The following is a 68,227-nucleotide window of genomic DNA, read 5'->3' as shown; positions in this document are numbered from 1 at the left end:
AATTTTGCTTTCCTTAATTTCTCCAAAATCACTCTTTTCTTTTCTTTCACCTTTACCATAAAAAAAACACTCGATCGAGAGACACAAGAAGAAGACGTAATAGACCATACCACATAAAAAAAAAAAACATATTCACACACATCTTTACAAACAAAATGACAATGACACTTAAACTCCTATCTCTCGCCGTAGCCGCTTTGGCCGTAACCGCAGTCTTCGCCGCCGATCCACCAACACCGGCAAGCGCACCTAAAGCCAACGGCGGGAAAAACTCGACCTCTCCTTCTCCCGCGGCTTCAGCATCCCCAAAAGCAACCGCCTCCCCCCCAACCTCGCCACCTACGGCTGCTCCGACCATGGCCAAGAAAAACTCCACCGCAACTCCAAGCCCTTCCCCATCTTCAGGCAGCGGCAACACCGCAAAGTCTCCGAAGTCATCATCAGCCAAAACTCCCGCTGCAAGTCCTGACTCAAGTTCCGACGATTCTTCCGAAGGTCCTTCCAGCTCGTCCGATGCACCAACCGCCTCCTCTCCGCCAGCTCCTACTCCAGACATGTCTCCATCGTCCGACGGAGCTGGCGCTAGTGACGTCCCTGAAGCTTCGCCTCCGACCGGAAGAGCCTCATTGCTCGAGATCTCTCTCTCCGGCTCTATTCTCACCGCCGTTGCATGGCTCTTCTTCATATAATTTGAATATCACTATTTTTTTGGGGCTTTCATATTAAGACTATATTATACGTTCCATATCAATTTTTTCGGTTTATATTAAAACAGTTCTCGCTCCGATCCGATTTGTAACACGTTAAATTCACGTGCATAGTACGGAGGTTAGGATTTGATGTTGTTATAAAATGTTTAGTTTGTGTTCTTTATGATTTATGTAACCTTTAGTCATTATATCAATAACCATGATATTCTGATCATGGTTCGAAGGGTCTATTTGTATTTTAATTACATCCATTTTTTTTTAATGATCCTTGCATGGCTAGTATATATAATAACATCTTTTTAGTGGACAGCAATGCAGAACATCGTTAAAAAATGGAAAGATCTAATTTAATAATTAAAAATTAAAATTGCAAAACCATCGAGATTCCGTTTAATTATTATTAGGTTGAGTATAGCTTGGCAAACTATAGACCAAATCAACAAAAAAAAAAACCAGCTATTAACGAAAAATAGTTAGATATAGAATAATTATATTGCGAAAAAGAGAAGAAAAGAAAACTAGAGTCATAAGTTTAATATATATAATAGAGATTTCTATAATAATATTACAAAAAACGGGTTGAATTTTTTCTTTTTGGTATCAGAGTGCTTACGGTCAACTATAGCTTGTTAAGTTGATGTTTGGGATTGCATGTGATTTAGTCAATAGTGTGTGGCATGAGTCCTATAACATCCTCTGCGAGTCCTCAATGAGATTTCACGGTAAGTTGTATGTTTGTGTATGCAGTTTGTTGTTTGCTTAGCCTTCTGTGTTTGGTAGTGCATATTGTTAGAAGTGGAGTTGTTGCTTATCGTGGTCATGGATGTTGTCGTGGTCATGGCCGTGATCATGGTAGGGGCAGAGGTCTAGTTGCCAGCGAGGATGTCGATCAGAGTGTGAACGCAAAGGGCATCGACGAGTCGCAGGCTTTCCAGAAGGGGTCAGTGAGTGTGGCCAGTGGTGGTGCCGATAGGACCGTATGCGCCGATGAATTCGGTATGGGCGGTGTTGGTGCCAAGTTGGTCGGTGGTACTGGAGTTCCGGGTGCGAGATTTCCAGTAGGTGGATCCTCTGGTGGACGTGTTGACCTGGCGAGCTTGTTGGAGCGGTTGCCGAGAGTTATACCGGCACAGGCTCCGATGGAGCGGCCTGTGGTGGCAGAGGTGCAGCAGCCAATGGCTGCAGGTGCAAGATCCCATTCCCATTATGTTACCATGCTGAGGGAGATGGGCATGATCAGTATGGAGTGGGTTCTCGGGCGGTACCGACCCTACTGTTGTGGATGCATGGAGGATGAGAGTGGAAAGTAACTTCCAGTCTCTCAGATGTCATCAGGAGTTTTGGGGGACATAGGGGTCCATAACCTGATAGGCTATGATCATTTATGGTGGAGGTCAGTGGCTGCCATAAGGGTGCAGAGGGAGATAACTTGGGTTGATTTCGTGGAGGAGTTCAACTGCAAGTACTTCCTTCATGAGACACTAGAACGGTTGGAGGTGCAAGTCATGTAGTTGTCTTAGGGGACTCTGGTTGTGCGTGAGTGGACGTGGAGTTTAGTCGGCTTATGATGTATGGGGGCTGGGCGATGGATTCCGAGGAGGCAAAGGTCAGGAGTTTCATGAGGCCCCTTCCGAATTATTTGAGGGTCCACTGTAGAGGGCGGAGCTATGCTAAGGGGACGAAGCTGGTTGAGATCGCAGTTGTGGTTGAGGAGGATATCCAAACACATGCTAGTAAGGGCGACAAGCCTACGCAGGAAACCAAGAGAAAGTGTGAGGCTACTTAGAGACCGAATGGTGCGGGATGCTACGAGTGCGATAGCATGGACCACAAGGTGGTGAACTTTCTACAGAGAGTCGAGTAGCGGGCAGTGCTGGAGCAGCGGGCGGATACCCGAGTGTGCTACCATTTCAGGGAGACGATGCGTATAAAGCCTCGTTGGCCCAAGTTGTACCAGATGGCAGTAGCAGCGGTGCATGCTGAAGGACAACCATGAGTGCAGCTGGGTGTGCAACCGGTGGGACGGATCAAGCTGACGTCATGAGTGTACTCGACCGTGGAGATAGGCGGAACTAGTGCACGAGCGATAACATGTATAACTTCTGAGACTCAGAATTTGTAGATTCAGTAGTTCAGATATTATGTTTTGTCTGTGATAGAATGTTAGGTTTTTAGCACATGAGGTTTGTGTAGGGACCTTATTGGTGGGTGGGTTTACGTCCCACGTCATATTTGATTCTAGAGCAACCCATTGCTTCATTATCCTGGAGTGCGCGAAGAGCGCCAATATCATTGGAGATCCCGAAGAGCGAGGGAAATTGTAAGAGTTGCGGGAGGAAAGTTTCTGAGAGTCCTTGGACGGGCGAGTAGAGTTGATATTCAGATTGCAGGAGGGTCGAGGCTAGAGGATTTGCTTATCAGCTCCGTGGAGTTGTATGATGTTATCCTAGGGATGGATTGGTTGCATCGATACATGGTTCAGCTGGATTGTCATCGGGGTAGAGTGGAGTTTGAGCGAGCCAGGAAGGGGAGTTGTTATTTAAGGGAAACAACTTCTAGGAGTCTTGTGATTTCAGCCATGCAGGAAGGGAAGATGATCGAGAAGGGGCGGGAGACCTATCTAATTACAATCTCGATGTCGGAGTCAGTGGGACAACCTACAGTTAGCGGTATTCAGGTTGTGGAGGAGTTCAGGGATGTGTTCCAATCGTTGCAGGGGTTACCACCATCTTGGTCTGATCCCTTCATGATTGAGGCGGCTTCAGGATAGCTCCAATAGAGATGGCAGAGTTGAATAAGCAGCTGGAGGATCTTTTGAGAAAGGGTTTCATCCATCCTAGCATGTCACCATTGAGAGTGTCGATGTTGTTCGTTAAGATGAAAGACGGGAGTTTCTGCTTGTGCATTGATTACTGGGCTTTAAACCGGGTCACTGTGAAGAACAAGTACCTTCTTCCCATGATCGATGAGTTGTTGGATCAGTTGAGGGATTCTACTTTGTTCTCTAAGATTGATCTGGTGTTGGGCTATCATAATATCCCGATAGATGAGGCGAATGAGAGGAAGACAACATTCAGGGGGAGGTATGGGCATTATGAGTTTGTGGTGATGTCGTTCGGGTTGACTAACGAGCCAGCAGCGTTCATGAGATTGATGAATAGCGTCTTCTGAGAGTTTCTGGATGTTTCTGTCATCATTTTCATCAACAATATCTTGGTTTATTCTAAGAGTCTTGAGGAGCATGCAGTGCATCTGAGAGCAGTTATGGAGAAGCTGTGGGAGCAAAAACTGTATGCTAAGTTGAGCAAGTGCAGTTTCTGGCAGCTGAAGCTAGGATTCTTGGGTCACATTGTTTATGCAAAGGGAGTTTCAGTGGATCCAGAGAAGATTCAGGCCATTAGGGAGTGCCAGAGAAGAATGTGCAGTTTCTGCTGACTACCACGCTGGTGTTGGCACTACTAGAGCAGAATGAGCCTTACGTATACAAATGCTTCTGGATTTGGTTTGGAATGTGTGCTGATGCAGCAGGAAAATGTTATTTCCTACGTTTCGCGACAGTGTCAGAAGCATGAAGCCAATTACCCTATCAAATAATTAATAATATTATTAATAATTAAGAGAAACTTTTGTTTCAAATATGATTTTTTCTCCATATTATATTAATGGAAAAATATTTAAGTATATAAATAAATAAAATAGAAAAATATTTAAGTATATAAATTTTGGTATATTAATGTGAACATATTTCTAATAATTATGAGAGAAAATATGACATATGTCAAATATTAGCATTGCCAAATGTCAAAATATGAGAGCAAGTTTAGAAGAAACCTTACCATATTTTTAAAAAATATTAGAAAATAAATAAAATGGACAAATATTTAAGAAGTATATAAATTTATTGTGGTATATTAATGTGACCATATTGCTTATGATTAAGAGAGAAAGAAGATGACACATGTCAAATATTAGGATTGCAAATGTCAAAATATTATAGCAAGTTTAGATAAACCTTAGCATATTTTTTAAAAAAATATTGGAAAATAAATAAAATAGAAAAATATTCAAGAAGTATAGAAATTAATCGTGGTATATCAATGTGAATAAATTGGTAATAATTAAGAGAGAAAAAGATCACACATGTCAAATATTAGCATAGAGAAGTTATTCTTGGTAAAATTAATGAAAATGTAAAAATTGAGAAAATATATATATTTATTAATTTTTAATTATCATAAGTAGAGAAATAAATTCTGATAAATTAGTGTAAATAATTAATTAAGATAAACTTTTGGTTTCATATATGAATTTCTTCTCCACATTATATTAATAATAAAAGTGCGGAGAAAAAATAAATAAAATATTGGAAAATAAATAAAATAGATAAATATTTAAAAGTATATAAATTAATTGTGGTATATTAATGTGAACATATTGCTAATAACTAATAGTGAAAAAAGATGACTCATATCAAATATTAGAATTGCCAAATGTCAAAATATTAGATCAAGTTTAAAGGAAATCTTATCATATTATATAAGATGGTTTGTGTATTGTTTTCCCTTATTCACATTACATCTACATTGCATATGAAACAAACAAACTAGTTAAAAATACCCTAACCAAGTAACCATATTCTAAAAATAGTTAAAATTTATAACCATTTTCTAATATATAGAGAACCAGAAACAGTTCATGAACACAAATATGAGTTAAAAAAAACAACTCCTAACCGTAAAATAGCAACTAGCTCACCAATCAAAAACCTCCATCTCCTATACAAGTTTAAATTCTCATCATTCTCCATTTCCCCATTCAATTTAATTCTCCTTGATTGTTTAGTCAATCTGCTTAATTTGAGAACCTCACAAGAATCATCTTATATTCAAACTAGCTAAATAATATAACCCCAAAAAGTTCTACACGATAAAGAGCTTAGGGGATCAATATCAACACACATATATACGATGGCCAACCAATTCTTCCTCGTCTCCTTTTTCGTACTTCTCGCTGTCGTTAATGGAATCTCAGCAGCTGATTCTGGAAAGTCTCAACCGCCATCTTCATCAAAGACCCTTGCTGACAACAAAGCAACAACAGATATCTCTACAAAGAACTTGATAGATAGTCTTGGTCCATCTCAAGATTATCCGGATTACGAAATCCCCTTAGAACTTGCACCAGACGGTGTCACAGTAGTGGGGGATTACGTTCCCATTAGTACCGACGAAAGCAGAAAAAGTATTACCGATACGCTTGCACAACCTGAATCGGATCAGGAGGATGGCGAAAGGTCGAGCTCCGACTCTAGATCTTCTTCAACCGTTTTGGCTGTTGTTGTTGCGGTGGGAGGAGCCAGCTTATTTTTCTTTTGAAACGGACAAAGATATATGATGTTGTTCGATCAATCATAGAGTGTGCAACATGATATACTTATTATTTGTGTAACGTCAAATTTGATTTTGCGTTGAGCCTTTTTTTAATATTATTTATTTATGTCAACCGGAAAATTCTTTAATAATATGTTGAAATAGCATAATAACCTCAGTGTCATGTATTCGAAATAACAAGATAAACGTAATCATGCATGGAAAATAAAACTGTAGAAAATACCCTGTTTCTTAGCCCAAACATCCGCTATAATCTAGTAGATGATCGATGAGTTCATACAATCTTTGCGCCTTCAAAAGGTGTCTTCCAACTACTTTGAAGTTAAAGACTTTCAAAACCATTGCCGTCCATCAGATTCACCAAGTTTGACAATCACCTTCATATACCATCTTCATGTATCATACATTTTTGCATTGCAATAATAAGGTTTTTTTTATGTCATGTATTCGATTGGATACACGTTAGGTTTGATACATATACATTTTTTAAATATTGCATTCAAATGGTTATAAGTTATTCGGTGTTTTTATCTTTGTATAAAATGTATTACTAATATAAGCCATTATATTGAAAATTAGGTATATTATTAGAATAATCTTTTTATTTTCTACAACAATTTTTTAAAAATATATTAAATTTAAAATTTATTTTGAGCACCAAATGTCCGATTATATAAGTCACAAAACATTTGAACCAAAGCCTTATGTGACCCAAATGGCGCATGACTCTTGAATTCAAGGTTATTTTTCTCAATATTTATTTACTGGTTTAGTATAATACTTTTAAAATACATAAAGAAATTAACCGTGACCAAAAAACAAAAAAAAAAACAAAAAGTTAAGTAAAAATACTAGGCTTATTAAACAATTAATTACTTTTGTTTTCCACATAATGACATTTGTTACATCGTTTATTTTCAAAACAAAATTCCAAAATGTAAGCATGAAAATATATACTATTTCTTTTTTTAAACCGAAACAAAATAGCACGTTTTTTTGCAAAAAAATCACATATTAGTGTACCAAAATTAAGTAATTCCTCTGTTTTTCATAGTTTGATGTTTAGTAATTTTCACATATATTAAAACAAAATAAATATAATTTATTTATTATTATATACTTTTTCTTTTAATTATTTAAAATGGTCCTTTTTCTTTCTCACATATCTCTTCTCTTTTCTATTTTCCTACTTTTTACTCAAATATATAACTAAAATAAAATAAAAATACATATTAAAAACTTGAAAAAATCAATCTTTTAGGAACAAAAAAAATTCCCTAAAACCTCGAACTATGAGAGACAGATAGAATATTAATTAACTATCAAGACAAAATCTATATCCAACTCATAGCATGGAGGACAAGAAGAATGTGTGTACTGTCTGAGAAAATTGGACGTAAACAGCATCCTGTTGCGTTTGAACGTGTTGCCGACAACTTTATGGCGTTGGCCCGTTTTTTTATGTCAACTCCATCGATCCACAAACAATGTTCCCTTCTTCGTGATTGTTCTTCGTGATTGGCTGAACAAAATCTTTTTTGACAAACTTTACTGTATATAGTGGGTTCATGTTATAGTATTGAAGTTTCTTTCTCAAATTACTTAAAAATAAAAGTTCCACCTTACGGTAGTTAAGGTAGAATGAAAACTTTGTAATAATTACAAAAATCTTTTACAAGGATTTAGCGCAAAAGAGGTCGCAAATAATATTGGTATATGGTTGATGCATGTTAAAAACAAAAACAAAAAAACGAAAGGATGTTTGCTAGCTTGAAAATTATATTGATATTAAACTTAAAAATCATCAATCTCTCGCATATGCCTAGAGACATAGCAGACGCATTACACATATAACATTACATTTTAAAGCACTTCACCTTAGAAAGAAAAAATCTCTTACCATTTGTTAAACATACGCACCATTGCAAAAGACAATGATCCAATAAATATCTTCTCTCTTAATGATTTCATTATCATTAACAACGACGGCCTCGCCGACAACTCAAAGTGCCTGCCGTCGTCGTGATGGAACCCACAAGTGACGATGGCCTAGCACTCAGGCTTGAAGCTCTTGCATAAGTCGAAGGTGCTTCCGCTCCCGACTCCCGGAAATAAGCTCCGTTCAACAACATATCTCCTTCCGATCTCCAGTTCCAGTCTCTCCATTGGCTCTCGGGTGCATCTTCATGTTTAGTTACCTATCCATATAAATTACAAGTAAATATATATTTATGAACATAAGATATTAAACATTTATGAAAATAATCTATCCATATTGATTATGTACTGTACCTCTTTATTAAATCGGGTGTTCGGGGCGAGAAACCTATTGCCTTGGCTATATATCGTCGGAGAAGCACTTCCTCCAATTGCATACATTTCCCAGTGAGTATAATCATTGTTCACTACATGGAAATATCCATGCCTGCACCTGTTTAATTATTTATAACCAAAACCATAAACATTAGCATTTTACTAACCTTTTCCTTTCAATTTTTATGGTTTAAAACAATTGAAAAAATGTTCTCTCTCTTAGTTTTCTCGAATTTCTCATATCAATATTATTTAAGTTTTTATGATCTCCCTATATCCAATGTACGAATATAACAAACGTCAAAATTAGCATTTCCAAGCATATATATAAAAAGTATAAACAAATAATACACATATACACTCAATTCTGCATTGGCATATATACCGCTATCATCTTTCTCTTATTAATCCACTGGAATTAAGTGGAAACGAATACGAAGATATAACGAATATGGCCGACACTTGTTTTTGATTTAGTGGTACAATATATTCATCAATTCGTATCTCATTTAATAAAAAGAATCTTCTATATATGGTGGTTAAAAGGTCTCATTCCGCTTTTGTTGACTTCTTCCATACTCTATACTATAGTCCCTAAAGTGAAGCTTTCACATTCAAACTACTCTTTATACGCGTGCTTCGCATACAAGCCTAATATAAATGTATTCTAACTACTATTGATACATATGTGTGCACGCAATGAAGGGTAAAAGAATTACCGTGGCATTCTTTGAACGAGTCCTTCTCCGAAATGGTTAAACGCAATTGTGACTTGCATGTTCTTGTCCTGCGTGTAACTATCGCTATGCCCTAAAAGCATGACCTTGTCATGGTGAGTCATGTGGTTGTTCGATATGGTTATAGCCGTCGAACCGTGTATGGCGTCTATGAGTCCATCATCACAGTTGGACAACGAGCAATGGTCAATCCACACGTGTTTCCCTCCAAATATCGCCACCGCATCTCCATCGGATGGGATCCACAATCCAGTGTGACGTGGACCATCTCTAATCATGCCACCTACAAACACAAAATATTATTAGCATGTATATATATTAGAAACATTTGTATTCATTATATTAAACACTTGCTAAAAGTATAAATTTGCCTCACCTGGTCCTGGTTTGCAATCATGGATGTTAATGCCATGAATGATGATGTTGGTTGCATAATGGATCTTTAAGCAAGGTCCATTGGAAATGTGAACACTCGAGCCTCTACCATCGATGGTCTTGAAAGATGTGATGATAAGTTCTTTTTTTAGCCTAATAACCATATCTCTCTTGAAAATGATCCACAATGGTTCTTCTTGTGTGACTGCGTGTCTTAGAGTTCCGGGTCTAGGGTTCACCGGATCGTCGTTGGACGGATCCGTAACTACATAGATTCGACCATCCCGCCCACCGATAGCATTTTTGCCAAACCCGATAGCACAATCTGCTAGCCGTTGGCGGTTTGTTTCCCAATTAGGGTCACACCTCCAACAATCATCGATAGGATTTCCGGTTCTGCAAGTTAGGTAGGCCAAGCTCCTCCTTGTCGCATTGAATACACTTCTACAAAGAGAGAGAAAATAGACAAAAATTCTTAATAATTACATAACTGATTCTGTAAATAAATGTGAAACATTTAATATGTGGATAAAAGGAGTACGGTTGAAGAAAGGAAATAAATAAATGTGAACATATTATGTCGGTTGAGGAAAAATTGTTGGAAAATTGGCCAATATATATGCACTAGCGAGCTTCACTTTAACCCTTTGTGATATTACAGATATACAGTAGTTCACATAAAGTCCTTTACTGGGTAACTATCATGTGAACCATAGTGAAGCTTAGTTTTTGTGAAAAAGAGCTTTCTTAATTAAAAAGTTTAGACGTTTAGTTTACAAAATAATTGGGAACTGAATCTGTAAAATGTGAGCTATATATAGTAATAATAGAACCAAAATCATGTTAGACATTGTTAATGGAATAAAATGTCGCAGTTTATTTATATACATAATAAATGTATCATAATAACATTTGAATTTCACAAAAAGCCACATTGTTCTATCAAACTTGAAATTATCATATTCAAAGCTTTGTTTGAAATGTGACGTACCTGTTAACTTCGTCAACTACAAGATTTGAATCTTGAACATGGGCCAACGACGAACTCTTAGAAAATGCAATCGTGTTGCAGATTGATAGAAGAAGTAAAAAAGCGTAAGCGACATTAGAAGACGAAGACATTATTCTAAACATAGATGGAGAGAAAAGGTAATAAAAAGAGAGTTCGTGTTTTTGTGTTGAAGCCTGTTTTTGTCGGAAAGTATTTAAAGAGGAAGAAGAGTTCCGGGAGTGAAGGCGTGATTTATTTTTAAACTATTTTCGTGAGATATACAATATAGTTTTTATTAAAATTCACTATGGAGTTGGGACCCTACGTTATCGTAATTTCAGGTGAACATATAACAAACGGTTAATGTTGTGAAACCGTTAATTGGGCTTAGTAGTCAAAAAAGTATTTGCTTAATGTCAACCTTATTGACCTCCAACGATGCCGTTTTAGGAAATTCTTCAATTTGTCTCTCTCACATTTGCAATCAAAGAAACCAAATCACAGGATCAAATTTATGTGTGTTTAAACGAAATGATGACTCTTTGTGAAAGTAAAAACCTACTAACCGTTAATTGAGCATGGTAGTCAAAAGTAACTGCCTAAAGTCAACATTTTTGACATTGAGAACGATGCCGTTTCGTGTTTTTTTTTTCCTTGCATTTCTACATTTAAAGAACAATTTGTTTTGTGACATCATAATATCATATGTTTTGCTTGTGAAGTGTGCAGAGGTAATGGTAAGAAGCTAATCTAACTATAATGATCCTTTTGGAAGCTTCAGGGGACCGGAAGATCAAATGCAAAGTCGAGATAGCAATATTCTCGAATGCAAAGTCGTATGCAAAGTCGAAGATCAAATGCAAAGTCCTCTTGACTAATTCCTTTTTTTTCGATTTTCTTCTTCACCCTCGTATGCGGCCTAGCCAAATGATCATGAATCATACTGTAACAAGTAACACAATGATTAGTCTTTTTAATTAATTATTATCATATTGTATGTGTAGAAGATAAAGAGGCCCAAGCCCAAGTCCAAGTCCAACAAGAACAAAACCCAGTCCAACAGCATCAAAATTTGATCGATAATAAGACAAAGTCTCAACGGTCAAAACAGAGCTGCAGAGCCGGTACGGAGGAGGGTGTCGTCTTCTCTCATCCAAACAGATTTGAGCTTCTGGAATCCTCTTCTCATGACTCATTCTGATACAGCTGTCTATAGTGATAAGTTTTGCTTTTGTGAGGATTCTAGAGTCATCTTACCTCTTGTATATAAAGGCTGTAAAACCCTAAAGTGATTATTAAGAAAGATACAAAATTATTCACCAAAGTCCTCTGTTTTCTAAATCCGTTCATGGTATCAGAGCCGCTGTTAACCTTCACAGGTGAAACAATGGCCGCTGCTTATCCCTTTCCTGATAATGTTCATGTCACTAGCTCAGTCACTCTGAAGCTAACTGACAACAACTATCTCTTGTGGAAAACACAATTTGAGTCTCTTCTCTCCAGTCAAAAGCTTATCGGCTTTGTCAATGGTGCCGTCACTGCACCAGCTCAGACTCGCCTCGTCGTCAATGGCGAAGTCACCAACGAAGTTCCCAATCCCCAGTACGAGTTGTGGTTCTGCACCGACCAACTTGTCCGGTCGTGGTTGTTTGGTACGTTGTCAGAGGAAGTCCTTGGTCACGTTCACAGTCTCGCTACGTCCCGCGAGATCTGGCTATCACTCACTGAAAACTTCAACAAGAGTAGTGTCGCTCGGGAGTTCTCTCTCCGTCGCAACCTCCAGCTTCTCTCCAAGAAAGATAAGCCTCTCTCCACCTACTGTCGTGAGTTTAAGTCAGTTTGCGATTCGCTGAGTTCCATAGGCAAACCGGTAGATGAGTCGATGAAGATCTTTGGTTTCTTGAATGGTTTAGGCCGTGAGTATGATCCTATTGCAACAGTGATACAAAGCTACTTGAGTAAGCTTCCAGCTCCAACCTTCAATGATGTCCTCACTGAAGTTCAAGGGTTCGATAGCAAATTGCAGTCTTATGAAGATTCCAATGCTGTCACACCTCACCTCGCCTTTATGACTGAGAAAACAAACCCGTGTGCTCCTCAGTTCTCTTCAAATCAGAGAGGTCGTGGTCGTTTTGGTGGGAATCGAGGCAGGGGAGGCTACACAACAAGAGGTCGTGGATTTCCACAACATCAGAGTGGGTCTGCAACGCAGGGAGAGAGACCCGTGTGTCAAATCTGTGGACGTGTTGGTCATACGGCTCTGAAGTGCTACAACCGTTTTGATAACAACTATCAAAGTGAAACGATGCCTCAGGCCTTCTCCTCTCTGCGTGTCTCAGATGAAAGTGGACGAGAATGGCATCCGGATTCAGGAGCCACTGCTCATGTCACTACATCAACCTCAGCTCTCCACGAATCAACACCATATGAGGGCAAGGATGCAGTGATGGTTGGTGATGGTGCTTACATTCCCATCACACACATCGGTTCTACCACCATTTCTTCCTCAAAAGGTACAATTCCATTGAATGAGCTGTTAGTATGTCCTGATATGAAAAAATCCCTCCTGTCTGTCTCGAAATTGTGTGATGATTACCCTTGTGACGTGTTCTTTGATTCTAACAAGGTCTATGTAATCGATTTGAGTACTCAGAAAGTGGTGGCAAAGGGTCCTCGTAAGGAAGCCCTTTATGTGTTGCAGAACAAGGAGACTGCAGCGTTCTTCTCAAACCGACAATGTGGAGCTGATGTGGACACTTGGCATCGTCGGCTAGGACACTCCAACTCCAAGATTTTGCAACACCTTCAGAGTAGCAAGGAGATAGAAGTCAATAAGAGCAGAACGTCCCCTGTTTGTGAGCCTTGCCAGATGGGGAAGAGTACCAAGTTACAGTTTTTTTCTTCTGATTCTCGAGTTTTGAAACCTCTGGATCGCATACATTGTGATCTATGGGGTCCCTCACCTATTGTATCGAACCAAGGATTCAAATATTATGCAGTTTTTGTTGATGATCATTCTCGCTTCTCTTGGTTCTACCCTCTACGCTTGAAATCCGATTTTCTGTCTTTCTTCATTGCTTTCAAAAAGCTAGTTGAGAATCAGTTTAACACGAAGATAAAGACTTTTCAAAGTGATGGTGGGGGAGAGTTCACTAGCAATGCATTGAAAACTCACTTAGCAGACCATGGGATTAAACACCAGATATCTTGTCCCTACACACCTCAACAGAATGGAGTTGCAGAAAGAAAACATATGACATCTGGTGGAGCTTGGCTTGTCTATGCTGTTTCAAAGCCACACCCCTCTCAAATACTGGGTAGAAGCTTTCTTCACAGCCAACTATCTTATAAATCTCCTACCATCCTCAGTTCTTCACAACAAGAGCCCACATGAAACGCTTCTCCAACAGAAAGTTGACTACTCCTTTCTCAGAGTGTTCGGGTCTGCTTGTTATCCCTGCTTGAGACCCTTGGCAGAGACGAAGTTTGATCCCAGATCATTACAATGTGTGTTTCTGGGTTATAGCAATCAATACAAAGGATATCGTTGTCTATATCCTCCAACTGGAAAAATCTATATATCTCGTCATCTTTGATGAAGGTATCTTTCCATTTAATGACAAGTTTAAACATCTATCTCCTACGTATCAAACACCACTTCTTCAAGCTTGGGGAGCCTCAGAATCATGTCACACACAAGAAGACATGGCTACAATACAACTGCTGTCTAAACCGACCATCGACCCTGCAACAGCCCCAACTGAGGAAGTCGAAGTACCTGTCACTGATGATGCAAATCTGAATCACTTATCAGATTCCGATACAGAACTTGGTGATAATGAAGTAGAGGAGGTTCCAATACCTGATCATTCCTTACCAAATAATCAACACTCTATGACGACAAGGGCAAAGGACGGAATTCAAAAGCCAAACCCACGGTATGTTTTACTTGCCTCAAAATATACTACAGATGAACCTAAAAGCATAGTCTCGGCAATGAAACATCCAGGGTGGAATAATGCAGTCATGGATGAGATTGGTAGGATACACATGCTGCATACATGGGATTTGGTATCTCCCACGGAAGACATGAACATTCTATCCAGCAAATGGGTCTTCAAAACCAAGCATAACCCTGATGGAACAGTAGATAAGCTCAAAGCAAGGCTCGTAGCTAAAGGGTTTGATCAAGAAGAGGGACTTGACTACCTAGAGACCTTCAGTCCAGTTGTTCGAACAACAACTATTCGGTTAGTACTTGATACTGCCACAAATCAAGGATGGCCAATCAAGCAACTGGACGTATCCAACGCTTTTCTGCACGGAGAACTGCAAGAGCCGGTATTCATGTTTCAACCTACGGGTTTCGTTGATCCTGAAAAGCCAGATCACGTCTGTCGGCTCAACAAAGCTCTCTATGGCCTGAAACAGGCTCCCAGGGCCTGGTTTGATACCTTTAGTACCTTTTTAATCGACTCTGGCTTCAAGTGCAGTATGTTTGATCCGTCTCTATTCGTCTGCAAACAAGGCAACAAGATACTAGTCTTACTGCTGTATGTCGATGACATACTTCTTACTGGCAACGACACAACTCTGCTTGAACAACTTCTCAATGCTCTAAACAACAGGTTCTCCATGAAGGATCTTGGTACACCGAAATACTTCCTTGGGATAGAGATTGAGACATGCAAAGACGGTCTGTTCCTGCATCAAAAGGGTTATGCTGCTGACATTCTTCACCAAGCTGGAATGACAAACTGCAACCCTATGCCTACGCCTCTGCCAGAACACCTGGATAAAACGGATACTACACCATTCTCTAAACCTACATATTTTCGAAGTCTCGCAGGGAAGCTTCAATACTTAACAATAACAAGACCAGATCTCCAGTACGCTGTCAACTTTATCTGCCAGAGGATGCATGCTCCAACCAACTCAGATTTTACATTACTAAAGAGAATCCTCAGGTATGTCAAAGGAACTCTAGACCTCGGCATGCCAATCAGGAAGCACAACAACCAGTCCCTCTCTGCATTTTGTGATAGCGATTATGCTGGTTGCAAAGACACCAGACGGTCTACAACAGGGTTCTGCATTTTGCTCGGCTCCACCTTAGTATCTTGGTCCGCAAAACGGCAAACAACGGTCTCCAACTCCTCTACAGAGTCAGAATATAGAGCTCTATCGATCGTTGCTCGAGAACTCACTTGGATCTCTTCTCTGCTGCGAGACCTCAGAATTACACAGTATCATCCAACTCGTGTCTACTGCGATAACTTGTCGGCTGTCTATCTAACCGTTAATCCTGCTCTGCACAACCGGACAAAACACTTTGATAAAGACTTCCACTACATAAGAGAACGCGTTGGTTTGGGGTTAATAGAAACACATCATATTCCTGCAACATTACAACTTGCAGATATTTTCACGAAACCTCTCCCACGACCGCCCTTCCTTGATCTTCGAAGCAAACTTGGTGTGTCTGCTCCTTCAGCCCCTTCCACGCCAAGTTTGAGGGAGAGTGTAGAAGATAAAGAGGCCCAAGATCAAGTCCAAGTCCAACAAGAACAAAACCCAGTCCAACAGCATCAAAATTTGATCGACAATAAGACAAAGTCTCAACGGTCAAAACAGAGCTGCAGGTACGGAGGAGGGTGTCGTCTTCTCTCATCCAAACAGATTTGAGCTTCTAGAATCCTCTTCTGATGACTCATCCTGATACAGCTGTCTATAGTGATAAGTTTTGCTTTTGTGAGGATTTTAGAGTCATCTTACCTCTTGTATATAAAGGCTGTAAAACCCAAAAATGATTATTAAGAAAGATACAAAATTATCCACCAAAGTCCTCTGTTTTCTAAATCCGTTCAGTATGGTACGTAATCATCTCATCACAATTCTCAAATTAGAACATATATTGGTTTGTTAATTGCTATCATCGACCGTCACAGCGTCACTCTTATTATAACACTACTTTCAACCATTTCCAATATTCCAAGTTTTTTTTTTCTTTTTTTCTTTCGGTGCTTAGAATTGTTTGTCCACCTAATCGTAAAGATGAATGCCCAAAATAAGATTCTACAATAATGTGATAACCAAAGGATGATCACTCCAAACTATCATGAAAATGAGAAACTGTATATGCGTTGAGCATTTGAGTTGATAACCATACCAGGACAGTGTACCCAATAGTGAAGATGAAATGATGGATACCAAAAAAAAAAAGATTCCAAAATGTATTTTAACCAAAAAAAGATATAAGAAAATTATGGTCACTCCAAACAATTTGTTTCCATTTCACCATATACCATCCAAAAGTCGAAGTGAGATGATTTCACTTTGATCACTTTCAGTGTATACTTCTCTGATTTAAAGTCAAAGCCAGTTTTTTTTTTTTTTCTTTTTTCTTTTCCTACATTCAAATTGGTATCCACAATCTGATACTCTATTTTTCAAACTTTTGACATTAGTCATGAAATATAAGAGATTGGACGCTTTGAGCATTTGGATTGATTTATCACACATATCAGTGAACAAATTAGAGCTCTTACTAAGATCAAACCTTCTTATGAGTATATAGTTCTCGAATATAATTATGGAATTTCTACCGGTGCTACATCCAACATGATCCCTTTCTACTGTAAGCAACATCATACAAAATTTTGACGACATACCAAAACTGTTTATATATAGAGAGATATACGTCCGTAACCGTAACTGACTGGAAAACAATCTATATGCTCAATAAAGACCCGCAAAAAATCTATATACCAGGAAAAGAAAAAAAGGAAGTGATATACTCATTTTCTTTAGATACTTTCTAGTTTGTTCAACCATTTATCATGATCACATATATCATAACCACATCCCCCTCCCCCATATATACTCCGATATGATTCTCATTCAATTCTTTGAAAGGATCACGTGATCTGTTAAAAGATAATCATCAAATATGGGCTTCTGCTTTATGTTAGCATAAAGCCAAAATAAAACATGAGCCCGCGGGCCTCCTCCAATAATAATGGAGAAAACATTTCTTAATTAATCTCTAAAACTCTTCTTAATTACAATCGTGGCATTGTACATTAGTTTATATCAATTCGAGATAGTACTAGTTAAACACATCGTCACGAGCTTTAGAAAGAGATTGTCTAGGACTTAACGTATGATTATTATAATTATTATTTTTGGTCAAACATGTATGAAATTAAATTTGGAAAAATAAAGTCAAACACCAAGAAATTTAAGTTCGTTTTTAACCAACAAGTAAAATAAAAACTTGATATATAATAGTACTATTATATAATAAATCACTATATGTAAACATATATATTTCATCCATGGAATAAAAAGTAATATGTGATCAAATACTACTTCAGTATTCAAATATGTTTAGCTTAAGATTTGATGTTACAACGGATTCATTAAAAGGCTTACAAATTACAGTCATCTCCATGTGAATGTAACAATTTTTTTTTTTAGTGGCAATTTTTGTATGTTTGATTTATTAATCAATTTAAAGTTCTAAAACCGTGCATGGTGGATAGAAAAAGACGAATCTCACAGCGGGTTATTGCTAGACAACACGAGAAACAGCTAGTTGTAATAATTCTGCTTGGTATATTAAACTAATTATTCTGTCATATGGAGTATGGACGAATAAGCATTATAGAACTACCATTTCTTCCCTCGTTTCAAAAACATTATAAAAATGACAACGGGAAAAAAGAATCATTGATAACGAATTCATTTTTCTTTCGTCGTATATAGAATCAACAACAACAAGTGTGCAATCATTTAACTTCCATTTGTATTTTAACAACAAAATGACAGTTGTGTTAAAACAGACCAACTCTTTTCCTTTAAATATATACTCATATCTACAGTTCTACGCTAAATACAAAAGAAAATATTTGTTTCGGATATGGTAGAAATTAACAAAAAAATTATACTCCCTTCAATTTATATTAAGTTTTACTTTACATCTTCAATTTTGTTTCGTAAAAACTGTTACTTTATACTTTCAGTACAGATTTTTTTTCAAACTTTCAGATTTTATCTGTACTATTTTAATTTTTAACCAATAACAATTATATAATACATTAATAAAAAGGTAAAAAAAAAAAATTAAATCGCTTTTCATATGTATGAAAAACTTTAAACGACTTTTATAATAAAACAAAGAAATATCAAATATTTTCAAATTATTTTCGTTTATTGTAGTAAATTTAACTATAAGTTTTAATTAGGGTTAGTTAATTTCACTGCTACCCTAAAAAGAGTAGGTTTTTAATATGTTTTTTTGTTGGGTTTTTATGAAGCTTTAACTGATCAAGTTTTTTTTTTTTTTTTGTCGACAACTGATCAAGTTTAAGATGCACTAACATTAGAGTAATTTATCAAAAATAATAGTAATAAATAATGTGGTAGTTTATAAAGATCACAATTATGTGATTAAATTTTTTTAAACGATTTATCATTTGCTTATCTATTATTTATGAGATGAGTGGGTTTTCCCTGTACCATGTTGTTATTTTTTAAACCGTTAATCACACTATTTTATCGATCACAAGTATTATTATTCTCATGAATATTGTACTAAAAAATTATTCTTTTAGATAGAAAGTTTCCCAATCCAAACAAAAAAGGTAGCCGTCACTACAGTGTTATACATTCATTGTTTTATATCCAAACAAAAATAAATACATATTTATCTGATCATATATAATAAGATAAATAAAAAAAAGCGAATTTTTAAACTGCGAATTTCGTTATTTTCAGGGCGTCTCGTTTGATCTCATTCATGACTTTGACCTCCATCTGTAAATTTAAGTATTCGCTAATGAGTTTACCTCAAAGCCGCATATACCAAACAGAACATAAGTAGAAAAAAACATCTTCTTCTTCCTCGTAAGACTTTTCGGACAAAAAAAAAGGTCAGTTTCTTTTTGCGTTTTGGTTCTCGTCCTTTGATTTTTTTTTTTAATCGTTTTTTTTTTTTTTTGTGTTTATCAAGAAGAGAAACGGTTTCTTAACCGCAAATCCCTCAACTCAAATCTGTAAAACCCATGTGAGACTTTTAAAGCTGTATCAGAGCAAGATTTGTTTTGGTTTTTCAAAGACTTGTGTGTTGCAGAGAGTTTCGTAAATAAGAAAAAACTCCAGCTCTTGTTTGTTTACTTCCTTTTTGAGTTTAATCGATACCAAAAGTTTCGCTTTTTTTTTTTAATAGTATATATCTCAGATAGAAGAAGGTGCTGAATGGTTCTTGAGATGGGTTTGTGTTAAGTTTGTGAGTATAGTTGAAAGATTCAATTCCAATTTTCAATGGAGCCTCCAGAAGGATTTCGAGCTTCTTTGTTTCAATTCTTACTCTTTCTTCCTTATTTCATTGGATTGCTGTTTCTGGGTTTCATCAAAGGTATGAAATTTACTAAAGTGAAATCTTTTACTTCAGTTATATCATTGTTTCTATTTCTGGCACTTAAATATGATATGATGGCACTCTTTTATGAACTATATACACTACTTAAAGGTCTAAAGTTTCTATGATTTTCTACTTCTTTAAGCCCATTTTTTTTCCAATTTATTCAGACTGATTTTGTCTTCTGGTAAGAACATTAACTCAACAAAGGATTTGACTTCTTTACCATGGTTGTTGACTTTTATCTGGTTCCTTAATTGTTCTTTCTCATGACTTTTACTTGGTCTTTTTTTACATACTAATGTTTGAACGTAGGAGTTCTGTTTTCATCATTTAGTAGTCATCTTAAATCAACACTAGTGTTTTCTTGTCAATGAAGTTGTTCTAATCATATTCACTAGTTTAATGCCTTGGAGTGGTTTTTTTTTTCTGATCTGAAATGCTCTTTCTTTGTTGCTTAGGTATCATTTTGTGCCCACTCGTCTGCCTCATTGTGACTATAGGCAACTCTGCGGTCATACTGAGTCTTTTGCCCGTCCACATTGTTTGGACTTTCTGTTCAATCTTGAGGTAACCAACTCCTCAGTCCCTTTTGCTATCTCTCTCGATGATGACGCGCTAATTCTGGTTCATCTAACATGCAGTGCCAAACAAGTAGGACCAATCTTGAAGCTCTTTCTATGCCTATGTCTTCCTGCAGCCATAATTCTCTGGTTGATTCTTAGTATTGTGGGGAGTGTTTTGGGAGGAGCTTTATATGGTTTTCTCTCCCCAATTTTTGCCACCTTTGATGCTGTTGGCGAGGGCAAGCCTTACCCGTTTCTCCATTGCTTTTATGATGGAACTTGGAGCGTCATCCAACGCAGCTTCACCGTTGTCTGCGATTTTAAAGATGTTTGCTTTCACTCATACTTCTCACTCATGGATGAGTTTAAACAATGTTGCCCTGATCGCACACTTTATGAAATAAGGTATTTATTATATTGCTCATTCTTGTGAAACCAATTATTCCATAGCGCCTTACTTTACATCCTCTTATCTATCCTCAGGCTACTTCAACTTCCAGGGGCTTTGGTAGTTTCAGTTCTCGGGATTCTTGTCGATTTCCCTGTGATCTCACTTGTAGCCATATGCAAAAGCCCTTACATGCTGTTCAAAGGATGGCACCGTTTGTTTCACGACTTAATTGGACGGGAAGGTCCATTCTTGGAGACAATGTGTGTTCCCATTGCAGGCCTCGTGATCTTACTCTGGCCTTTGGCTGTCACAGGCGCGGTTATTGGATCAGTTGTCTCTAGTATCTTCCTCGGTGCTTATGCAGGAGTAGTATCATATCAAGAATCTTCTTTTTACTATGGACTCTGTTTCATAGTTGCTTCTGTGTCCATTTACGACGAGTATAGCACTGATATACTTGACATGCCTGAAGGATCTTGTTTCCCAAGGCCAAAATATCGAAGAAACGAAGAGGAACCAACGCCTTTTTCTGGTCCTGTACCAAGACTAGGCTCTGTCAAGAACGCATCATCGATGAGAGCAGGATCAGTCAGAGTCCCTATGATTGATATTAAGCCTCTCGATGTAAGCACACATGCCTAATATTCACCAAAACCAAAATTTGAAAAATCATATCTTTTGTCGTTTTTTTTGACTGTTTGAATGTCTGTGTGCAGCTGTTGTATGAGCTCTTTGTTCAATGTAGGACATTTGGAGAAGTTTTGGCTACAAAAGGACTGATAATTTCGAAAGATATCGAAGAAGCGAGATCTAGTAAAGGCAGCCAAGTGATTAGTGTTGGTTTACCTGCTTATGGGCTTCTTCATGAGATTCTACGCTCCGTCAAAGCCAATTCTTCTGGCTTGTTACTAAGTAAAAAAATTCTATTTTTTTCTATATATTTTCATATAAGTGTGATTTATATATGTCTGCATGTTTTGTGTAGGTGACGGTGTAACTGAAATAACTACCATGAACCGACCAAAAGACGTCTTCTTTGATTGGTTTCTGCATCCGTTTTTGATACTAAAGGAGCAACTGAAAGCTACAAACTTGTCCGAGGAAGAAGAAGAGTACCTCGGGAGATTAGTTTTGTTATTTGGAGATCCAGAGAGGCTAAAGAGCTCGAGTGCAATTTCCGTATCTCCTCCTCTCACCGAGCGTAAAAGAGCCGAACTTGATGCATTTGCTCGCAGGTAAAAGAACCGCCTTTAAGATTTGATCTTTGTTTGTTAAACACTTTTGTTTTGTTTTTTTTTTCCTTAACAAAATATTTTTTCATGTCTTTGTGTGTTTTTATTAGGATTCAAGGGCTAATGAAAACGGTGTCAAGATATCCAACATTTCGTAGACATTTTGTGGCATTAGTGAAGAAACTATCGGACGATTTGGACCTGAAAGACAACAGTTCGGTGAAGGACGAATCTATAACAGAGCCGTCAAGTTCGGTTAAGATAATTACTCGAATATTCAGTCAGAGATCATCCAGAAGAAAAGGGAGTGTCAATGGATCCGATCAAGAATCGCAAAAGGGTGTCTCACGGAATATAGATATCGTTTAAACATGGCCATGGCCCATGGGACGTCGTGTTGTGTGGATATGTCTCTGGTTCTTGCTCCCCATACTTGTCATTCCTTGTAAAGATTGTTCATAAATTTAGATTTGTCAAGGTAATCAACATTAAGTAACAAATGATACGAACGATTTTGTCAAATCTGTTGGGCTAAGTTTGAAGAAGAAGAAAGCTGTTTAAGGAAAAAGGAAAACTCTAATCCAATTAGAAATAGTTCTATTTAGGAGATATCTAAATAAGTTAGTTTACCTGTTTTGGATTAGGAAATTGTGTTCTAGTTCTCTCTACATAAAGAGTTGCCAAAGTGTGGTATACCATAAGAGAGATTTGAGAGAAAGAGTTTTATAGATTGTGAGGGAGAGCTTAAAGTTTTGAGTTATTTTATTTAAGCTAATAAGAGAGTTACAGTAGAAACTCTATAAATTAATACTCGTTAAATTAATAACCTCTATAAATTAATATATTTCTTTTGTCCCAAGTTTGGACTATTGTAATTTTGGACACTATTCGATAATATAATAAAATAATATTTTTTTTGAAAATCCTTTGTAAATATATGGTTCCATCAATAATATAAATTAATAATTATATAGAATTATCCAGATATATGTACATATCGACACATTAATTTTTATTAGAGTTCATTTTTGATATTTTTACTGTATAAAAATCTTTGAGTGCTATCGTCAAAACATGATAATTGTTATTTTCATTGTAATTGATTTTATAAAAATATTAGTTATAACCATTAAATCTTATTTTTAATATTTTTTATCAAATTAGGAAAGTCTCTCTATAAATTAATAATTATTAATTTATCGAGAAACTAAAACCTCTATAAATTAATAGATTTTCCTGGTCCCAATATTATTAATTTATAGAGGTTTTACTGTATTCTTAAAACAATATTTTTGTTCTAAATCTTTCTTCCTAAAAATAGATTTGGTATCAGAGCTTCTAGGTTTGATATTCGAATCATGAGTGAATTAACCGCTGCAAGCAACATACCAAAGCCAAAGGAGAATACGCCACCATCGTCCATACAATGCCCTATGTTAATTTCAATCAATTATACAGTGTGGGCAATGAGAATGGATGTTGCGTTGCGTGTTCACAAGGTTTGGGAGGCAATTGATCCTGGAACAATGGAACCAGAAAATAATGACCTTGGCAGAGCCCTGATTTTCCAATCCATACATGAGTCTACGATCTTACAAGTTGGTGATCAAGTTACCGCTAAAGGTGTATGGGATTCCATCAAAGCAAAGAACCTGGGCACTGATCGTGTCAAAGAAGCAAAACTGCAGACTCTCATGGCCGAGTTTGACAGAATAAAGATGAAGGAAACCGAGACTATTGACAACTTTGTTGGTAAACTTTCAGAGATCTCCACAAAATCAGCATCACTAGGAGAAATCATTGAAGAAACGAAGATTGTGAAGAACTTTCTGAAAAGCTTGCCAAGAAAGAAGCACATACATATAATTGCAGCACTTGAGCAGGTCCTTGATCTAAAAACAACTACTTTCAAAGACATTGTTGGCAGATTAAAGACTTGTGAGGAACAGATTAATGGTGAAGAAGATTCACAAGACAACCAAAGCAAGCTTATGTATGTCAATTCAGAGTGGGCCCATGGACTGAGAGTGGACATGGGCTCACTAAGCAATGTGGCGGTTGAGGCATTACAGAGACAGAGGCTTCGTCATGGTGTATCAAAGACACTTTCACGAATACAGTGGGAAATTTAACATTAGTTACTATCAAAAGATTTTGTGACGTTAGAAAAAGATTTTTATTTTCATTGGTTGTCGGAACAAGCCATTTTGAGATAGCAAAAAGACGTGAACATTTTCTCTCCACACAGGGGGAGGGCAGAGCCGAGGTTCTCGCTATGCGAGAAAGTTGGACACAAGGTTATCTACCCAAGGGAAGAAGGTGGAGGAAGTTGGACGCAAGGTTATCTACCCAAGGGAGGAAGGTGGAGGAAGTTGGACGCAAGGTTATCTCCCAAAGGGAGGAAGGTGGAACCAAGGTTCTCTCCATGGTAGAGGAGGTTGGACGCAAGGTTCTATCCATAACGGATGAGGGCGGAGCCGAGGTTTTCTCCATGGCGATCATACATTATTATGTGATTCAACATTGATTAGTATATTATGTAATATAGAAACACATTAAGCCAACTATTTTACTTTCACTTTGGCATAGTTACTATCACAAATACATCAGAAAATTTAACATTAGTTACTATCAAAAGATTTTGTTACGTTAGAAAAATGTTTTTACTTTCATTGGTTGTCGGAGTAAGCTATTTTGATATAGCAAAAGGACGTGAACATGTTCTCTCTACATATGAAGAGGGCAGAGCCGAGTTTCTCTTTATGGTGAAGAAGGTTGGACACAAGGTTATCTCCCCAATGGAGGAAGGCAGAGCCAAGGTTCTCTCCATGGTGGAGGAAGTTGGACGCAAGGTTCTCTCCATCTGAGATGAGGGCGGAGCCGAGGTTTTCATTATGGTGATCATACATTATTGTGATGATACATCAATGATTAGTATATTATGTAATATGTTTTTTATTCAAAAATGTTTTTTGAACCAACAATTTTAGTAATAAAAAAACTATGCATAAGTGAAAGTAAAATAGTTGGCTTAATGTGTTTATATAGACATTTTCTAGGTGGTGATAAATAATATATTTGTAACATAGAGTATATTTAGGTGTAAAAAATATACTTTTAATAGTAACATACATAAAAGATTTGTAAATGGATATAAATCAGTCTGTTATAACAAAAATAAAATTTACAAATAACATACAACAAATTTTAATACATTTTTGTTAAATTTAATTTAATTTATATAACTTTAAACCCGCGCATCGGGCGAGTCCATCTAGTAAAATATAAATTTACATCATTTAGATAAGTGATGTATAGTCTATTCATTTTAGTAAAATCATTTTTTAAATAATACAATATTTACATCAATCAAAACTGACTGATGTTAAAATAAATTATATTAATATCATTAATCAATTATGTATATATATATATATATATATATATATATATTTTGAAAAAGTCTAACGTAATTTAGAAGATAATATATAGATATAAAATAAATCCTAATTATTATATAAAAAATTACATGTCTAATAAAATTAAAAATATATATATAATATATATATATATATATATATTGTATTTGATTCTTTATCTTGAGATTATCACAAATCTCCGTTAACCTTATACAGTAAAACCTCTATAAATTAATACTCTATAAATTAATAAACACTATAAATTAATAAATTTTGCTAGTCCCAAGTCGGGACAGTGTAAAAATTAACAAAATTCGATAAGATAATAAGATAATATTTTTTTTGAAATCCCCATGTAAAATATGGTTCCGATAATATCATAAATTAATAATCATGTAAATTTACATATATATATATATATTTAGATGCTGATATAGTAAATTATGTTTCTCTTAAACCTCATATATATAAAACAATTGTTATGTTGTATCTTCAAACTATAATGATATAAAATATTCTATAACATTTCATAAAACAGCTAAAATTTTTTAAAATTTTCAATTTCTAAATATGCATCATTTACATTTTCATAGTTTGATAGACTATTAAAATACGAGAATAGATATTCTTATTCATAAATTTGAATATTTATGTCATATGTATAAGTGAATTTGTCTATAATATTTGTAATTCATTGTCAATAATATTTTTTAATTATTTCACATTCAATTCCAATACCATAAAATTTACAACATCCAAAATTCTTATCTTATTTTGCAAAAATTGTCTCAATTCATTATTTTTATTAAACTAAACAATTAAAAATATATCTATAAATTAATATCATTATAAATTAATAAAATATCTTGGTCCCAACATTATTAATTTATAGAGGTTTTAGTGTAATTGGGTTTCTCATCTACAATCGTAGATTGTTTTAGATACTGACTTTTAAATATAATAAATTTATAACTGTTAACACTAATTATATGATTTTTCTGATTTGTTTCTTTTCTCACCCACGATCTTTGTTTTTTGCCGACAACCTTCTTTAAAGCTACTATATTATCTTTTTTGACCAAAAAAAAAAAAACAAAAAGCTACTATATTATCTCCAAACAAAATTCTTGTAACAAATCTTTGTCAATTCTTTCAGCCTTTGTAAACATATATTCTCTCTGGCCTCTTCTTTATTTTATTGTTTTTAAGTTTTCTGTTTCATAACTATGGTTAATTGCTCATTATGTTATCATTTTTGTTCATTAATCAACAAATCCATCATGAACATTGTTTCGCAGCAATGCACATAGGCGATAAAGAAATTTTGGAGTTGTGGATCTGCCATCACGGTTTGTCAAGAAAAAAGTAAGGTAATCTAACATTTTCTGTTGAATACACATACAATTATTATTTTAACTGATTAAAATATTCTAAAGTTTAGATTTATTTTTTTCATTTTAATCTAAATTTGCAGATAAAAAGGACTTCAACTACAATGATAATTCAAAGGCTCATCATAATCATGACTACCAGTAGACACAAAACAGAAGAAAAAAATGCAAGTTTTCAAGATTGATGAAGAAAAAATGCAAGTTTTCAAGATTGATGAAGAAACAATGTGATGCTGCTTGTGATTGATTACATCTATTATTTTTAGTGATGTATTGGAAAAATCTTTCAAAGATTTTATGACATTTGAAAAGGAGTGATTTTAGGAGAAAATTTTGAATGGTTAGTGATATAAAAAACTGAAAACAACAATTAATGGTGTCTAGAAAAATAGCAATTTCCGCAAATACTTCGTCTCTTTCATTAATATAAAAAAACACATCTCAACCTCACTCTCTGTAAATCAATCAAACACAGTTTCTCTCTGACTCTCTCAGCAATCAAAAACCATTAAAGCTTCAATTTCCTCGCAACAAAAGCGGCGAGGAAATCAGCTCCGGCCACCGGAGGAGTGAAGAAGCCACACAGATTCCGTCCCAGAACAGTGGCATTGAGAGAGATAAGGAAGTACCAGAAAAGCACCGAGCTTTTGATCCGCAAGCTTCCGTTCCAGAGACTGATTCGTGAGATCGCTCAAGATTTTCAAAACGGATCTGAGGTTTCAGAGCAGTGCTATCGCGGCTCTCCAGGAAGCAGCTGAGGCTTACTTGGTTGGTTTGTGCTTGAGGGGTGGCATCCCGTAGTGTAGATATCATTTAAACATAGGACGTGTTGTGTGGGATATGTGCTACGTACTTCCATATGTCATCCCTTGTAAAGTTTTTTCAGGACGTCTTTTTTGTTTATGACACTGTTCATAATTTTAGTTTGGAAAAAAGATGGTTAACTACACGGAGTATAAGAGAATACATGGTCACACATACCAAATATACTATTGTATCCTCAACTACACGAAATATATGTATTATATGGTCACATGCATGAACTATATGACGTTATGTGGTCAACACCATAGACATACAATCCGGTACACCGCTCGATTGACTCTGGCGCAGACCGACGTTGACTCCGGCGTTGACTAAAAAAATTGTATTCTAAATTTTTTAAAAAAAAATATATTAAATCATGAATAGTTTTTCATGATTAAAAAACATATTCAATTCAATATATTAATATTTTTATATATCTCAAATGTATTCATTCTTATAATTAGTTAATTTTTATTTTTAAAACATAAACTAATAGTTAAATCACTACAAGAAAAATGTGATATTACCAGAAAATTGCCAGAAGCTGTTTGTGGCAAAAAACATTTACCACCATTTTGACACAATATCGCCACACCTAAATATTACTTCATTTTTTGTGGTAAATCGTGTCAAATTTGCCACGACCAAAAACTTTGTGGCAATTTCTGGCAATATTTGCCATGAATTAACAGAAAATGTCGTGTCAATAAATGCCACATATTAGTAAGATACTTTTTCTGGCAAATTTACCAAAATAGACTAACGTGGCATTTTGTGGCTAATTGTAACAACAAACGTCTCTGGCAATTTTCGTGACAATAGTTTGCCACGAAGTAATTCTGATAATGTTGTGGCAAATAACTAAGTGACAAAACTCAGTTTCGACAAGTCCAATCTAATAATGCATATGAAAATATTTTAACTCTGCATCGAATAATCTGTGCTATTTGTTACTCTTTTTTTAAAGTCTTTGTGTTATCATGTCATGGCAGTAGTGGTGAATATATTATTTTGTTTATTCATGATAATGTTATGGCAAAATAAAACCACTATATTATCTTCCACCGATTCGATCAGAAAACAAACAAAACTAAACACAAAAAAATGTCTGATTTTTTTAATTCAAGAGAATGGATGTATAGAAGGTTAGATGAAGAGCGAGGAGGTGTATCAAATGAATTCGTAGATGGGATACATGCATTTTTATCTTTTGCTCGTAATCAACCATCTTATCGACAACGAGGGAATTTATTATGTCCGTGTTCCAAGTGTAAAAACCAAAAGCGTCGCCACACCGATATCGTTGAGAAGCACATATACTTGAAGGGATTTACAGAGAATTATTATGTTTGGACGCATCATGGAGAAAGTTGCAAAGCATCAACAAGTCATTGCCCAGTTGAACAAGAAACTTGGAGTGATCACCAGAATAGTCCAGTGGCTGTTGATCATTCTTATGATCCAAATGAAGATGTTCACATGTTATTTGACGATGCAACAATTCAAGAAAATATGGTGGAGCCAAATTTTGAAGAGAGATACCATGATAGCGGCTTTCATGCGTTTGAAGCAGTGAATCAACCCCTTTACGAAGGGTGTCATGATGGAATTTCTCCATTGTATCTCGCCTCAAAAATACTGAATTGGAAGACCACTTACAATCTAGCTGAGGCATGCTTGGATGAAATATCTGAAACATTTAAAACAGTCCTTCCGTCACCCAATAAAGCTCCTGAGTCATACTACGAGACAAAGAAGTTGAGTCGATCACTTGGATTGCCTTGTCATAAGATTGACGTGTGCGAAGATAATTGTATGCTTTTTTGGAAGGGAGGAGATAAAGAGTTATTGCAATGTCGGTTCTGCAAAAAAGATCGGTTTCTTCCGTATAGTGGAAAAGGTAAAAGAATACCCAAGCAGAGGATGTTTTATTTGCCTATTGGAGATCGGTTGAAGCGATTGTACCAATCAGAGACAACATCATCACATATGAGATGGCACGCAGAACATGTATCCCCGGAAGGAGAGATGCATCACCCCTCTGATGGAAAAGCATGGAAGCATTTTCAGAAGGTATATCCACAATTTGCTTATGAGAGTCGTAATGTTTATCTAGGCTTATCAACAGATGGATTTAATCCAATTGGTATGAACGGTCAGACACACTCGGTTTGGCCAGTTATATTAACACCATACAATTTACCTCCCGGGATGTGTATGAAAATGGAATATTTTTTTCTAGCGATATTAGTTCCAGGGCCGAAACATCCGAAGAAGAGCCTAGATGTCTTTTTGCAGCCATTAATTGAAGAACTACAGTTTTTGTGGAGCGACGGTGTGGATGCTTACGATGTGTCAAGAAATCAAAATTTCAAGATGCGTGTTGCATTGATGTGGACAATTAGTGATTTTCCCGCATACAGTATGCTCTCGGGTTGGACTACACATGGTAGATTGGCTTGTCCGTATTGTCTAGAAGAAACAAAGTCATTTTGGTTGCCAAATGGAAGAAAACACAGTTGGTTTGATTGTCATAGAGTATTCTTGCCTAAAGATCATCCTTACCGGCGGAATTTAAGAGCATTTCGAAAGGGAAAATCAATGCACGATGATCCTCCAACATGGTTATCTGGGGAGGAAATTCTTTATGAGAGGATAAGAAGCATTGAAGGGGTGTTCAGAACTGTCGATTGTGGAGGAAAAGGTCATGATAACCCTGCTCGTACTATCACAGGATATGGTGATTATCATAACTGGGTGAAGCAAAGTATATTCTGGGATTTGCCGTATTGGGCAGACCTACTTCTTCGACACAATCTCGATTTCATGCACATCGAAAAAAATTTCTTCGACAATCTCATTAAGACATTGCTGAATGTTCCAGGGAAGACAAAAGATAACGTTAAATCTAGGATGGATCTTCCTTCCATTTGCCGAAGACCGGATTTAGAGGTTACTCCTGATGGAAAAGCACCTGTTCCAAAATTCAGATTATCAAAGGATGGTAAACAGAAATTTTTAACATGGATGAAAAACGAGATAAAATTTCCAGACGGATATGCTTCAAAGTTTTCACGTTGTGTTGACTTAAATAATTGGTCACTATCAGGCCTTAAAAGTCATGATTGTCATGTGATCATGCAACGACTTCTGCCTATTGCATTTTTAGAGCTACTGCCCGAAGCTATCCACACAGCTATTTCAGGTATTAAATTAATTCTATAATAATTTTAAGAATTAAACATAGTATGTGCTGCAATTAGTAAATTAAATAAATATAATTAATTATAAAAAAAACTTTTTTTTGTAGATATTTCACTTTTCTTTCGAGATATATCTGCAAAGATGTTGAGGACTGAAGATGTTGCGGTATTAAAAGAAAATATTTCTGTGAAGCTTTGCAATCTTGAGAAAATTTTCCCCCCGTCATTCTTTGATGTCATGGAACATTTACCTGTGCATCTTCCTGATGAAGCTGCTTTAGGTGGTCCAGTCCAATATAGGTGGATGTACCCGTTCGAGCGATACATGTATCATTTAAAAAAAAAGGTAAAAAATAAGGCACGCATTGGAGGTTCGATAGTTGCTCAATGTGTGAACGAAGAGATTTCCAATGTGATGGCCAATTATTTGCCTCGTAAACCTTTAGATACATCTGAAGTTTCTGGTGAAGTAAAATTCACCTACTCATATCCCAATGTACCGAGCATCTTCCAGCAAGAAGGACGAGTAAGTGGAAAACCAAAACGTAAATGGTTTACTGATGTAGATTATAACGTGCTTCAAACATTTTTACTACTCAATTGTGAAGAATTTACACCGTATGAGAGGTATTCTTTGTTTCTTTAATTTTCAGTTATACATATTATTAGATAATAAAAAATTTGCCACTAATTTCTAAATGTACACAGGATGTTCGAGGAGTATATGACGCTGAGCATACCAAATATTACTTCAAAAGAAATGGATAAAGCAAAAGAAAAACATTTTGCGGAATGGTGTAGAGACTATGTAAGTGTTGTAGTTAATAATATATATATATATATATATATATATAGATGAGTTTATATAAATATATTAATTTTCAGTTAATCTAATCATATATATATATATATATATATATAATTTTGGTACAGATGAACGATGCTAGTGCGTCATATGTATTCCCGTTTTGGATGCTTGAGTTTGTACAAGGTCCAAACCATCAATTCACTACTTGGCCAATGTATTACTCACGCGGATACCACTACCATACCCACAACCATGGACATACTAAAAAAACGCATAATTATGGTGTATGTGTCCGTGGAACAACGGAGACCGAGTATCTTGGACTTATTGAGGAGATACTTATGATTGAGTATCATGGTGTTGTTGGGCTCAAAGCTATGGTTTTTAAATGCACATGGTTTGACAACAGACTTGGTCATGGAATGCGCAGACATCCGTCAGGTATTGTTGATGTTTTGCCCCTTAAACAATATGAGAAATATGATCCTTATATTTTACCGGAGCAATGTGATCAAGTCTGTTTTATTCCGTATCCTCGGTTGCGTGATAACGTAAGAGACAATTGGTGGACATCTACAAAAGTTGTTCCGAGAAACTTTTTAGAATCTACAGAAGTTATTCAAACCGCTTTACAAGATGAAAATTATAATCATGTTGTGGCAACAAGTGGTATTTTGCAAGTTGATACACTTGCAGTCGAGGATGAAGATGAGTACGAGTCTTTATTGGTTGATCATGCCGACGATGAATATGATTCTGAAGATGGTTTGGATGACACTGATTCAGATTCTGATTCTGATTCAAGTGAAGATGATGATGATGGTGAAGACTGAAGATCACGATGAATGATATATATATATATATATATATATTTGTGGTCAACTCATATTGTAATATATATGAATTACATATCTAAATTAGTTCTTCTATGTATCTGCATGTTCTTTTGATCTTAATTAAAAGACAAACTTTACTAATTTATTTTCTAATTTTTATAGATTGCCACGAGTATCACATATGTGGCAGTGAAATTTTCCCTTCCCGGGTTATATTCCCGCAATTCTTTTCCCTCTTAATTATTTTACTTTCTTCTACTTAACCTAAGGAGAAAACCCTCGCCGAATTCTAAACACCATCTTTGGCTCTCTTAGCACTGATCGTCCGTCTCATCTCTTTTCATCCTCTCACCGTCTCTCCTCCTTGTCGTCGCCGTCTCTTCTCGTTCCTGTCTCTATTATCTCCTTGTTGCATCTCTGTTTCTCCTCCTGGCCTCTGCGCTACTCCAGTACCACCGTCTCTTTGTTGTCTCAGTATCTGTAACTCTCTCTCTCTCTCTCTCTTAATTGTTGTTTGTCGTTGAACAGAGAAAGGATGAAAATTTTAGTTCTTCAAATCTGGAAAATTAAAGCTTTGTATTTTGTTAATTCCACCTAGAAAACAATTTGTTGAATATTGATGTGGGGGCGAATGTTTATTTCTTCGTACTACCAGGTCCCAATTTTAAAAGATCAATTTTTTTCATGTGTGCAAGAGACCATAACCAATAGAGATGATTAATGTTCTTATCTCTATCATTTTGGCTATTAGAGTAAATAGAAACTCAATTTTAATGTTCATATTTTCTTTTCTGAACAAAGCTGCGAATATGAATCATTCTCGTCGTGGTGGCTACTCCTTCCAAAGAGCTTCTCGGACTTCTGATGATATCCTGCCTCCTGGAGCAATTGGGTCAGTTAGTTCCACTACTGCAGCTTATACCACTGCAAGTCTCGCTGAATTGAAGAATGCACCAGCTAGACGTAACATGCCACATTTGCACCCAGAAAAGCTCAACGGAACTTTATGGTAAACACAGTTCCTTTATACATTATGTTATTAGTTTAACTTATGTGTAACCAATATACTTTCTATGTGTTATATAGGTTTGATATTCACCCTCAAGTCACCAAAGACATCCGTAAAACTTGGAAAGCAAATTTTTGGGGACCATGGTGGAATTTTCGTATGGTTCCCCAAGAAAAAAAAAACATGTGGTGGTCGAGTTTCGTGGTATGTTTTCTTATTGTTTGTTTTAGATGGATTTAATAATGAATACTACTATCACATTAGTCCCTGTACTTTTGCAGCAACAATACTGCTGGGATGATGTACATGAGGCTGCTGTGTTTAGTGCTTGGGAGGAACACTGCAAGGGATCTATATCAAGTCGCGTGAGCCAAAGAAAGTTAGCAGGAAATAAGCCGGAATACATTAGCGACAATGACTGGGACCACATGCTGCAAATTTGGGAGACTGAACAAAGCATCAAGAAGTGCAAAAAAAACTCACTGAACCGAAAAGCTAACCCACATTTCCACACTGCTGGGGCTAAAAAAATTGTTAGAATCGAACATGAGATGGTATGTGACTGTATAGTTTAAATTTTGTTTTAAGATTACTAGTTTTGACTCTTATTTTTTCTTCATTAGACAGTTGCAGCTGGTGGTGTACGGCCATCAATTACGGCATTAGTAAAGGAAACGCACACGAAAAAAGATGGGACATTTGTTGATAAGCGTGCAGAGAAGTTCGTCAAAACGGCGATGTCTTTGGCTATGGAGCGATGTACAAATGAAACAAATGTTGGTGAAACTGGATCAACCTTAGTTGTACCTTCCTCGCATCAGCTCACTGCTGCATACTTGGAGGTAAATAATACTTGGATAAATTCCCATATATGTTAATTTTTTTAAACTTTCTTAAGTACTTAATAAAAAATTGTTTCTCACTACTAGAATGAAATTTATTGACGTTTGTTTGGTTAGTAATCATTGATCTTCTTACGCTTTGGAATATTTTTGTTGCATAAGGCTCAAACTTTATCTTTCTCATTTCAGACGGCTACGAATAGCAAAGGTCGTATCTATGGTCTTGGATCTTTGCAATACTTCAACGCTGATCCAGGGGTTCCCCCAGCCACTTCTTTTGCACGAAATTTAGCCGTGGATGAGAGGATTACTATGATGGAAGAGACCGTGAGTTCCATGAAAAAGTCCATGGAGGAGAACAATGAGACTTTCAGGCGAGCGACAAACATGTTGTTACGTGTTAACGGCATAGATCCAGTTACACTCATGCCGATAACTACACCTCCTGCAACTCGATCTAACGGATCTTCATCAACTGGAGCTCAAAGTGACTCACATATCCCAGTCAACCTTGCGGATCTACCAAACCAAAACCTTCCAAGCATCTTTGAAGAAGTGAATGAGTAATTAAGATGTGTTTTATTAGGCCTAATTTATGGAATATTAGTACTTTTAACAACTTTTTCAATGTAATATATAACGCTTCTTGGGAAATTAGGTACTCTAACAACTTTTTGTTGTAATATATATATCATGTTTAAGATTATTTATGTTATTAATTTGTTTACTAATAATAAAATTAAAACGAACAATAATTCATTAAATAATTTTACCAAAAATAATCAATTAGTAATTCGTGGTAAAATTTTTACGTAATGTTTTGTGGCAGTCTTTGGCAATATTACCACACTAAAATCATGGCTGCTTTGTGACTAATTACCACAAAAGCTGTTTGTGTGTCATTTGTGGCAATTTTACCAGAAATCATTTTCTAACACTTTCATAACAATTTACCCGAAAAGTAATGTGACAATTCGTTGCAAAATTTGCCAGAATGTGTGGCAGGTAAACTTGTGGTAAATTAACCAGAACTTATTGTCTGGTATATTCATGACAAGTTACCACAAAAATATTGTGACAATTCGTGGCAAAGTTGCCAGAACCGGTTCTTGGTTAGATCGTGACAAATTTACCGCAAAATAACGTTGTGGCATTTCGTGGTAAAATTGCCAGATATTGCCACAGTTTATTTTTTGTAACGACCCTATAGCCACACTATTTATTTGTGGCAATCTCTGGTAAATGTTCCTATTGCCACAAATTCAGAGCATTTGCCAGAAAAATTTCTTTGGCATTGGACTCATTTTCTTGTAGTGAATAAAAATCATTGATAATTATTTCCAAGATGTAATGTAAAGATATTTGCAAAAATATTCTTATTTTATACCTTTTTGCAAACATACCCTCTATATTGTTTAGCTAAAATCAATTTTTTTGTATATTTATCTTTTATATGTTAGAAGTAAATATTGTGAATTTATTTTGTTGTTGTATACATGTTATTAAGAGTATGCAAATTTTATAGTAAAAATATCTAAAATTTTATACAACATTTACTATGCAAACTATAAAGTAAAGAGTCATATACTCAACCTTTTGCATATTATTTTTTATAATGAAAGTAGTTGACTTTGATTTTATGATTTTGTAGTATTTAAATAATCTTATTATCAAAGATTTATAACTAATAATTATTTTAGCTTTAAAAATAAAAATAAACTAATTTTAAGAATGAATAAGTTAGAGATATATAAAAATATTTAGATATTGAACTGAATATATTTTTTAATCATGAAAAAACAAAAATGTTTACATAATATTTCTTATTTTTGAGTTTTAATAGAAAAAAATTAATACATTTTTTTGGTCAACACCGAAGTCAACGTCGGACTTCGCCGGAGTCAACGTAGGACTTCGCCGGAGTCAGTTAAGGATACAATAGTATACTTGGTATGTGTGACCATGTATTCTTCTATACTTTGTGTAGTTATCCTTCTTTTTTCTTTTTAGTTTTGTCAAGGTAAACAACATTAAGTAACAATTATAAGGACGATTTTATCAAATCATCTTTCATCTTCTTCTTTTGTAATTTACTCACTAATGTTCCATTGTTACAATAACATTGTTATAGCTGTTTATGGAATTCTAAAAAAAATAAAAAAAAAAAGTTCCTTTTTATCAACATCGTCTGAACAAATTGAACTTTTGGCTCTTCGGCTCCCAGCCTCCCACATTTCCGAAGACATAAACTGAAAAGTGATCAAGAACTGCACAACGTGCTCGTTATCTCTTTAGAAACGGGACGCAGTCTTCTAGTCCTCCTCTTTTTCTCCATTAGGTGAAAACATCCTACCAAATAAAGCCACGTGTATTACACTTTTCGAGACGAGCACGCGCCTTTGAAAATATCCAGTCGTGTGTTGGCCACGATTAACTTAAGTCGGTATCAATAATGAACGGTCAGAATCTTTCGAAACGTTACTTATTCAAAAGATCTACGGCTCTTCTACGTAGATGAACCTAAAGCCTCACAACTACAATATGCACACGTAGCTAATCCTCTGTGTCTCTATATATATATATATTTTATATCTCTCTAAATCGTCAATTCTAGCTAATTTCGGGTTATTAAAAATTAATTATCTCCTGAAAATATAAATACTTGAATAATTTTTTTAGTCATTTTCAGATTTCTCCGAGGAAAAAAAAAAAAATGGCGTCTGGTTTGATCGGAAGATTGGTTGGAACGAAGCCGTCGAGATTAACCACGGCGGCGAGGTTAATCCCGGCGAGATGGACTTCTTCAGGAGCGGAGGCGGAAACGAAAGCTTCGTCTGGCGGCGGAAGAGAGTCGAAATTGAAGAATTTTCAGATCTATCGATGGAATCCAGATAACCCAGGGAAGCCAGAGCTTCAAAACTACCAGATCGATCTCAAGGATTGTGGTCCAATGGTGTTAGATGCGTTGATTAAGATCAAAAACGAGATGGATCCATCTCTCACGTTTCGTAGATCGTGCCGTGAAGGTATCTGTGGTTCTTGTGCTATGAACATTGATGGATGTAACGGACTTGCTTGTTTAACGAAGATTCAAGATGGAGCATCGGAGACGACGATTACACCGTTGCCTCATATGTTTGTGATTAAGGATTTGGTTGTGGATATGACCAATTTTTATAATCAGTATAAGAGTATTGAGCCGTGGTTGAAGAGGAAGACTCCTCCGTCTGTTCCTGGGAAGGAGATTTTGCAGAGTAAGAAGGATAGAGCTAAGCTTGATGGGATGTATGAGTGTATTCTCTGTGCTTGTTGTAGCACTTCTTGTCCTAGTTACTGGTGGAACCCTGAGTCTTACCTTGGCCCTGCTGCTTTGCTACATGCTAATAGGTAAGTGAAAGAATGATAGAATTGTTTTAATTGTTTGGTATATAAGTTTGGTTTTGTATGACTTAGAAACTTTAATCTTGGAATTTGCTTTGGAAAGATTCGTATATCTTGTTGTTAGCTGCATTGATTTCACTTATGGTGCTTCATTCAAGTCTGTTTTGCTGTCTTGGTGTTAGAATCTGATTTTAGAATTTGCATGGATGGTTTGGTGAAGATTTGTATATCTTAGTGTTAGCTGCATTGATTTCATTTATGATGGTTCATTCAAGTCGTTTTTGCTATCTTAGGTGAAATCACATTTTCAATGTTTTGGTTTAGGAAGCTGATTGATTCTAACCGGGTCATGTAGATAAAAATTTGATCTTTCGATGTGTTTTTGACAAGAGAGACTTGTTGATATGTGTGCAGGTGGATAAGCGACAGTCGTGATGAGTACACTAAGGAAAGACTTGAGGCTATTGATGACGAGTTCAAGCTTTACCGTTGCCATACGATCTTGAACTGTGCCCGTGCCTGTCCAAAGGGTTTGAACCCAGGCAAACAGATCACACACATCAAGCAACTTCAGCGTTGAAACAGCTAAGTTTGTGTGCGGTACTCAGTTGGGAAACTCATCACCCTTTAACGTTTGAAGCTAATAATCTTCACAAAACCTTCAGATTTTTCAATTCATTATTGTATTTCTGTTGCCAAATATTAGCGTTTCTAAAATCTCTTGAGCAAGTCATCCCAAGTAGATGGGGTTTTGTGGCTGTATCTTGCTGAAAAAACCTCCTTTTTAAGTAATAAAACTCAAGGAAACTTAAACCTCATCTACTTATCATCTACTCTTTTGTGTTCCATCTGTATTGGCTTTGTATAAAAACATTCATCTACTTGTGTCCCTTCCTTGTCAACACATGAACACAACGTGATATATTATCATAGTGCCTTACTCTTAGTAAAGATCACAATAATCAATTTGGTTGTTCAACTTCCTTGACTGCATTAGTATAACTGCAAGTACTGAGTAGTGGCAGAAAGAAAGATGACACCGACAACACTAGCTCTGTTCTTTGTTTCTTTGGTCATTATTGGTAGAGCAACTCTTGTTATTGCTCTAGCAACCAAACAGTTTCAGTTCTTCCCGAGTTCTCAGGAACATGAGGAGTCTCTGTTTATCACTGTGAAAGGTACATAGCTCCAGCTCTAGAAACAAAGCAAGTAGAAACTTGAAAGAAAGCTCTTGTAGAAACAAAAAAAGTTTTACATGTTTTGTTGTTGTTCTTCATGTGCAGGCTGCAACAACGATTGCGAAACATCTTGCTGTGACTGCAACATAGAAAAACAGCCTCCGGTCTGTGTTCAGTGTTGCCGAGTTTGAGAGCCTTTGAACTCATTCATGTACATGTGACAAAAGAAATGCATAAAGATTTAAAACATCAGTATATATAATTGTGCTTCTATTAGTGAAAGAGATCTCAATCTCTGGATTGTTTAAACCAACAAAGTTTTGCAATCTGTTCATCAAATAAAAATTATGAACACATCCTAAAATATCAAAGAATGAAACCGATCAAAAAATATGCTAGCTAAAATCTAAATTTACTTGCAAACGAAACGACGACGTAAGATGAAACGCCTCTGTGTCACTCGGAGTCTTTGAAATCAGTACACATCATTACAACACGTCATCATTGACACGTATCAAAATTATCCACTTGTGCAATCCCCTCAACGCTAAGAGAATCCTTCTGATTGGTTACTCAGCATACGACGGGGATCGCAAAGACACAAACAATCGTAGCCGTTGATATGCAAAATAATCTAACGGACGAGAACAAAACACTTCGTCTCTTCCATTAGTATAAAAATCACATCTCAACCTCACTCTCTGTAAATCAATCAATCAAACACAAGTCTCTCAAAAATCATTAAAGCTCTCAAGAACTCGCAAATGGCTAGAACCAAGCAAACAGCTAGAAAATCCACCGGAGGAAAAGCTCCAAGGAAGCAACTCGCGACGAAGGCGGCGAGGAAATCAGCTCCTGCCACCGGAGGAGTGAAGAAGCCACACAGATTCCGTCCCGGAACAGTAGCGCTGAGAGAAATCAGGAAATACCAGAAAAGCACAGAGCTTTTGATCCGCAAGCTTCCGTTCCAGAGACTCGTTCGTGAGATCGCTCAAGATTTCAAGACGGATCTGAGGTTTCAGAGCAGTGCAGTCGCGGCTCTCCAAGAAGCAGCTGAGGCTTACTTGGTTGGTTTGTTTGAGGATACTAACCTTTGTGCCATTCATGCTAAGAGGGTTACGATTATGCCTAAAGATATCCAACTCGCAAGGAGGATTAGGGGTGAGAGGGCTTAAGAAGAAGATTAGTTTTTTTTTATATTTTCTCTGTGTTCGTAGTCTTTTGTTCAGAAGTGTCTTCCATGTGTTCGATGAAATGCCCAAATGGAATATTTAATCTTAGTTTCCTTTTTGTCTGTTGCTATTTTTTGAGAACAAATCTTCAATTCGATTTGGTAACTCTAATCTAATGAGAAATTTGCAAATAAAAAAAGTTGTTTTTCATTGAAACGTAAGCCCCGTTCAGTTAATCCGATAAGGACCAGGTGAATAACTGTCGTTTTACAAACGGCCATGATATCATCGGCGGAGAGAAGCTCCTCACACGCGTCTCAGCTTTTAAATCTCTCCAACGTATGACTCTCTCGTTACCGAGGCCGCATCTCTGCGGATAAGTGGCCCGGGGACTTTCCTGGGTCGGAACTTAGACAAGCCCATTAGACCCATTCACTTCGTCCAATAACATTTGTTACTCTTCCTCATTTGTACAACTATATATACTGACTTGGTATAGTTCAACTAACCGATGTGGGATATTAAGCGAGTTCTAATAAATTAAATAATTAATATCACAAGAGTCGATGACTCTCGTATCAGATACTACACTTGATCTTAGCCAAAAGGCCGAGAAAGGTATGATTTGGACTTTGGCTCGACATCTTTTATATACTTGAAGATAAAACGACTTAAAGTAAGCTAGCTAAACGATGTGGGACAAATATACAAAAGTAATAATGTCAAAATCTCAAATTCTACATTCATGTTCTGTCATTGCAAGATAAAGAGAAGTTGAATTATTTAATAACTTGCACGTTATCTACAACAACAACTCATTGACTTGATCCACAAACTACTCTTGTTGTTGGATGTTACGTTTTTGACTCCATTAAAGAGCTCTTTTTCTTCTTGGCTTATATATCATTCAAGCTAACTTCCAATTCCAAAAACTCTTTTCTCTCTTTTTCTTTAAAATATCAACGGTTGAGATGAGACGACAAGGTCGGCAACATGGTCTAGTCAGAGGTTACCGGATTCTTCCACCACCGCTTAACACAAGACCGGTCAACTCTTTGACTTCACCTCAAACCTCTGAGTTATTTACCGAATCGCCATCTAAACCGACCAAAGCTCACCGGAAAGTGTGGCCTGGCCAGGTGCATTGGGTGAGATCAAACGACATTGCTTCATCAAGCTACAAACTGCTGACGTGGAGGGTCAAGACTGTCCCCGGATCCGATCCTGTTTTGAATCTCCCTGGTTTCTTGGATCCTCATAACTGTGAAGACAATGTAGTAAAAGGAGAAGAAGCTGGAGTACTTGAAACGGTGAAGACAGAGAGTAATGGAGATAATAGTGATAAAGAAGAAGATGGTGGGTCTCTTGATTATGGTCAAAGTATGAGTTTTTACGATGTGGGGATGATGATGACGGAACATGTGTTAGAAGATGACGATGAAGAAGAAGATGGTTGGTGTTTGGTCTAATGATGTCTCCCTCACGTGGATCAGCTTTTTTCCTTTTTCTTTTGTGAATGTTCATTTGATTACTTTACATTATCTTTTAAGTAAAGCTGGTAGCTTTACCAATTTCAAGATTAAGATCACATCAAATCAAGAAACTCGAGTTGTGTTCCTTCATTACATAGTAATAAGACAGATATCAAAGATTCAAAGAGAACAAAACAAAGGAAGCTATTTCCAGTTTTTTTTTTTCTTCTTCCTATTTGCACTCTAAGACTCTTTTCCAAACTGGTGAGAAAAGAACATAATCGGTGCCATCTACGTAACGAAAATGTTGCGGTTTTATCACTAAAAGCTTGATCGAACCATCGAGTATGTGACTCGAAAATCGATCTTTTTTATTCCTCCCATCAGCCCTTCAGACTGTGTACACGTTTTCCAAAGCTGTGTGTTCTTTAAGCTTTCTTTCACCTTTCTTATGATTATTCATTCTCTTACAGTCTTTGCCTTCAAACAAAGACACATAAACTGTTTCTTCTTCTCCGTCTTTCTCTGCGCGAAAAGAAAACAACCGAGAAATGAGAAACATCTTCTTTTGATATGTCCACATAAGATTTGAATAGACAACAACAAAAAGTAGCGTTACCTTATTACTGCTTTGATTCTGATCTTGAGTTTTAGCATTACCCTTAAAACAGCTGTTGGTATAACAAAGAAACAACATATAATCAAAACCAGGATAAACAAATCAACATAATACAAGAAAGAAAGAAAACACACAGAGTCTGACTTACCTTAAGAGACTAAATCTCTGGCGGTGAACCGGCTTTTCTTGAATCTGAGTTATCGGTCTTTCACTGCATTTTGTGAACAATCAGATAAAAAGACTGTTATATCTCCAGACCAAATATGTGAAATCACAAAACTGTTACCTTCTTTTCTCTGTTAAAGAGATCTCATCTAAAGATTTGTGAGGGATAGTTTTCTCTAGAGACAATCTAAACACAGGTCTGTTCTTTGTAATCGATTTCCTCTGCTTCTCCTTTTCACCAACAGACCAATCCTCTTTCAACAACTCTTCCTCTTGCTTCTTAACCTCCTTATCATCATCATCACCATCAACAACCACGGGCTTGCTATCCGAAACAACACCATCATCAATCTGAAAACTGTTTCTTTTGGGTCCTTCTTCATCATCATCATTAACCTCATCTAGCTGATACTTGATCACCGGTGGAGGAGGAGGAGGAGGCTGTGTTTCCAAAGTATGAAGCAAAACCTCAGCAGGTGTGACCGTCGGCTGTTCTTCAGTTGCAGCTTTCTTGGCTTCGGCTATTCTCTTGTAATGAGCTTCAAAGAAAGCTTTCTTCTGTGCAACGGATCCAGGACGAGAGTATTTCTCAGCTTCTTCAACATACTTCTTATGTGAAAAGCTTGACCATTTCCCCCACTCAAGATTCTCCGTCATAAACTTCCCAAATGAAATCGATTGGCTTAACGCATGTAGCGTATTGTCCTGCAAACAAATCCAATACACACAAACACACAACAACAAACAAATCAGTGAAAAAGCAACCGAGAATTTCAAATCCAAATTTAACAAATCCAAAAACGTTTTCTTTATGCATCAATCGTTCGATTACTGTATTTATTAGAAAAAAATACACATTTAACAAATCCAAAATCGTTTCTTTGTTTCATCAATCGTAATTAAAAGGGAAAAAAAAAACCAAAAAAAACGAAACTTTATGTTCAATTTTCCGGCAAAATCCGAGAAAATTTCCATTAAGAGGAAAAATATCCCAAAAGCGAAATATAACAAAAAGGTCAAATTTTTCTTCGTGGGTATTCATAAAAAAACGTATAAACAGCCCAGTATCCGTCAAATTTTCCCGGAAAATTATCGTTACGAGTCACAAAAAGTTTCCCAGAACAACGAAAAAAAAAAGCGTAAGAACAAAGGAAAGAAAAAAAAAAACGAACCTCATGAGAATCGTTACGGGTAATAGGAGCAGCAAACGAATAAGAATGAACCAAAACTGCAGATTCACCCATTTCTTCAACCCTCAATACCAAAAATAATTTGAAAAAAAAAAAAAAAAGCTTTTTTCTAACTCAGCTCGGAGAATATAATTTTAATTTTCTTTCTTTTTTTTTTTTCTCGGGAGAGTATATTTCTCGTCAACCTAACGTCTATTGAAATTCAAAAATTTGAAAGAAAAATAGTTTCTGTGTTGTGTCGCCGTTGAAAGAAACTGAGATTTTTTTTCTCTCTCTCTCTCTCTCTCTGAAAGAAGAAGAAGAAGAAAGCTTAAAGACAGACACAAGTATATGTATATGTGGTGGGGAAAGGTCCTGAAGAATATATTTTAGATCTGGGTCCCATGAACTAGGAGATGGGAAGAAGAAGAAGATAAAATCAAACACATTTATTTATTATATTTGAGGATGGGAATGAAAATTCTACTACTAAAACTGCAGAATAGAAATGGATATGATTTTTTATGATGTTGGTATTGTAGTTTGTTGAGAATTGAAGCGAAAGGGAAAATAAAAGTTTTGAATTTTTTTTTCTTGTGGGGAAGAAAAAATACTGAGAAATTCTGTAAACTTATGAAACGTTTGTTTTATTTTAAGCTATTTTTGGGATGCTATTTAATTTAAAGAATAATTAAAGGGATTAAATTAAATTACTTGCTTTTTTATGTTTAGGAAAAGAATTTAAATCTAGATTTTCTTGTGAATTATGAATGAAAACGTTACTTGTGTAGTAGTATGTTTTGTACTTTGTAATGGATGACATAGTATTAGAAGAAATGTCATTAAGACAATTTATACCTTTACAGATTTATTTTCGTCAGCCGATTTTTTTATAAAAAATATATAGTAGTATATAGAAAGTAAATACAGTGATAAAGTGGTCTATCCAAACGTAATGAAAATGAAGAGATTTTATTACATCATCAATTTTTTTTTGTTATCATATATTTTAATTACCTGACCAAATCAACGTTGGACGTTTTTTTTTATTGTATTTATATCAATATCAAACACCAAATTTCTAGTCAATTTTTATTACATCATTAAAAAAATGCTGTAAGAGATTTTATTACATCATCAAATTTTTATTTTGTTATCATATATTTTAATTACCTGACCACATTAACGTTGGACGTTTTTTTTTCTTTATATATATATCAATATCAAACACCAAATTTCTAGTCAATTTTTGTATTACTAGAAATGGAAAATTAGGACAAATTTATGGTTATCTATTTCTTTCTTGGTATTAAAAAATGCTTTGGACAAAGTGATTTAAAATGGTTGTTTCCAAGATTTTTTACTTTTCAACGATTTTTGTATTTCGTCGAGGAAAAATGAAGACTTCACATTCACAAGTATTTTAGTTATTTCATATTGTATTAAAAAATTTAGAAGAAAAAAATCGCTAATTAACCTAAAACAATAACAATACTGTATTTACAAGGGGAAAAAGTGAATTTTCATTTGCTTTTCCGAAAACTGCTGTAACAAAATTGTTATGATTACGAAAATCTATACTAATAAAAAATAGGAGCTATAAGTTTTTAAAGGTTCTCCTAAAGTCGTCCACATAGGATTTTAAACTTCCAATTGTGATTATATATTTCACTAATTAACATTTTCTAAAATCTCCAGAATTTTTTATATTAAAAATTATTTTAAACAACCAATTAGGATTTGACATGTAATTCATTAACATTTTTTAAATTTCCAGAATTTTTTAGAAAATAGAAAAATTTAAATTTATGGAAATAAAAGAACTATGCACAATATCTCACATCGGCTATAAAATTTTTAAACAATAGTTCAGAACCAGTATAAATGAGATTAATATGCTTCCAACAACGAATGAGCAGAAAAACTTGATTTATCAGGCGTCCAAATTTAAAAGTATATTCGGTTTGATCCGGTTTTTTATTTGATCAAATTAAACTTTAAAAAGTTTCAAAAAAATAAATTATAATATTTAAAATTTTTTAAAGTTTTAATATTATAAATATTGAAACTTTTAAAAGTTCTTAGCTTTTAAAAAGTTTTTAAATATTATAATTTTTAAATTTTTAAAGTTTAAAATATTATAAATATTGAAACTTTTTAAAAGTTTAAATATTATAAATATTGAAACTTTTAAAAGTTCTTAGTTTTTAAATATTATAATTTTTAAATTTTAAATGTTTAAAATATTATAAATATTGAAACTTTTTAAAAGGTTCAAAATTTATATTTCGAAACTTTTTAAAAGTTTAAAATATTATAATTATTTATGTAAAACATAAATTATCTTATTTATTACGTTTGTGCTTTTTATTTCTTATGAGCTGTAAAACATATTTTTGTGTATGATTTTATAGACAAGTTGATTTTTTTTCATTAATTTTTTATTTTTTATCTTATTTTTTATTTTTTATGAGAAAAGAAATGATTTTGTTATTGGAGTTTGATGGATTAACAAGTTGTGTGCTAGTCTTAAAAAAATGTTTTTAGTGGAAGGAACTGAAGAAGTTGACGAGGATGAAGAAGAAAAATATTATAGCGAAAAACCAGACGGTAAAAGTAATGATGACGATTACCACAAAATTTGACAATAGAAATGACAAGAAAAAATATGAAAAAAAAAGAAAACATTGAATAAAAAACACGAAAACATAGGTGATAGCGATCAATTAAATATGAAAACGAGTTAAATTCATGATGATAAAATTGTTTTGTTTTTCTGGTGGTCAAAGAAATGGTTTAGGATATGTGAGATCATCAGCTTAATTCGCCTCGCCTGGATGGCGAGTTAAATTCATGATTTTTTTTATCATATTTGATTTTACAACACAACTGATTTTTATATTTCAAAAAAATGTGTATATGAAATTTAACTTTTTCCTTAATACTAATTTAAATGTTTTATAAGTATTTTATTACCATCATCAATCATATATAGTTTTCATCAAAATATATCAAATATACCCACGCATAGCGTATGTTCAGAACCTAGTTTTATTCAATAAATCGATGCATACGCAAAAACAATTAAAATTGTAATTATTTCATTTTTTTTTTCATTGGTGAGTTTGGTGGTAATAAGTAGATGGAGTATGAGGTATCAACGTTGGTGTGCATAACCGATTATTAGAGTATTTTGTAACATACACAATAAAACAGATTTAAATTGTAAGTAGTCTGTCTCTTCGGAGTAGTTAGTAGTACCATACATTACAATTCAACCATCACAGAAAGCTACGCTATTCCTTCCGAGTTCTTACTTGTTAAAAATATAACAGAAATACATTAAATATTATGCGTTGACAAAAAAAAGTAATTATATGCAAATTATGTATTATCTTAAGGTTATGTATGTAGAAAATGTCTGATAGCTCAAATATTATAATCTTTCACATACGAAAACGATTTGATGAGATGACAATGAAACTTTTGAGTTTTGAAATCGAAAGCAAAATATATACTATTACATTACCGTTTGATGCACACTTTAATATTAATATTAATATTATTAGGATATTTGTTTTACTTTAATAAAATACTTATATACTAAGGAGACTTCAAGATTAAACAAAGTTCATTATTGCTAGTTAATTTAGTTTATTAGTAGTCGTTTTTGCAGAATATTCGTGGTTTTGTAATCACGCCTAGTAGTGAGTGTGGCTTTTACGGTCCGAATGTGTCGCACGTGCAACGGACCAGGAACACATGTGATGTGTGATGCTAAAACTCCATTTGTTATTTTCATGCATGATGCATGTACCAATGTTTTTTATTTTTTTTTCTTCCACTATTTGTTTGTTAATTTCTTTTACATTGGTTATTACTAAAAACAGTTGACATACTTCAAATTTTATACTCATAAATAACGGTGATAATTATAATTTTTTTTTGTATGTTCAAACATTTTTTATTTATATTTATTTTAATGAAAACTGTAGAAGCAAAAGTTATTTTGATCAAAAATTACAAGGGTATACAGAAGAGTTTACAACTAATGTTAATGATACTGGTAGTAATATTTTCTTTACAAGTGTAACTTTTGATTAGTATTTTGTTCTCTAAAGACAAATTATAGTCAATCAACACTAATACCATCAACAAAAGCAACTGAAGAAATTAAAGGCAAACAACAACAACCGTAACTTTGAAACAAGACAAGAAAATTCTTCGTTTTTCCAGAAAAAGAATCTATCAAAACAGTTTGATCGTTAGAATCATCTCTTTCCCGAAGGAGGAGGGAGGTTCACGGCTGAGATTATGTTTTTTAAGAGTCTTGTTATTCTTAAAAGACTCATTGCGCAAAAGGGTAATTAAAGAGAAAAACTTAAAGAAAAGCCAATATTATTAACCAACTTTTAATTTTGGAAATTAATTACATTCTTTCTTTTTCATTAGTTAACTTTAATAAAATTGCTCAGTTATGTTAAACTTCTTTTACAAAATGTAGCAATATTCTCTAAGCCATCATCAAATTTATGAACTTGTCGTTTCTTCGTAAAGCAATTTAGAGACCTTTTTTGTTTACCTAAGAAAGAAGAAGAAAAATCTTTAAAGTATGTGCGACACGGAGGAAGGCACTCTAGCAGCACGAGAAGAAGATGGCCTAAAACCGTCAGTCTTCGACTTCAAACCTGACTACAATCTTTACTTCAAGGGTTTAGTAAGCAAGGACTCAGTGGCAGGATTTGGGATCGCAATTTGCTGGCAAGATAATATCTCAGATGAAGGGGTCCATCCATGACTCTGCCATTACAGTTTTGGAGGCTGAGCTTAGGGTATTGAAACGAGGACTAACCGAAGCCGTGAGTTTGGGGGTGACTCATATCTCAATGTGCTGTAACTCTGATCAATATCAGATTTTTTATAATTTGGTAAAAGAATTAATTCCTTGGTTGACAAGTCTTTATAATTTGCTTCAATGTTGCATGTAACTGATGTGTTTGCGTTAATTAGGTCATGGGGAGATGTGCGCCTGAGCAAGAGAGGATCGCGTTGGTAATGGATGATGATGCATAAGACAACAATTGACATATAGCATCCCTGTTCTGATGACTGGAAATCAAGCTAGCTTTGCTTATAAACTTGCAATGGAAACAATAGTTTCTGAAATCAGCATAAGTATGCCGCCGCCCTCTGCTCAGAAAAAAACTTGCGGTACCATCTGTTTGGATTTCAAAGGAGGTGAAGTCTCCAAATCTACCGAAAAAGATGAAACTATGAGATACCGCTTCAGCATCAACTTGTCATGCAATAATGATGACGAGAGGTTGGAAGTTGGAACCAACTCCAAATTCTACAGCGACGTGGCGTCAATGTAAAAAGTGCCAACACATGATCGAACCATCATCGAAAGAACACAACATGGCTGTAATAACTTGCAGGTGCCATCTTAAATCACATTCTTTAGCTATAACAATTAAATCCTTTGATTGGAATTCGACCAATTATGTTTACACCTACCCTACTAAAATTGTAATGTTTATGTTTGATTAATAGATGTGGATACACGTTTTGCTACGAATGTGGAATCGAGTGGAAGTCTGGAGGTTGCTATCATCGTTCTGAAAGTCTTCATTCGGATGTCTTTTTTACCATTTTGTTTTTGTTAGTCGTAATTGGTTGTGTTCTAGGACTATTATAAAAGAAAAAGTTAATTTAAAGGGTGATTTACTCAAATGTTATCCAAATTAGGTAATATTACCATAATTTACAAAAAAAATTTTGATTACTAGAATATTTTGGGTATTTTCAAAATACCCAGCGTGCTCTTATTTTATGTTACCGGAAAAAACGTTATTATAAAATGTCATTGTCACGTCAGATACCACATCAGAAATCGTTGACGTGTAACTATAACTCAGCCGTAACGCGTTACAGATGAATGTTGCGGTTGAGTTATAAGTATATTGCGGATGAGTTATGAAAAAAAAACATTTGAGTAAGAGCTGAGATTATGCTTTTGAAGAGTCTTGATGTAGCTTCTCATAAGACCAAACTTGTTGCTCCCAAGCTCCTGGAAATAATCCCATGGATATATCCCCGTTCTATGCAAGTCATCAAACACTAACCTGAACCCTCAAAAAGATTTAGTCCCAAACCGCGTGAAGTTATAAGCGAACCAAAAAACATAGGTTGGTTTCAAGTATCTTTATGATGACCTTACGGGTTTTGAAAGTACCTTACCCCGTACTTTCCAACCGGTTCTGCAGACATGATTCCTACATACCGCCTTCCAGATATCACCTGATTGAGTAAACAAAATAGTTAGGCCAAATCTAAACACAGTAAGACTCATTGCGCAAAGAGTAAAGAGTGAAACTTAATAATTGCAACTTGGTCCCAAACATTCTACACGTTGATTAGTCATGCAATCAATGGACAAGTAACCATAGGAGAGAAGTACAATAGCAGGACTCATAGCTAGGATACTTAAAAGATTGCATTTTCAACAAAACCTTACAGAAGCTAGTCAGTCAGATCAGAAAGGTAGTAGCCAAACGCAAAGAAACAACACCACAACTCATTGCTACACCATTTCTCCATCCAGTGAAACTATATTATTGAAGTGGTTATACTTAACACTTAAAGATTTCATCTTTGTTAAAACCCCCCAAAAATCTACAAATGATCAGCCAATAGAACAGCAAACTAGTAGTCATAAGGTAGAGAAACAACAGCACCACGTATTAGTTAAACCGTAGCCTCATCTACAAGTATAACGAACTAGTTGTCAATAACTGTACAGGGGTTATGCAAAAGCCAAAGAGCCGCCAAACTAGACTCTTCTTTTAACTAGAACCAGAATCCATCTAGAACCAAGTCTAAGTTGGGAGTAAGAACAAAGCTAAGCTAGTGGCCATAATTATTTAGCTGGACCGAAAACAATAAGCCAAAATGAACCAAAGCAGCATCCAATGCTTACTCATAGGTAGTTATCAAATTATTGAAATTAGATTTGTCTAAAAGATGAGCTAAGAAAAGATGTCAAAAGTCTATAAACCTCCCAAAAAAAAGAACCAATCTTTACAAATTACCTTTTCACCACCGATAGATCTGACTTTCCCATCAGCAGCTGGACTATGAATCCTCAAAAACTCTGATGAAAACTTGAACTTGGTTCCATCTGCATACTCTACCTCAACCTTCAGTAAAAGGGTATTTAACAAATCAGATCCTAAAACAAAAGATTGAATCCACGGGTGCCTATAAAAGAGTTAACTTTTCCAAAAAAAAAACAAACTTAGAATTCAAATTCCAAAAATTTCTGATCGCCATGGAAACCATAAGAAGAAGCAGCGAAGCTTACGTGTTTGGGAGATACAATAGAGAATCCTGAGAGTTTTGGAGAAACAGTAACATCGCTTGTTCTGTGAAGTCGCCGGCTTATCACTCTCGTTATCGCCAACATTTATTTTCCCGGCGATATTGCCGGAGAAGATGATCCTAGCTCTAAACGTACTTTATCGGGCCTAACTGTTAGGCCCGTTGGGTTTAGTTTATATCAATTTTATAACGAAAATTTCAAAACGACGCCGTAAAAGATAGAACTTAGTGCTGATTTAGGACCCACTTCTGCGGCAATATAAATACTGTTTTCAACTTTAGTCAAAGGCAAAGCAAAATCACGCCTCAAACGGCAAAATCAAAAAAACAAAAATAATTTAAAGTGGCTTCTAAATTCATAAAAGCTGTAAAAGAAATTACGACATGAAAAATAGCACGCAACGTATCCGAATCTTTTTTTTTTTTTTGCATTACGAAGTGAAGTAAAAGTTGAAAAAAAAACCGTCAGGGAGAGTAATTCATGTTCTTAAAAAAGCAAATAAATTCATGATCAGAGAAAACCAATGGTTTTGTTAGAGTGAGCCGTCTTTTTTTCTCCTTCTCCAAGTTCGTGACTTTTCTTTTTTTTTTTTCTCATATTCTTCTTCTTCTTCATAGGTCAGGAATAAATAAATAAAAGGAAAGTAAAATTCCTTATTTTTTACCTTTTCTTTTAATTCTTCTTTCTTAATTGAGATAACAACAAAATTAAAGAATTACACAATTCATAACTCTAAATCATCAAAACAAAATCAGAAACTTTGACCGGTGAAGAAGCAGAGGAAGAACTAATAAAAGATTAAAAACCTTACCTTTATTTTTTTATTTTTGTTACGGGAGAAAGCTTAAAACAACGGCAAGCGCCGGCGATTATCGGCGGCGTAAGAGATGAAAGTTCGTAGGAAACTAGGTGGTGGTTGCGGTGGAGACATCGTTGTTTCGTGGCGGATGTTCTTCTGGTTCGTGATTCTGTTTGTCATCTCCTTTGTTCTCTTCTCCACCATATTCATCTTTAAAGGTAAATTAATGCACCCGTACGGTTTCTTTTTGTTTTTCCTTTCAAATGATCAGAAACTGATATTTAATACTAACAGGGAGGTTTCGTCCGGTGGTTCGTTCGACGATAAGCTTCTCAACGGCTGTAACGACGAGGGAAGTTCTTGGCGACTCTGTAACATCGTCTTCTTCTTCTTCTTCTTCTCCGGCGGTTACGATTCGTGAAGCGGTGAAGTTACCTGAGCAAACTCTGGTTTTCCTAAAATACCCTCATTCTCGTCGGTTATTTACGAAAGACGATCTCGTCTGCGTTTTCTCCGATTCGTCGAAGCTACGGAAAACGTATCCGACGGCTGTGGATAGAGACAAATTCGGAGGTCAGATCGTACGGTGTCCCGAGACGCCACGTGGCTATGGCGTATCGCTTGCTGTTTCGAGATGGACGTCGGATGAGCATCTACCCGCTGGACCAACTCACCGGTGGGATTGGCTTGTTTACGACGCCGTGATCGACTACGATAACTCTACGGTGGTTTTTGTTAAGGGGCTTAATCTACGGCCAGGACGAGTTGCTGACGTGTCGAGATATGAGTGCGTTTACGGCTGGGATTTCACGAAGCATAATCGGTTAATAAGATCAGATGTTATCTCCGCGGCTCAGGAGATTGTACGTTGTAGAACACCGTTGGCTGTTTTGGACCCCCCGAAAACGGCCCATGGGCCTGTTAAAGTCTCGGTTAGAATCAAAGGAGGAACTGGTATGCTTCCTTCGATCGCTCAACCGGGTCGGATCATTAAACCTCCGCGGAAGAAACCGTTTCAGATGTGCGTTTGCACCATGACGCGAAACGCAGCCGCGGTTTTGAGAGAGTGGGTGATGTACCACGCCGGGATCGGCGTTCAACGGTGGTTCATCTACGATAACAACAGCGACGACGACATAATCGCCGAGATCGAGAATCTCGTTAGCCGCGGTTACAACATCTCTAGACATTTCTGGCCGTGGATCAAAACTCAAGAAGCCGGATTCTCCAATTGCGCGATCCGTGCAAAGAGAGATTGCGATTGGGTTGCGTTTATCGACGTCGACGAGTTCTACTACATCCCTTCCGGTGAATCCTTACCTTCTGTCATCAGAAATTACACAGCCTCTGACTCGATCGGCGAAATTCGAACGCCGTGCCACAGTTTCGGACCGTCGGGTTTGAGATCTCGGCCTAGGGAAGGAGTCACGACGGGTTACACTTGCCGTGTTTTTTTACCGGAGAGACACAAGAGCATAATCCGACCGGAAGCGATGAACGCGACGCTGATCAACGTCGTTCACCATTTTCATCTTAGGGATGAGTTCAACTTTACCGACGTGGATAAGGTCATAATGGTAATTAATCATTACAAGTATCAGGTCTGGGAGGTTTTCAAGGAGAAGTTTTACCGGAGAGTCGCGACTTACGTGGCGGATTGGCAAAACGAAGAGAACGTCGGGTCGAGAGATCGAGCACCCGGTTTAGGAACCCGACCCGTTGAACCACCCGATTGGTCTGAGAGATTCTGTGAGGTGAATGATACGGGGCTTAGAGATCAGGTCTTTGAGATGTTCAAGAACACTAAAACGCAGCGTTTTATTTGGGAGAAAAATGATGACGATGAAGTTAGCTATAAAATAGGTTCGTCAGCCCAGAATAGAATAGCTCGAAAGATTAGAAAACAGTTTCATAAAGCCCAATAGCCAAAACTAAACCTCTTCTTTTTCTGAATTTCTACAGTGGAATCTTTATTTCCTTGCTGTAATTTTTGGTCGAGTAGTGAAGTTAAAAGTAAATAAGGAAAATCAAATCTTGACAGTAAATGATCAAATTGATATCTTACCAAAAAAAATGATTAAAATGATAATTTCAAGAAAAGGTCAACAGGGCCCATCAAAGGCCCAGTTAAGATTTAACCGTTTAGAAGAATTCAAGATTTTTAAAAAGATAATCTGACCGTTGGGGAAATATTATCTTTCCCAATTTCTTTTTGTTTTCTCCTCTTCTCGGGAGCGTTCTCGGGAAATCTCAAATCCTAGATCGAGAGGAATGGTGAATGAAACACCAACGGGAGTTGCTACTAACCGATCCGGAGATGGATCGAAGGAGGCACCGACCGCGAGGGATAAGAACGGTGAGAACGGAGAGATTTTCATCAGTCCGAGATTCAAATCGGCGGCGGCTATGGCGGGTTGGGACGAAGAGGATTTGATCGCTGGCTTTGTGGTCGAGGATACACCTGAAAGAAGTTCTTCTAAGCGAAGGAGACGTTCTGATTTGTTGTTTAAATCAACCCCTCCTTCAGGTTCTTCAAGAAGGTAAACCAAATTTTTGATTTTTAGGGTTCTTCAGATTTTTGAGAAATTGAGAAATCTGGAAATGGGTGTTTTCAGTTTTTGAGAAATTGAGAAATCTGAAAAATGGGATTTTTGAAATTCGTTCGATTTTGTGAATCTCAGGAAGCAGCGAGTTAAGCAAAGTCTTGTTCCGTTACCTGTTATTGATCTTGATAAAGTAATCAGGCATGAAGGTACTTTGAAATTATGTTTATTTTGGAAAGATTAGGGATTCATGAAATTAGTGACAGAGATCAAGTTTTATTGAATCTTTTTGCGGTTGGTAGAAGAAAGATCTGCAGAAAAGAAGAAGAAGAAGAAAGAGATAGAAGCAATTAAACAAGAAGAGAAGAAGAAGATAGTTAAAGATGACAAGATTCCCTCAGAGCAGAACTCAACTTCTCTTCTGCTTCCTTGCATAGATAAGCTTCGAGATGAATTGTCTTGCGCGGTATGAATCTGAATCTTGAGGCTCCTGAGACTGTTCTGTTTTAGTGCTTTTTTTTCGCAATTCATTGATTTTGGTTCGTGATTCTACAGATTTGTCTTGAGATTTGCTTTGAACCCAGTACTACAACTTGTGGACACAGGTAGGTTAACTACAATAACAGAGTTATATTATCTTTTATATGGTGAATTTGGTACTGATTTGTTTCAGTTTTGGGTTTCTTCTGTAGCTTCTGCAAAAAGTGTTTGCGATCTGCCGCCGACAAGTGTGGAAGGAAATGTCCTAAATGCAGGCAACTAATAGGGTAAATAGAATCAAATGTTATATGAGTTTCGGATTGAAAGCTTCAAAATTCTATCTTACGATGTTGTTTTTATCTATGCAGAAATGGAAGATATTGTACGATTAATACGGTTCTTTGGAACACGATCCAGCTTCTGTTCCCTAAAGAAGTCGAAGCACAAAGAGCTGCTTCTGCTGCTAACTCGAGAGGCATGGAGACGCCGAGTCCTAAAGATCCTAATCAAAGGCTAAGAAGCAGGAACAGAGAAACTGCGTCGTTTCAAGAGAGGTTTCAGAGGGAGGATCTTTCGAGATTGCTTGTATCTGAAGAGAGAAGCGAGAGGAGCGAGAGAAGGAGTAGAAACGCAAGTATGAGGTTGGACCAAGATAGGGATGCCGCATTAGCCTTGCGGTTGCAGCGGCAGGAGTTCGCGTCTGCGTTTGGCGTAACAACGACGCCTGAAACTTCTTCTTCAGCGGTTTCTAACCTGTCGCTAGCAAGAGCTAACCTGCGAGCTATGGCGTCAAGAGCTGTTCGCAGACAAGGCTGATATGAGATCATCATCTTCAATGACATTCATCACCATCTTTAGCCTGAACCTTCCTCGGATCTAGGCAGTTCTATAACAATGCATATGACAACAGAATCATTTGCTTCAACACATTGTAAAACTACATTATCATTCAGTTCCTTGTTCCTAAAGTTTCGAAAATCTCTTCAAATATCCATAGGCTGCTTTATCGATAATATATAATATTATGGACATCGTAAACAAATGGTTTGAGAAGATGAGATTTATTTAAAGAAAGAAGCTCGTTCGCATATTAAGAACCCAATTAATATGTATAAGATCTCAAGCCATTTGTATACGATGTTCATAATCTTTGTTTACAAATTGCTTGAGATCAAATTTTCAAAACGTAGAAAGCTTGATCATGGAACATTGGTTGGTGATGAGTGATGACAAAGACGAAAACAGAATGTGAAGGTTTAAATATCGTGAGATAAATTAAATTAGTTTAACTTGTGCTCACCCTTCTTTCGATCTCTTTAAACCATCACGATATATTAAGCACCATCAGCTTTTCTATCTCCACACCGTTTGACAATAAGATAGTCTGTTCTACCTGTTGTAAACTAGAGAAACTCGAACGAGGTTTTCTCTTGTCTTATTATTATTATGCCAATCGAATGTTACATATATATAGTCAAGGGCAAAGCCCAATTACATTAGGAAGTCTAAACCGACCTAGACTAAAGGAGGTGGCCGATGGGCCTTATTGTCTTGGACGTACATGGGCCGAGTACGGGCCGAGTATGGGCCGGTTATGGTAATCCACCATCCGTGTTTTACAAAACTCCCCCTTGGATGACATAATCGTGCAAATGCTAAGTAGGATCTCTGTAATGCGCTTGGGGGTGCTGCCTCATTAAAACCTTACCAGGAAAACCCATCGGGAAAAAACCATAGTGAAGGAAAAAGAGTACATCACGCATTACTCCCCCTGTTCCAAGCATCCCTAGAAGTCCTTAAGTCTCCGCATTCCAATCTGGTGCGTGAGCTTCCTGAATGTTGACGTCGGTAAAGATTTGGTGAAGAGATCGGCTGAATTGTCGTTAGACTGAACTTGTACCACTTGAACTTCTCCGGCCTTTTGTAGTTCATGTGTGAAGAAGAACTTGGGTAGAATATGCTTTGTCCGATCTCCCTTGATGTATCCTTCGTTGAGCTGTGCGATGCAGGCCGTATTGTCTTCATTGATAACCGTAGCTTCCTTATCGTCGGCCATGCCACAATCTGTCCTGATATGTTGAGTCATCGACCTCAACCATACACTCACGGCTGGCTTCATGCATTGCTAAGATTTCGGCATGATTAGATGATGTGGCTGCAATGGTTTGCTTCATAGAACGCCATGAAATAGCTGTACCACCGTGTGTGAACACATAGCCGGTTTGAGACCTAGCATTGTGCGGATCCGATAGATAACCTGCATCAGCAAAACCAACTAAACCTTCTTTGTTATAGTTAGTATAACATAAACTCAAATCAAGCGTTCCTTGTAGGTAACGCAACACATGTTTGATACCATTCCAGTGCCTTTGGGTTGGAAAAGAGCTAAATCTTGCTAGGAGGTTTACGGCAAAACATATGTCTGGTCTAGTGTGGCTAGCCAAGAACATTAACGCTCCTATTTTACTGAGGTATGGCACTTCTGGTCCGAGAATTTCTTCATCGTCCTTCTTTGGACCAAATGGATCTTTATCTAAATCAAGGCTCCTCACAACCATCAGGCTATTCAATGGGTGAGCTTGGTCCATATTAAATCCCTTGAGTACCTTTTCTGTATATGCCATTTGATGCACAAGGATTCCATCATTTATGTACTCAAGCTGCAATCCTAAACAGAATTTTGTCTTGCATAGGTCTTTCATCTTGTATTTTTTCTTTAGATATTTGACTGTTTGGGCGATTTCCCCAGAGGTTCCTAGGATGTTTAAATCATCCACATATACTGCTATTATGAAAAACCCTTTGTTTGCAAACTTCTTTATAAATATACATGGACTGATGGGGTCATTCTTATAGCCCTCTTTGGCTAGGTACTCACTTAGTCTATTTTACCACATTCACCCACTTTGTTTCAGTCCATAAAGTGATTTGTTTAGCCTTATGCAGTATTGTTCTCGAGAACCTCTCTTATCTTTGAGCTCAATACCCTCTGGTAATCTCATGTATATTTCATTATCCAGTAGACCATATAAGTATGTGGTTACAACATCCATTAACCGCAAATCCAGTTTTTCTCTTATAGCCAGACTTATTAGAAATCTAAAAGTCGTTGCATCCATCACAGGGGAGTATGTCTCCTCATAGTCTATTTCGGGTCTTTGAGAGAATCCTTGTGCTACAAGCCGTGCTTTATATCTCACGATTTCATTATTCTCATTTCTCTTTCTTACAAAGACCCACTTATGTCCAACTGGTTTTATATCGAATGGTGTCCTTAAGATCGGACCAAACACATTCCTTTTCTTTAATGAACTTAATTCCACGTCGATAGCTTCTTTCCATTTTAACCATTCTGGTCTTTGAGTGCACTCTAAAATGGACGTGGATTCATGATCCTCATTTATTTCAAGTGCTACCTTGTATGCAAATATTTCATCGATGTCGACATCTTTTCTGTTCCATTGTATTCCAGACATGATATAATTGATTGAGATCTCATTATTATCAATACCTTCCGGACATTGAGGTTCAGCGTCCCAAACCTCATTCGGTACCTTAGGATTTGCCGCGGCCATGTCTATTATCTCTTTAACCTCGGTTTCATTTGCACCTTTCTTAGATTTCCGAGGGTTCTTATCTTTGGAACCTATTGGTCTACCTCTTTTCAAACGGGTCTTAGACGTTGTAGCAACTTGATTATTGTGTTCCTTTTGAACATCAATACGTACTGGTGCATTACAAGCTGGTATGTACGATTTTGTTACTCTCTTAGGGTCAGCAAAGGAATCTGGCAATTGTATAGCTAGCTTTTGCAAATGTATAATCTTTAGGACCTCTGCATCACAGACTAGAGTCCGAGGATATTGCCAATTTAAGGATGTTTGATTCCATGAAATATCTTTGACCAGCTTGCTTGTCTCTCCACCTAATTTGGGAAAGTCGGTTTCATCAAACTGACAGTCCGCGTATCTGGCTTTAGATAAATCACCTGTAGTTGGCTCAAGATACTTAATAATGGTGGGAGAATCATATCCAACATATATTCCCATCCTCCTTTGTGGTCCCATCTTAGTTCTCTGTGGTGGAGCAATCGGTACATAAACGGCACACCCGAATGTTTTGAGATGGGATATGTCTGGCTCATGGCCCGTTAATAACTGGGATGGTGAATACTTATGTTCACTAGATGGTCTGATGCCTATAAGCTCTGCTGCATGTAATACTGCGTGTCCCCAAGCCGACACAGGAAGCTGCGACCTCATTAGTAATGGTCGAGCAATCAATTGGATCAGTTTAATGAAGGATTCAGCTAATCCATTTTGTGTATGGACATGTGCCACAAGATGGTCCACACTCACCCCCATGGACATACAATATTCATTAAACGCTTGGGATGTAAATTCACCAGCATTATCTAGACGTATAGTCTTAAGTGGAAAATCTGGAAAATGGGCTCTTAGCCGTATAATCTGGGCCAGCAATCTAGCAAACGCAAGGTTTCTAGTTGACAATAGACAAACATGCGACCATCTGGTCGATGCGTCGATTAGAACCATAAAGTATCTAAACGTCCCACATGGTGGGTGTATTGGTCCACATATATCTCCTTGTATTCTTTCCAGAAAATTTAAAGTCTCTTTAGTGACTTTCACTGGTGATGGCCTCACAATGAGTTTTCCTTGTGCACATGCTACACATGTGAGATTTTTAGGAATAACTCTTCTCTCTCTTAGAGTGTGCCCTTTAGAGTTTATTATTAGCTTACGCATCATGTTAGAACCCGGATGGCCAAGCCGGTCATGCCATAAAGTGAATTGTTCTTTGAACATTTTATTCATTGCCAAATTAGCCTCTATCATATTAATCTTAGCATGGTATAAACCAGTGGCTAGTGCGGGTATAGTCTCTAGGATTTTCTTAGATCCTTGGGTGATTTCAGTAATTTGTAAGAACACTTGGTTTCCTTCACCCTTAGTTTCAACATGTAGACCATTCAAACGAATGTCTCTAAAGCTCAATAAGTTTCTCTTAGAGCTGGGTGAATATAAGGCATTACTTATTTCAAGATGTGTGTCATTAGGCAAAAGTATGTGTGTTTGGCCGTAGCCTTCAATTAAACTTGCTATACCCGCAATTGTACTAATATTGTCATTTTTCATTATGAGATTAATGAAATATCTCTTATCCTTCAAAATCGTGTGGCTGGATCCACTATTTACCACAAGTATGCCCTCAACCATTTCTAAAATGGACAAGAATTTATGTTTTAACATAAACAAATAATTTTATAATGAAGGAAATAAAATTATTGAATTTAAACCAAAAAAATATAATCCAATGTCATAATTAAATAAAATTCAAATCATAAAACATAAATTAAACCAAGACAATTTTTTTTTAATTATCCTCTCCTAGACAATCCGAAGTTTCATAGTCCAATAGATCATCATTCTCATGGTCGAAATCTCCTTCACCATCGAGATGGACCATATTGGCTTTTGGATTTTTCTTCAAACTCTCTTGATAAAGATCAATGAGATACTTAGATGATCTGCACGTCTTAGCCCAATGATTCCCCATACCACATTGGTTACAAACCGATTTAGGCTTATGTTGCGGTTTGTGAATTCCGCGGCCTCTACCACGGCCACGACCGAAGTCGGACCGGTTCCCACAGCCGTAACCATCGTAGTAGTTCCCTTGGTAATTACCACGACCACCACGTCCTTTACCATCACGGCCAAGACCATGGTACTTGCTCTTATGGACATAGTTAGTCTCTTTGGGCCCGGTGGGTTCTTTGGGCTCTTTCTTGGTCAAATCGGCTTTGTGTGCTTCAGGTAATGGGGCTGAACCAGGAGGTCTCATTGCACTGTTCATGAGTAGCAACTCATTGTTTTGCTCAGCAAGCAGCAAACAAGAGATAAGATCTGCATAAGTTTTGAAACCCTTTTCACGATACTGTTGTTGAAGCAGTATATTGTTGGTGTGAAAGGTTGAGAATGTCTTCTCTAGCAGATCTTCCTCAGTGATCTCCTTACCACATAACTTAAGGATTGAGACTATCTTAAATAGCTCTGAGTTATACTCATCCACGGATTTGAAGTCCTGGATCCTTAAGTTTTTCCAATCGAATTGAGCTTTTGGTAGGAGCACCGTCTTTTGGTGTCCATATCTATTTTTCAACTCTGTCCAAAGCTCAAGAGGATTCTCTATTGTAAGGTATTGATCCTTGAGGTTTTCAGCAAGATGGTGGCGGATTAACAAAATCGCCTTATACCTACTCTTTTCAGTGCAATCGTTACCATCCTCAATGCATTCGCATAGGTCCTTTGATTTCAAATTTATCTTGGTGTCCAAAGCCCATTTGAGGTAGTTGTCTCCGGACGCGTTAAGTGCAGCATAGTTGAGATTGTTGATCTTTGCCATTCTACAAAATAGAAACATGCATACGATTAGTACCATGCGGTATACATGAGACCGAAACATGTAATCGTTCTATCTTTGGGCTATGCGGTATATATGAGACCGAACCATGCCGAATATTATGCTCTTGGGTCATGTGGTTTTCAAAACCGAACCATGCCGATTTATAGTCTAGGCCATGCGGTAAAAACCGGACCATGGATTTATTTTCTTTTGGGCTATGCGGTATATATGAGACCGAAACATGCCGATTATATTATTGGATAGTGTCTTGTTTATTTATGTAATTTCGTGGCCTATTATGTGCATGAGAACAATCCTACATAAATATAAAATCTAGCATGCAAGAATTTCCTTTTCCTATACAAGTTTTTCCTTTTTCTAGTTTTAGGGTTAGGACAAAGGTTTAAGAAATAATTTCTAGTCTTTTAGGATATTGTCTAATATATTTAAATTTCTTAAATATACTAGATAATGACCAACAAATTAAATTAGAAATTTTCCTAATCGATTTTAGGGTTCTATGTGAAACATATAATTAATCCGATTTTAATGTCTTAGATTTTAGGGTTTTAATTTTACTAAACCAATACTCATAATCAGATTTGAACCTAGATCAAACAGTTTAATATTTTCAAATTTTAGGTTTTAGATCTAGGTATTCATGCCATCGATTTTAAACAAACAATCAAACTGTATTTTAAATATGGCATAATAGATTTAATTGCAAACAATCTAAAACAACCCTATAACAATCCGATTTTAAGTTTTAGGGTTATAGGGTTTTGGTTTGTTGATTGTGTAATTGCAAGTTTTAATGTCCCATTAGATTTAGGAGAACATGTTCGATTTATATGTTCTAAGGGGGTTTAGATTTATTTACCTTCCACCGTTTGGAGGTTGACTGGATATGAACCGGGAGCTAAAGACCTCGGTTTTACACTTAGCTTGATCACGAACCTCAGCTTAGATAGGAGGAAGAACCGATCACGAACACAGCTGCTTCACGAACAAGAACAGATCTCCGAACAGTACTCACCCCGGACGAGAACTGATCGCCGAACACGGACGGACTCGGACGGATTACGGACAGGAACCGATTGCCGAGTATGGACAAAGAAGGGACTTTGTGTGCGGCGGCGGCTTAGGGTTTTAAGGTTTTTCTCAGTTGGAGGTTAGGGCAAACTCGTGCTGATAACGTGTTGTAAACTAGAGAAACTCGAAAGAGGTTTTCTCTTGTCTTATTATTATTATCCCAATCGAATGTTACATATATATAGTCAAGGGCAAAGCCCAATTACATTAGGAAGTCTAAACCGACCTAGACTAATGGTGGTGGCCGATGGGCCTTACTGTCTTGGACGTACATGGGCCGAATACGGGCCGAGTGTGGATCGGTTATGGTAATCCACCATCCGTGTTTTACAACACTACCATATATATCAGATAATTAAAGAGACCGAAAAAAAGATTCAAGAACCATCCTGTGAAGAGAAGTATGAGCGCAGTCTCAATAGTCAATACCAATTGACAACTTTTGTTTTCCAACGAAAACTAGATTTTAACATTTTTTAACTTTATTTGTTTCTCTTTTTGTGTTTAATATTGTATATTTATATTTTGAATATTAATTCTAGGATTGCACCCGTATTTCACACAAGATGATTTGTTTTTTATAGTAGTAATTAAATCAGCTTAAAAATAGATATATTTATTATTTTAATATTGATTATACGCCGTCAAAATTTCTTTTTTATAGTTTAAAGGTTAGATTTTTACAGCTTTTTCAGTATTAAATTACTGTTTTTAGATTCAACCCGTTATACATATACAATAAAATATGAATATATTTACAGGAAAAAAATTCTAAAGTATCATATAAATTACATGATTGTCATGCTGACATATTACTCTACTAAATCATTACAAAGTACATAGAACATTTAATAGCCACTTTGGAATCAATTAAACAATCATCATTCAACAAAAACGATGAACAACAGTTAGCAAAACAAAAAAACATGAGCAACTCCACCAAACTCATCTCTGTCTTCTCTCTTCCTACTATATATTTTCCTCCTCTATGGTCTCAACATCGGCCCCTTTAATCTACTCCCAATCGTTTGAAAAGATATACAAATGGATCAAAGCAAAAACCTAGGGTGTACCAAAAACTGAAAAGCTTGATAAGTCAAGAGGATAGTATATATTCAATAATAAATGTAAAGAGGATACTTCGAAATGTGAGCAGTTCACCTTGAGCTAAACTCAGAACTGGTTTCTTTCTCAACATGTATTTGTGACATAACTACATGAAGTCAAAAACAAATTAGTGTAGATATGAAATAAATCAAACAAAAAAATTTAGATTATTCACTAACCGGAAGGTTGCATGTTCACGTATCGTGAAACCAATTTTTTATTCTCAAATAAATGGATTTTAAACCACCTAAGATAAGAAAAGAATATATATTAGAGATGAAATAAAGAAAGCATAAACATTTTGTACCAATAAACTAATAAAGGAATAAGTGTGCATGTGTTTATAGCCAACACACCAAATCAAGTGTCTCAACTGGGAAGATTACTTCGCTAGTTGAAATACGAAGTTGTATATGAATTGATGCATTTTTGTATTGTTATTGAGACGTTATTTATATAGTTTTTTGAAGATGGTAAAATTAGATGTGATATGAGATCGAGAAAATATTGGTGAGCAAGAAAAAAAACTAAAATATATATGACAATTTTGAATTAATGCAAAAGATTTATGATTAAGACAACAACTATTTCACTAAGTTGTTTCATATGTGTATAGTAATTAATTTCCATTTTCTATACTACTAGATTAGGACCCGCACAATGTGCAGGTTTTAAAATTATTTAATAATTTTTTTTTTAAATATAGAAATAATATGTTGTAAGTGAAATATATTTTCCGGAAATATAAAGATAAATATTTTTATTTAGAAAGAAGTTTTATCTATTTTTACTTTAATAGATAAATTATTATTTCAATTCTTACAATAAACTAAAGCTAAATTATCGACCACCAAAATGTTTTTTAAACATTATCCATTACGAATATTATTATTGTCAAATTTCAAAAACAATCAACAACTTATTCACAAATTTTTTTACATGCAATTAACCCGTCAAAGTGTCATCTTATTAGCATCTACGTATAATTTTACTCTATGTTTTACCACTAATAATGTGTTCTTATGCGCTCAAATATGTTATTGTTAAAATACACTCTTTATCACTATCTATAAAATGTATATGTGAACAAATTAAACTAATTTTTGTCTCTTTACTTTCATTTTGACGTAGTTTCTTTTCACCACTAAAATTTGTAGTGACAGTTTGTTTAACCTCTAAAACTGTTTATTGAAAAAATATTTTGGATGAAAAACCGAGGAAAATATATCTATACGAGTGCAATGAGTTTATGACCAACCCAATAAATTTTGAGAAATTAAAAGACAGTTAAAAAAATAAAAAATTATACACGATGATATAGGAGTCTGTTACTTAATATACATCTATATTAATAATAGTGTCGTGCTCACACTTATGGAGGCCTAGGGCAAATTGTTTTTTTTTGACTTTTGTATATTTATTAGTAAATTATTTTAATGTTAAACAAAAATGAAATGTTAATAACAAAACCAATAATATGAAAATAAAACTAAAATCATCTTTTTAACTCACAATGTTTTATAGTAATTATCCACATCTACTACTTTTAGTTATTCTTTGTTTAGATACTTTTTTTTTACTTATGTTGTTATATATTAGTAAGGAATTTATTTTCAAGATAAGAAAATCTCAATAAAACTTAAAGTATTTTAAAATATACAATTTCTAATGAAAAGTTTCCATTATTAAAAGGATAAAACACAATATATTAAGTTAACTAAATATAAGCTTAAATACTTTTTATATAAAATGTGGCCTAAAATTTTAGTATTTTTTTGGTGGCTTTGGGCATTTGCCCTTTTTGCCCAAGGGTAAGCACGGCTTAATAAGACATATGCTCTATTTCGTTATGGTGATAGGTAAATATTTCTTTTTTGCTTTTATATTAGTTTTTTTTGTTTGGTAAATATTTTTTAACTTTTTTTTCTAGCGATTAACTTAACATGTGTCAAAATCTAAGATTGTTAATTTAACACATGTCGCGATCGTGTTAATCAGTAGTCTGGACACGTGTCAAGATCTCGTTAATGAGTAATTTTGACATCAAGCTTTATATAATAAGATATCGAGTTAATGTATAATAAGAATAGGAAATGTAGATTTGATTTCAGTTTTTTATTAATTAGTTTCCATTGGCTATATTGTCTAGAGTTTATTAGTTTCTGTTTGCTATATTCAAATGATTGTGGAAATAATCTTTATTAGGAAATAATCTTTATTAGGTATGTAAATATCACACTAAGGTCTAAAGTTGTAAATAAAAAAAATAAATAACCATAGCTAAAAGGATATAACACAAAATATACTTAAAAAATGTATATATAGATATTTAATTTCATTTGTACTTTAATTAATTTGTCCACCAAATTCTATTGAATAATAATTTTAATTTTTTTATTAACGAAATCTGGACTAAAAATAGTACTATAAATTTGCTGAACAGTCCCCGGACGTACCAGTGTACACCAAGGTGGTACGACCTTTAACGCTAGTACAAAATAATTTGAATCCACGTCCTTCGTTTCCTAGTGTATCTCTGTACATTAAATATTTAAATGTCATCATAATGGCAAGACAAATTTTTATACTAATACATATTATTATCAAGGGTAAGCCAGCTTGTTCATAACTTCATACGTGCACAAATGATTTCACCTACGGTCTGAAACTATATAAACCCACTTGATATATTTGAGTCATATTATACAAACTATATGTGTCACCTACGGTCTGAAAATATATTTAACTAAACAAATATTTGGTTAATTTATACACAGTTATCTGATGTTAAAAGTACGGGGTTTTTTTAACTTTTTGTGTTTAATGTATGATTTCGCATAAAGCAAAAATTTAGCTATCAAATTTGATATATTTTTTAGTACTTATAATATATGTTTGCATCGTGATATAATTTTGTGTATGAATCGAATTAGGAAATATTGAGTCGCAATTATGAACACATCTTCCAAAAAAAATACAGTATTATGTTTGAGCCTTCCTCATGTCTTAGTGAATGTCAACTATCAAATACTATTAAGAATTGCAAGCGGGGAAGGACAATAGATAAGATTGTTTAACATATAAATAAAAAACCACACACAGCAATATGATTTGTTGAATCCTCTATATAAACCCACTTTTATTAATCAGTCTCATAACACAACCACATCCAAATCTTATCTTACATTCATCGAAACTCAACTGAAACGCAGCGTCTTCGAAAAGAAGTCCAACTGAAAATGATGAAGAAGATCTTTGTTCAGATCAGTGTAGTTTGTCTACTGTTGGCGTTCATGATTGCGATGGTCTCGGCTCAGGGACACGACGATCACAAGGGTCACGATGATCACGAAGGTCACGATGACCATGCACCAGCTAAATCACCACCAAACGCAGCTGTCATTGTTGCCGCCGATATGTTCACCGGCTTGGCTGCAGCCACCGTGGCTCTTTTGGCTGGCTATATCTACTGAGTTCAACATAATTCGTTATTGCGGTTTTTATCGACGCTTGTGGATTGTGATTCTTTTCTTTATTGTTGCCACATTCGTTTCTCTCTTACTTTTAATTTTTCAAATTTTCTTTTATGTGTGTTTCAGAATGTTTATATAAACAAGAAATTAATGTCTTGTGACTTGTTTGCTTATATGTTCGTACTAACAACAAATAATGATGTTGGAAACTTGGAACGTTAAAGATAAAAATATATTTATAAAAGTATAAGAACACTTATTTTAGGGTTTGTTATAAATAGTATCCTAAAGAACCTCAACTCTCCCTCTAGCCAAAAACTCTCACTGAAAAAATTGGTTTTTTTTTTGGCCAAACTAATTTTTCATTAGATAAAACAATTAGGGTTCGACACAAAGAGACCTTAGAGATTCTTTTGAAAAAGCATATGCTTGGCAAATTAGATATTTAGGAGTGTAAACAAAAGAGCAGATAAAAAAAGTAGAAGATAGGATAAAGATATTGTGTAGAATCCCATGAAGTTTCTTTAATTAGAGTTTTCCATTGAGAGTTTTGACTAGCAGCTGTGAGTTTAATGCGAAATGTAGATGGGTAAAACCTGATTCAATGGCAACTCCTACAGCTGTGAGTGTTGCTAATGCTGCGGCCATCAGCAGAGACCGGACGTGGTTTGTGGCTGAGGATCCATGGAGAAGAGATAGGTTAACTTGGTCTTTGAAGATCCAGCCGCATCCTGTCTTCTTATTCTCTTTCCAAGCCGCATCAGTGAAGCAAGTCACTCGAACTAGTGAATTGGGTGGAGGTATCGGTGGTGGTGGAGTAGATCTGGTATGGGATTGCTTCGGTTGGGCTATCTTCCACTCCTTTACCAGGATAATGGCAAGATTCAGTGCCTCTTCTGGTTGGATCTGTTCCTTTCTGAAAACCAATCGAGAGATGTCCAAATTGTCCAGATGATCCAAGGGGATAGATGACTTTCCCCAAGTCCAATCGGAGGAAGGCAGGTTAGTTTGGGGACCAAACTGATATATTCTGTTTTTGTCAGATTTAAGACTTCATTTCTCTTCGTTTTCATCAATTTGCATTCATGATTAGGTCTATAGGTGCATATTTGCATTGTTTTTGTCCTTTATAGGTTCATGGAGTGGATCATTGCGTTTTGGAGTCATATGGATCAAAAAGGAGCTAATATAAGGAGAATGGAGCAATGGAGATAGAAAAGAGATGTAGGAGAGTTCAAAGAATCAGCAAAAGAATGACCAAAGAAAGATGAAGGGAAAGAAGAGAAAAGAAGAATCAGAACTTATTAAAATCGTCTCAAATATCGA

The 68,227-nt window shown here is 35.8% G+C and overlaps 12 protein-coding genes, 1 non-coding gene and 1 pseudogene across 18 annotated transcripts; 8 read left to right on the top strand and 6 right to left on the bottom strand.

The window, feature by feature from the left end:
• Positions 1-30: 30 nt before the first annotated feature.
• LOC104790397 (uncharacterized) lies at positions 31-972 on the top strand. Its single transcript, XM_087455568.1, has one exon. It carries the CDS (start codon positions 156-158, stop codon positions 687-689), a length of 534 nt encoding a protein of 177 aa, XP_087311694.1. The 5' UTR covers positions 31-155; the 3' UTR covers positions 690-972.
• Positions 973-5,341: 4,369 nt separating this feature from the next.
• On the top strand, positions 5,342-6,257 carry LOC104790396 (uncharacterized). The gene has a single exon (XM_010516146.3). The coding sequence runs from the start codon at positions 5,678-5,680 to the stop codon at positions 6,083-6,085; it is 408 nt and encodes a 135-aa protein (XP_010514448.1). The 5' UTR covers positions 5,342-5,677; the 3' UTR covers positions 6,086-6,257.
• Positions 6,258-7,861: 1,604 nt separating this feature from the next.
• Positions 7,862-10,838, bottom strand: LOC104790395 (putative pectate lyase 11). Its single transcript, XM_087452959.1, has 5 exons — positions 10,517-10,838; positions 9,527-9,969; positions 9,133-9,433; positions 8,393-8,531; positions 7,862-8,298 (listed from the first exon to the last, which is right to left on the bottom strand). Exons 1-5 carry the CDS (start codon positions 10,657-10,659, stop codon positions 8,077-8,079), a joined length of 1,248 nt encoding a protein of 415 aa, XP_087309085.1. The 5' UTR covers positions 10,660-10,838; the 3' UTR covers positions 7,862-8,076.
• Positions 10,839-19,237: 8,399 nt separating this feature from the next.
• Positions 19,238-22,694, top strand: LOC104790393 (putative membrane protein At3g27390). Of its 4 annotated transcripts, XM_087455867.1 has the most exons (9): positions 19,298-19,449; positions 19,530-19,583; positions 19,746-19,934; positions 20,399-20,507; positions 20,582-20,908; positions 20,987-21,518; positions 21,611-21,806; positions 21,880-22,129; positions 22,237-22,694. In XM_087455867.1, the coding sequence occupies exons 3-9, from the start codon at positions 19,841-19,843 to the stop codon at positions 22,493-22,495; spliced, it is 1,767 nt and encodes a 588-aa protein (XP_087311993.1). In that variant the 5' UTR covers positions 19,298-19,449; positions 19,530-19,583; positions 19,746-19,840; the 3' UTR covers positions 22,496-22,694. The 4 variants fall into 4 exon arrangements, with proteins under 4 accessions (XP_087311991.1, XP_087311994.1, XP_087311992.1 ...); XM_087455865.1 differs by lacking the exon at positions 19,530-19,583 and having other exon boundaries at positions 19,238-19,449; XM_087455866.1 differs by having other exon boundaries at positions 19,277-19,449; positions 19,530-19,934.
• Positions 22,695-28,847: 6,153 nt separating this feature from the next.
• Positions 28,848-32,587, top strand: LOC147942247 (uncharacterized). Its single transcript, XM_087455492.1, has 4 exons — positions 28,848-30,948; positions 31,054-31,573; positions 31,655-31,754; positions 31,880-32,587. Exons 1-4 carry the CDS (start codon positions 28,848-28,850, stop codon positions 32,585-32,587), a joined length of 3,429 nt encoding a protein of 1,142 aa, XP_087311618.1.
• A 4,334-nt stretch (positions 32,588-36,921) lies between these two features.
• Positions 36,922-38,640, top strand: LOC104790392 (succinate dehydrogenase [ubiquinone] iron-sulfur subunit 1, mitochondrial). Its single transcript, XM_010516142.3, has 2 exons — positions 36,922-37,828; positions 38,237-38,640. The coding sequence occupies exons 1-2, from the start codon at positions 37,155-37,157 to the stop codon at positions 38,400-38,402; spliced, it is 840 nt and encodes a 279-aa protein (XP_010514444.1). The 5' UTR covers positions 36,922-37,154; the 3' UTR covers positions 38,403-38,640.
• A 1,024-nt stretch (positions 38,641-39,664) lies between these two features.
• LOC104790391 (histone H3.2) lies at positions 39,665-40,453 on the top strand. Its single transcript, XM_010516141.3, has one exon. It carries the CDS (start codon positions 39,765-39,767, stop codon positions 40,173-40,175), a length of 411 nt encoding a protein of 136 aa, XP_010514443.1. The 5' UTR covers positions 39,665-39,764; the 3' UTR covers positions 40,176-40,453.
• LOC147942246 (RNase MRP) lies at positions 40,378-40,623 on the bottom strand. The gene has a single exon (XR_015560622.1).
• A 62-nt stretch (positions 40,624-40,685) lies between these two features.
• On the bottom strand, positions 40,686-40,794 carry LOC147942245 (U2 spliceosomal RNA; annotated as a pseudogene).
• A 68-nt stretch (positions 40,795-40,862) lies between these two features.
• On the top strand, positions 40,863-41,865 carry LOC104790390 (uncharacterized). Its single transcript, XM_010516140.3, has one exon. The coding sequence runs from the start codon at positions 41,144-41,146 to the stop codon at positions 41,639-41,641; it is 498 nt and encodes a 165-aa protein (XP_010514442.1). The 5' UTR covers positions 40,863-41,143; the 3' UTR covers positions 41,642-41,865.
• Positions 41,768-44,210, bottom strand: LOC104790389 (uncharacterized). Its single transcript, XM_010516139.3, has 5 exons — positions 43,601-44,210; positions 42,550-43,133; positions 42,412-42,474; positions 42,264-42,315; positions 41,768-42,169 (listed from the first exon to the last, which is right to left on the bottom strand). Exons 1-5 carry the CDS (start codon positions 43,670-43,672, stop codon positions 42,104-42,106), a joined length of 837 nt encoding a protein of 278 aa, XP_010514441.1. The 5' UTR covers positions 43,673-44,210; the 3' UTR covers positions 41,768-42,103.
• A 5,169-nt stretch (positions 44,211-49,379) lies between these two features.
• Positions 49,380-51,917, bottom strand: LOC104790388 (uncharacterized). 3 transcript variants are annotated; one of them, XM_010516136.3, is made up of 5 exons: positions 51,790-51,917; positions 50,961-51,243; positions 50,689-50,796; positions 49,833-49,897; positions 49,380-49,722 (listed from the first exon to the last, which is right to left on the bottom strand). In XM_010516136.3, the coding sequence occupies exons 2-5, from the start codon at positions 51,060-51,062 to the stop codon at positions 49,572-49,574; spliced, it is 426 nt and encodes a 141-aa protein (XP_010514438.2). In that variant the 5' UTR covers positions 51,063-51,243; positions 51,790-51,917; the 3' UTR covers positions 49,380-49,571. The 3 variants fall into 3 exon arrangements, with proteins under 3 accessions (XP_010514438.2, XP_010514440.2, XP_010514439.2); XM_010516138.3 differs by having other exon boundaries at positions 49,838-49,897; XM_010516137.3 differs by lacking the exon at positions 51,790-51,917 and having other exon boundaries at positions 49,813-49,897.
• Positions 51,856-55,790, top strand: LOC147942244 (glycosyltransferase family 92 protein RCOM_0530710-like). Its single transcript, XM_087455864.1, has 9 exons — positions 51,856-51,995; positions 52,072-53,628; positions 53,785-53,790; positions 54,047-54,317; positions 54,459-54,529; positions 54,623-54,786; positions 54,876-54,925; positions 55,013-55,087; positions 55,169-55,790. The coding sequence occupies exons 1-9, from the start codon at positions 51,866-51,868 to the stop codon at positions 55,614-55,616; spliced, it is 2,772 nt and encodes a 923-aa protein (XP_087311990.1). The 5' UTR covers positions 51,856-51,865; the 3' UTR covers positions 55,617-55,790.
• A 4,407-nt stretch (positions 55,791-60,197) lies between these two features.
• On the bottom strand, positions 60,198-61,229 carry LOC147942243 (uncharacterized). Its single transcript, XM_087453326.1, has one exon. The coding sequence runs from the start codon at positions 61,227-61,229 to the stop codon at positions 60,198-60,200; it is 1,032 nt and encodes a 343-aa protein (XP_087309452.1).
• Positions 61,230-68,227: the final 6,998 nt, after the last annotated feature.

This window comes from Camelina sativa, chromosome 6 (assembly GCF_030686135.1).
Source record: "Camelina sativa cultivar CO46 ecotype springtype chromosome 6, ASM3068613v1".
NCBI classification, from domain to species: domain Eukaryota; kingdom Viridiplantae; phylum Streptophyta; class Magnoliopsida; order Brassicales; family Brassicaceae; genus Camelina; species Camelina sativa.
This window is presented reverse-complemented; position numbering and strand designations above follow the sequence as displayed.

What these genes read in the sequence shown, in the direction of transcription:
- LOC104790388 (XM_010516136.3), bottom strand. Translation starts at nt 51,062, where the DNA reads ATGTTGGCGATAACGAGAGTGATAAGCCGGCGACTTCACAGAACAAGC. An exon ending in CTATTGTATCTCCCAAACAC is followed by an intron (nt 50,797 to 50,960) that starts GTAAGCTTCGCT and finishes CTTTTACTGAAG; the next exon opens with GTTGAGGTAGAGTATGCAGA. An exon ending in GTTGGAAAGTACGGGGTAAG is followed by an intron (nt 49,723 to 49,832) that starts GTACTTTCAAAA and finishes TTGAGGGTTCAG; the next exon opens with GTTAGTGTTTGATGACTTGC.
- LOC104790392 (XM_010516142.3), top strand. Translation starts at nt 37,155, where the DNA reads ATGGCGTCTGGTTTGATCGGAAGATTGGTTGGAACGAAGCCGTCGAGA. An exon ending in GCTTTGCTACATGCTAATAG is followed by an intron (nt 37,829 to 38,236) that starts GTAAGTGAAAGA and finishes ATATGTGTGCAG; the next exon opens with GTGGATAAGCGACAGTCGTG.
- LOC104790396 (XM_010516146.3), top strand. Translation starts at nt 5,678, where the DNA reads ATGGCCAACCAATTCTTCCTCGTCTCCTTTTTCGTACTTCTCGCTGTC.
- LOC104790390 (XM_010516140.3), top strand. Translation starts at nt 41,144, where the DNA reads ATGAGACGACAAGGTCGGCAACATGGTCTAGTCAGAGGTTACCGGATT.
- LOC104790397 (XM_087455568.1), top strand. Translation starts at nt 156, where the DNA reads ATGACAATGACACTTAAACTCCTATCTCTCGCCGTAGCCGCTTTGGCC.
- LOC104790389 (XM_010516139.3), bottom strand. Translation starts at nt 43,672, where the DNA reads ATGGGTGAATCTGCAGTTTTGGTTCATTCTTATTCGTTTGCTGCTCCT. An exon ending in CCCGTAACGATTCTCATGAG is followed by an intron (nt 43,134 to 43,600) that starts GTTCGTTTTTTT and finishes ATTTGTTTGCAG; the next exon opens with GACAATACGCTACATGCGTT. An exon ending in TCTTTAACAGAGAAAAGAAG is followed by an intron (nt 42,475 to 42,549) that starts GTAACAGTTTTG and finishes CACAAAATGCAG; the next exon opens with TGAAAGACCGATAACTCAGA.
- LOC147942247 (XM_087455492.1), top strand. Translation starts at nt 28,848, where the DNA reads ATGTCTGATTTTTTTAATTCAAGAGAATGGATGTATAGAAGGTTAGAT. An exon ending in TATCCACACAGCTATTTCAG is followed by an intron (nt 30,949 to 31,053) that starts GTATTAAATTAA and finishes TTTTTTTTGTAG; the next exon opens with ATATTTCACTTTTCTTTCGA. An exon ending in CGGAATGGTGTAGAGACTAT is followed by an intron (nt 31,755 to 31,879) that starts GTAAGTGTTGTA and finishes ATTTTGGTACAG; the next exon opens with ATGAACGATGCTAGTGCGTC.
- LOC104790395 (XM_087452959.1), bottom strand. Translation starts at nt 10,659, where the DNA reads ATGTTTAGAATAATGTCTTCGTCTTCTAATGTCGCTTACGCTTTTTTA. An exon ending in GTAGTTGACGAAGTTAACAG is followed by an intron (nt 9,970 to 10,516) that starts GTACGTCACATT and finishes CTCTCTTTGTAG; the next exon opens with AAGTGTATTCAATGCGACAA. An exon ending in ACACCCGATTTAATAAAGAG is followed by an intron (nt 8,299 to 8,392) that starts GTACAGTACATA and finishes TTATATGGATAG; the next exon opens with GTAACTAAACATGAAGATGC.
- LOC147942244 (XM_087455864.1), top strand. Translation starts at nt 51,866, where the DNA reads ATGAAAGTTCGTAGGAAACTAGGTGGTGGTTGCGGTGGAGACATCGTT. An exon ending in CCTTCAGGTTCTTCAAGAAG is followed by an intron (nt 54,318 to 54,458) that starts GTAAACCAAATT and finishes TGTGAATCTCAG; the next exon opens with GAAGCAGCGAGTTAAGCAAA. An exon ending in TAAAGTAATCAGGCATGAAG is followed by an intron (nt 54,530 to 54,622) that starts GTACTTTGAAAT and finishes TGCGGTTGGTAG; the next exon opens with AAGAAAGATCTGCAGAAAAG.
- LOC104790391 (XM_010516141.3), top strand. Translation starts at nt 39,765, where the DNA reads ATGGCTAGAACCAAGCAAACAGCTAGAAAATCCACCGGAGGAAAAGCT.
- LOC147942243 (XM_087453326.1), bottom strand. Translation starts at nt 61,229, where the DNA reads ATGGCAAAGATCAACAATCTCAACTATGCTGCACTTAACGCGTCCGGA.
- LOC104790393 (XM_087455865.1), top strand. Translation starts at nt 19,841, where the DNA reads ATGGAGCCTCCAGAAGGATTTCGAGCTTCTTTGTTTCAATTCTTACTC. An exon ending in TTGATATTAAGCCTCTCGAT is followed by an intron (nt 21,519 to 21,610) that starts GTAAGCACACAT and finishes GTCTGTGTGCAG; the next exon opens with CTGTTGTATGAGCTCTTTGT. An exon ending in CTTGATGCATTTGCTCGCAG is followed by an intron (nt 22,130 to 22,236) that starts GTAAAAGAACCG and finishes TGTTTTTATTAG; the next exon opens with GATTCAAGGGCTAATGAAAA.